The sequence below is a fragment of the Populus euphratica genome, unplaced genomic scaffold (assembly GCF_000495115.2).
Source record: "Populus euphratica unplaced genomic scaffold, PopEup_1.0 scaffold1047.1, whole genome shotgun sequence".
Classification (NCBI taxonomy): Eukaryota; Viridiplantae; Streptophyta; class Magnoliopsida; order Malpighiales; family Salicaceae; genus Populus; species Populus euphratica.
In genome coordinates, this window is record NW_011500907.1 from 18,175 (window position 1) to 77,029 (window position 58,855).

The window sequence follows — 58,855 nt, forward strand, 5'->3', positions numbered from 1 at the left end:
TATTAATTTTTTTTTTTTGTTATGTGTTTAATTTTTAGAGTGGTTTTTCTAGTTCATCTATATATATATATTTTTATCTTTTATATAGAAAAAATGTGTTTTTGAAAATAAAAAAAATATTTATTTTTAGATGATATTTTTTATATGTGTAGCCTTACATATTATTCCTTTTTTTTTCTTTTTTTATTCAATCAATTTAATATCTTATTAAAATAAGATTTAATCTTTTGATCTATATTTGTTTCTCGTTTTTTCAAGTTTTGTTTTTAGGTGTTATTAATGATTTATTTATTTAATAACATACATAATTCATAGTTTATTTGATTACATGTGTGTATAAACTTTTTGATTTGTTATATTTTTTAACTATCAAAATGCGTTGAAAAACCTGCATAAATAATTTTTTATGAAAAATAAAAATATTTGACCCGCAACGAAGTGTAGATCATATAGTTATTGGGTTCGCTTTCAGCCAGACCCAGATATATCCAGTTTTATTTTTTTGCCTCTTTAGATTTTTTTCTTCCATCTTATTTAATTTTTTATTCAACTTTTGATATTTTGACTACTAACCTCACTTGTAGGTCCAGTGTTCTATACCAAAATATTAACCATTAATTCTCAAGAATTAAACTTTTGGTTATTAAAATATTGTTCAAATTCTCACGGATTTAGAAAATTAGTTATTAAATCTCAAAATGCATGCAAAATATATGTACCTTCTTAGTTTGATAATCCTAAATATGAATCGATTCTTAGTGTTGATTGGCTTTCTTCTTGTTTTCAGGCCTCCCTGTATAAGGTTGAAGCTTCCAAATCCTTCTAGATAGAATCCTTGTACCTTATCCTAGGTTTCTTTTTTCTTTTTTCTTTTGCTTTGTTTTTTCTTTTACTCTTTTCTTTTCACTTTCTCCCCTTTTTTTCTACTTTTTTTTTGCACTCCATTCTTTTATACGTGGATTTAAGTCTTTTAAATGGGTTGTTAGGGTTTTGCAATGGAACTAATGGTCTTGGGTTTATGTGGTTTTGGAATAAGCTTGAAGACTAATGTGAGGTGTTTTCTACCTTAGGACCTAAAGAGAATGGTTCAAAACCTTTGATGGAACTTGAGGGGTTTCTAAATGGGAACATATGAAAAAAGTTAAGTGATTTTCTATAAATAGATGTTCCTATCAAGGCTTAATGGGTTGGTCATTTTCATGGCTTCGCTGGAGCAACTCAGATGTTAACATTACATGAGACCTCTTAAAATTAGTAGAGAGAGATCATACCTTTCAATTGGATATATTTTTGCTTGATTTGGAAGTTTGTAGCTTTATATTTAAATATTTGAAAGCTTTATATTTAAATATTTGAAAATGTATACTCAAACAACATGGAGACAAAAACTGTAATGTTGGTTGACTAGGGATAAAATGTTGTAGAGATCAATGAAAAATATGGGATGTAAACATTTGATTTTTAAAATATAGGGTTGTAGAGGGGCTGTTTTTTAGTTGAATAGTGGTAATTGCAACCTTTAGAGTGGTTATAAACGTCATATTCATTTCCTTGAAAGTACCCACCCAATCAACAAAAAAACTAAATACAAAGAAGCACAATACCTTGAACGACATCGTTTTGACTAATTCTTACAGATTAATACCTTTTGATGTAAGATGTTAATTTTTAATTTGATCTTTATTTTTATGTTTTCGTTTTATGTTACACTTATTTTTCCTTTTTCTTTCTAATTTTATGCAATTATGTCCTTACATATTCATTTATCATCCCTAATTTTGAGCGCATTTTACAAGTTAATCATTGATCTCTGATTTATTCAATTAGACCCCTTTAATGACCTCTGAACTTTTGATTTTTTTGTTTTAACCCTTGTTTTCTCCTAGTTCCAATCCTTAAAGTTACACGTGTTTTGCAAGTTGATCATTGGTTCATAAAATGTTCAATTAAGAGACTTTGAAATTCATGCAATTAAACTCCTAATTTGATTAATTAAACTTCACAAGCTTCCAATTGAGTCCTTAAAATTCAATTGTTACATTTGATATCAAAATTGACTTCTAAAAGTTGATTTCCCTTGCGATTAAACCTTTGAAAATTCCAATTGAGTCTTTAAATACCTAATTGTTTTTTTATTAATGGGTTTTGTTAATTAAAACCTTGGATTGTTATTTTGGCCTACCAATTTTCACTTGGCATTATGGTCTTCCATCATTGGGCTTGAGCATTTTATTTAGGCTTACTTCAGATGTATTTCTTTGCATTTATTTTATTATTATCTATTTTATCATAAAATAGGTTGCAACAAATGTCATCTTTTTACAATGCTTATGAAGCAAAATCAAAGCTTTTGCAAAGTGAGTTTACAAAGATAAGTGATTAAATATGTGACCAAACTTCTCGAGAAAATGTTTCATAATTATAGGTGATCTCCTTTTTTCAAAACTGGTTTATTTTGCAAGCGACTTGCCTATCTTAAAGAAAAATATGGTCTCTTTTTACAGTTGATTTGTCCCTTTCTAAAATTTAAAAACTAGTTTATTTTAATGGCGACCTTTTTCAAAAATTAGTCTATTTTCACGGATGACCTTCCATTTCTAAAATTTGAAAAGTGGTCTTTTTTTGCCGGCGACCTGCTCTTTTTAAAATTCAAAAACTGGTCTATTTTCACAAACGACCTCTTTTTTAGAAACTAGTCTATTATCATGAGAGACCAATCCTTTCTAAAATTCAAAATCTAGTCTATTTTCATGGACAACCTCACATTTCAGAAACTGATTTATTTTCACGGGCTAACTACTTTTTCTAAATTTAAAAAACTAATTTATTTTTATGGACGACTTCCCTTTTAGAAACTGATCTAATTTTACGGACGACTTACTCTTTAGAAGATTCAAAAACCGATATATTTTCATAAGCGACTTTCCTAATAAAAAATTTTCATAGGCAACTTCCCTATTAAAAAAACTATTATATTTTTATCGATGACTTGCCTTTTTGAAATTGATCTATTTTTATAAGTGGCCTGCTATTTCTAAAAGTTGAAAGTTAGTTTATTTTTATGGGTGACCTTCTTTTTCAGAAATTGGTCTATTTTCACTAGCGACTTACCCTTTCTGAAATTCAAAAAGTGGTCTATTTTCATGGGTGACCTTCCTTTTTAAAAACTTGTATGTTTTCACAGGTGACCTGTTCTTTCTGAATTTTAAAAACTAATCTATGTTTATGGATGACCTTCCCTTTTAGAAATTATCTATTTTCATTAGCAACCTGCCTTTTATGAAATTCAAAAACTAGTTTTTTTTTCATGGATGACCTTTCTTTTTAGAAACCGATTGATTTTCACAAGCAACTTGCCCTTTCTGAAATAAAAAAACTGATGTATTTTCATGGGTGACATATCTTTACTTTTTTGCAACTTTATATTAGAACCAAATCCTTTTGTTTTTTTTTCAAAAGTCAAAACAAAATACCTTTTCAGGGTATATTCTTAAAACAAAAACCAGTTTTTAGGTGTTATATGGATGGAGCCTCAAACATTTCGAGTTATATTCCTTTAACTACTTTTAAAAGTTTATCAAATAAAGCATGAGAAAAAATTATATTGTTAAAATAATTTTTTTAAAAATATTAGGTGGTAATATTTAGTTGTTATCTTTTGGTCACATTAAATGTTTGAAGTGAATTTAAGAAATACTCATTAATAAAATACTTGATTACTTGGTTGCAAACTAAAAACTAATTAATTAGATTAGACAAAGGATAAATGACACAACAAAAAGATTGATGTCTTCTCCCAAGTGCAGGAGTGTCGAAGTAATAAATAATTCAGCAAGACCGGGGTCGAACCACAGGGAGGTTAATTGTACAAATTATAAACAACAGTTATACAACAACAATAACAATAACAATAACAACAATAATAATAATAACAATAACAATAACAATAATAATAATAATAATAGTAATACTAATAATAATAGTAATAATAATAATAATAATAATAATAATAATAATAATAATAATAATAATAATAAAGAAAGAGAAGAAGGAGAAAAAGAAGAAGAAGATGAGAACTTTGAGATGAAATATTAATGTAAGGATTAAACAATGATAATAACAAATGTTAAGGTTAGAGGTTCCACTAATGGTATGTCAAACAAGTATAGTTTAAACTCTTATTATTCAATTAGAAACCACACACAAAGGAGGTTCCAATCAGATTATAGATTGTTAACATGATTACATTAGTCATCTTGTTCGATTAATGCTAATACTTGTAAATCTCGTCAAACATTTATGATTATAACTTATGTTAACAACAAATCAAGTTCCTTTCATAGCTGAGGTGTCGGTTATACCATGCAGTATGAACTATGAAAGTGCCAAGCATTTGTTATACCAAGTGTTATACAACATAAATCAAGATTAGTCATTTAACAAGCAAAGTATTAAAGAGTGAACAAGATAACAAATACAAAACATGTTAGTATCAAACATTAAAGTCCATATTAAGTTTACACTATACTTATTCTTACACCATTAGTGTAACCTTTTCACCTTGACATAATAAACTTAGCTAAACATAATAAAAGAAAGAAAAATAAATAAACAAAAGAAGAACATAGATAAGATAAAACTTAACTAAGTAAATGAAAGGCATAAACTTGATATTAATAAAAGCAAAGCATAAACATTACAAAAAATACAAAGAGAGAAAGCAAGAGCATGATCTTGATCTGGAAACCAAGATGCCTAAATGCATGGCAAATGCCTCCTTTTATAGGCCAAAATTGAGAACTATTGATTTGATGACTAATTGATGAGTGGGTGACCAACTCTTGACTTGGTGATAATCCTTATCTTCTCTTGTCTACCTAAAACGTCATTGATAACGTTAAAATTGGAGCCACTTGAAAACATGAAAGTTGTAGGAAATTGTCTCAGCTTTCTTGTGTTAAACATTGAGGTCATTTGGACTTCTAGAACTTCAGATATATGATAAACACTGAACAATGCTCGGGTTGGAAGATAGATTCAGACTTCTTTATTGTTGCTACAATTTGGACTTGAAAATGGCCTTTTTAGATCTTGGGCTCCATATGAAAGTTGTAGGCCTATGTCTTACCTTTCCATCCATATAAATTGGACCTAAATCTGAGATATATAGCTCTAGATATGACCCAATTGAAGTGGACCTAAATCTGAGATCTACAGCTCCAGATATGATCTAATTACCAAACAGTGTTTTGGTTTGGATTGCACCAGCATCTCTTTTCTAAGTTTGGTCATCTCTTTGTCCTTTCAATTTCAGTTCTTAAATTCATTAATCAATCCTTTCATTTATATGATAGGCCTACAATTAAAATGAACATTTACCATAAATTAAAGGTATCTTATATTATTAGATATATTACTATAAAACATGCTTTAGTTAAGGAGTTATTAATACTTCAAGTGCAAAATAATGATATAAAACCATGATAAAAATGCACTTTTAAGTACTAATCACACCCCCCAACCAGCTTATTACTAGTCCCTAGTAATCAAAGCGTTAAATAGAAAAACAATTTGCAAATTCCACAAAGCAAGGTATTCATCATTTAACTTCCATTAATCTATCCAGATAAACAAACTCTCATTAAATTTATATATCTGCTCAATACCTCTTAACAAGATATTAATAAACCTTTCTTTTGTGCTCAATGTATCAACACATAATTATGGGGCTTTTCTTGGAAGAAAACAAAATTTTTGTTCTAATGTTTAAGGTTAACTTCCTTGGGTTGGGATTACTATTTTTGTCTTTTTTTTTTTAACTCTATATACATATACTTTAAAAACATCATGCATCTTTAACCCATGTAACGAGCTTTCAGCTAATGACTCCCAGACCAGTTGGTCTTAGGGCATTAGGTGTTAAGACACCCCTACGAGCTTAGTAACTCGGGTCGCAGATACTGATATGTAGATAGTGCAATGTTTGATTCCCTTAAGCTTTTCTCCTCAACCCATGTAACAAGCGTTGGGCCAATAGCTCCCAAGTCAGTTGACTTTAGGGTATTAGGTGTTAAAACACCCCTTCGGACTTAATTGCTTAGGTTAGGGAGGCTACGAAACCAAACTTATCTACATTTTTATTATCATCATTTTTTTTTCTTTTTTTCTTTTTTTTTTCTTTTTGTTTTTTAATTATATACAATCCCTTTCCCTTAGTTGTTACCTTTAACAAAAGAACATAAATAATGTAATAATCCAATATGCAACCCACAATCATATGTTAAAGTGTGTGTGTGTAAATTAAGGTTTAAAAAATACATGTTAAATAAGTATATGAGCAGAATTAAGTGGTAACAATACGAGAGTTTGTAAACCTGAATATTTCAGGAAGTATTATAATAGACCTTGTTAAGAATGGTTACTAAGATGCGTCTCAAGAGTCACTTTAACAAAAGAACTCCTTTACTCTGCCATCCTAGTAACAACAATTATGCACATGCTTTATGAAATGAAAAACAATTTTTTTTTATCAACTACTACCCTCTCCCCCCAACCAAAACGAGACATTGTCCTCAATGTTCTAAGGTAGAAAGATAGAGTATAAAAGATATCACCTGAAATAACGAACACTGACAAAACCTGAAACACACTAAAACAAAAATAAGAAATAACAAAACACAATAATAAAACCAAAAGACACAAAAATTCACAAATGAAGGCTCAAATCCAATCTAAGCTTTTTACGGCTTCCCGTAGATGACCAATTTATGCGACTCATGGAAGGATCAATCACAGGAATGAAAGATTGTAGTTGGTCAATCAATTGTTCAGCAGTAGTAGCAGAGATTATGATTTGTCGTGCAGAAGATGTTAGAAATTCCTGTTCCACAGCATGATCAAGAAAAGACAACAACTTATCATAATAACCATTAACATTTAACAAACCTATGGGTTTATGGTGAATGTGCAATTGAGCCCAAGAGGAAATATGAAAGATCTCTTCCAATGTGCCTAGACCACCTGGTAAAGCAATGAAAGCATCAGCATGGTTAAACATTGCATTCATTCGAGCCGACATTGTGGAGACCTGAAGTTCCTCTCCAATTGTTTTTCCAATGATGTCCCCTTGTGCCAAAGCTTCAGGGACGACCCCCAAAACTTGACTACCTCCTAAAAATGCAGCTATTGACACACCTCCCATTAACCCAAGACTGCCTCCCCCATACACTAAATGAATCTTTCTCTCAGCTAGCACCTAACCAAGATGATTTGCTGATTCTAAAAACTCCTTTTCTTTCCCAGGACTAGATCCACCGAAAACACAAATATTTCTTATTTGATGACCTGAGGAACTTGCCATTTCTACACACTTCTGTATTTGTTAAATGTATGGGTTGAGTAGAAATGAAAGGAAGGAAAAGAGGGTTTTATAGATGAGAAATTAGAAAGGCAATCATAACATCTATATGTAGGCCAGCTAGAGTCTCACACACTCTCTCTCTCTTTTTATTTATTTATTTACTTTTGAAAAAAAACATGTGTATGTACAGGTAGTTGTGATTGTGGCTCACATCTTCCCTTGGTTTTACGTCCAAGAACGGCTTAAACGCCCTCTATGGGTCGGGGATAGGCTTCCCATCCAGTTTTCTTAAAAACTGGCAAACAGGGTCTTTTTTAGTCAGATTCCCAAGACTAAGTCGATCATGTTCTTTATGAAATAGTGGCCATAAATCATGAATTGCACGATGCACATCTCCACTAGGATGCGTCTCAAGAGTCAATAGAAGATTATCTAAAGACTCCTTACTCAGGCCATCCTTAATGAATTGTATTTTATCTTCACGGTTTATAGATACCATTCCTAAAGAACGACATTGTGTATTACAAGTCCATCTAGCACATCGATGACAGACTTCTAGTCGTTTTGCACGACGTTTCTTTGCAAAAGTGCTTTTACCTGTTCCAGGCATGTGTGAAATAAAGAAATTAGAGGACTCACCTGATAATCGGACCTTTGCTTCAATCAACCAACGAATATCTTCAGGAATTCCATGATTCATTAACAATCTCAATCTTGCACATCTAGCACGGTAAATTTTTGTAATCGCATTCTGAGGCAGAGCGGGAAAATACTTTTTCAATTTTTCAAGATTAGTGTCCATTTTCAAATGAGAATTAGAAGAGAGATTCAAAGAATTGCACAAATATATACACAAATATCAGTTATTGTGGGAAACTGAAAGAACCGACTTAAGTCACGGAGTACCGTTATCCGCCATTTGACCGGGGTGAGAGAAACTAGCAAAAATCACTCAAAAAGAAACACAAAAACAATGTGAGAAAAACAAAATAATCAACCTTTATCTACAAGATCATTCAAACCAGCTGATTCATTTTCACTAGGAAAATTATCAAAGTAAGCTTTCAAACGATGTCCATTTTCCTTAAAATCATTGTCATTCATTGAATTCTCAATATCACAGGCCCCATAAGGATTGGTCCATCTTAATCTTAGCTCTTTAGGGAATGCATAGAGTTGAGAATCATAAAACAAAACTTTTTGACCAGTGTCAATTTTTTGACAATTTTCACAAGTTTTGCAGAATGCATGTGTGTCCTTGAACATGGTGGGCCAATAAAATCCATTTTGAAAGATTTTTGCAGCAGTCTTTTTTGACGAGAAATAACTTCCACATGCTTCAGAATGACAAAGTTTAATGACACTACTTACCTCATTGTCGGGAATGAATCTTTGAAATATTTGATCAGGACAATATTTGAATAAGTTAGGGTCATCACAATAAAAGCTCTTCACTTCGTTCAAAAACTTTTCTTTGTCTTGGGTACTCCAATCAGCTAGCAAATCTCCTAAAGCAAGAAAATTAATATTTTTATCATACCAAGGCATTGAACTAAGAGAAAGTAAGGATTTGTTAGGAAAGTAATCATCGATTGGTGTGATGTCAGATGTCGAATCTGTTGTCACTGTTGACAAAAGATTCGCATCAACATTTTCGGTGCTTGTTTCATTCGTGATTTCTTCCTCAGAATAAACCATTTGCAAATCTTCAGTTTCATCCAATTCATTTTTACTTAAAGTAGATTCAAGTTGATCATAAACTAATTCATCAATATGATCTACTTCTTGTAAATCATTATCATCTCCAGGTTGCTTGCAAATGTTGAAAATATTCATCTCCAATGTCATGTTTCCAAATGATAGCTTCATCAGTCCATTCCTACAATTAATCAATGCGTTAGAGGTTGCAAGAAACGGACGTCCTAAAATAACAGGAAATGAATTACATGCTTCAACAGGTTCTGTGTCCAAGACAATAAAATCCACAGGATAAATGAATTTATCGACTTGTACTAACACATCTTCAATTATTCCTCTAGGCACTTTTACAGATCTATCGGCAAGTAAAAGAGATATAGAAGTTGGTTTTAACTCACCTAGATTGAGACTCTGAAAAACTGAATATGGAAGTAAATTCACACTAGCACCAAGATCAAGTAAGGCTCTTTCAATTTTATGCTCTCCAATAAAGCAAGAAATTGTAGGACAACCAGGGTCTTTATATTTCAAAGCATTATTATTCTGAAGAATAGCACTTACTTGTTCGGCTAGAAAGGCTTTCTTTTTCACATTCAGTTTCCTCTTCACAGTGCATAGATCTTTCAAAAATTTAGCATAGGAAGGAACCTGTTTAATAGCATCCAGCAAAGGTATATTGATCCTTACCTGTTTGAAAATTTCATAAATTTCAGAATTGTGATTGACTTTCCTTTGTTTGGTCATGGCTTGAGGAAATGGAAGTGCTGGCGGTGAATCAGTCGTTTCTTTGCAATTTTCAGATTCAACCCCTTCCTTACCCTCAAAGATTGACTCATCATCTTTCTCATAAGGTTCAAGAGAGGGTTTTTCAATAACCTTACCACTGCGCAGAGTAGTGACTGATTTGACTTGATCCATGTGTTGGCTTCCGGAACTACTTGCATTTGCATTGTATTGCCCTTTGGGATTTTGTTGTGTTTGAGATGGAAACTTACCTTTCTCTTGGAAACTGAGAGCAGATGTTAATTTTGCAAGAGTATCTTTAAAATCTGTCATGTTTTGAGCAAGTTGAGTATTGATTGTCTCTTGCTTTTCAATGAATGCATGCAATGTTTCCTCAAGATTTCTTCTAGGAGGTGGAGCATAAGGAGGTGCATATCCATGAGAATTTTGGAAATTATGGTGTGCTTGAAACGGTGGTTGTGAAGTTTGTGCATTGTCACTCTTCCAACTGAAATTTGGGTGATTCCTCCAACCAGGGTTGTATGTTTGGGAGTATGGGTTGTGGTTGGCCCTTTGAAAACTGTTTAAAGCATGGGCTTGTTCATGGAGACATTCTTTAAAAGAAGGCAAGGTTGGACAATCGTTGGTTGAGTGTTCATTTGTTTCACAGATTTGACACACAATGTTTTCAACAGATTTTAATTGACCACTCTTTTTCAATTCTAGTGCCTCGACTTTTCTAGCTAAAGATGCAAACTTGGCTTGAAGGTCATGATCTTCCCTAAGGTTGTACATACCTCCACTAGATGTATGAGGTTGAGTTTTACTCGGTGCCTCACAAGTACCCGCGGTGTCCCAATTTTGAGCATTTTCAGCTAACAAGTCTAAGTACTCCATTGCTTCATCAGGGTCTTTATCTTCAAAAGTTCCATTGCACATCAATTCAACCATTTGCCTATCTTTAGGTGTTAACCCTTCATAGAAATGTGAAACCAATCTCCATGTTTCAAAACCATGATGAGGGCAAGTACTAAGCAAGTCTCGATACCTATTACAGTAGAGCAAAAAATTAACTCTAGCATTAATCAAATTTTATAATTAGCCTTCTTGATTTGTTTTTCATACTTATATACGGAAATCTCAAGATGTTGATAAAAAGTTATCGCTTGATTAATGTTCAGTTTAATGAAACAAAATTCGATTTCTTTGATTTAATTTAATTAAAGCTTTAGAGACCAAATTTAAAACTTAGAAATGTTCAATATCTTTTTTTTTCCAACATTAGGGGCTAATTTGCATAATCAATAAAAAAGTTCACGTCCCTTTTATATTATTTTTGATATTAACATATAAAAAATAATATAAAAATATAAATTTTTTTTTTTTCAAAAACATTTCCATCAACAAAAACAAAAATGGGGCATAAATTAATGCTTTTCAATGCTTTATGATGATTTTAATGTGTTAATATTAAAATAAAAAGAGAATATAAAAAAAAATATTTTTAAATAAAAATTTATTTTAAAAAATATCATACTAAACACCCAAAGTAAAGTAAGTAAAGCGTGTGGTTACTTTGAAATCGAAGGCAAGCCAAATAAAAAACTAATCAAAATGTAAAACAAATTGGGCCGAACAGACTGAGCCCAACTTGATAGCCGGGCCTCCCAAGTCCCTGAGCAGCACAAAAGAGCCTGCGGGGATCGTGGAGAGGACAAACTTGTTTTTTCATTTGACCAGGGACCTTTTTAGAAAATAAAAAGTAGTTGTGATTAGTAGGTTGTATAATTGTAAGTAAGAAAGAACGAACGTCTGCTGGTCTGTTGTTGGCTGTACTCTTCAAGGGGTAATTTCCGTGCTCTCTGGCATTATTCTCAGCTAGCATCCAGGATAGATACACCACCCATATAAAAACTATCCGCATCGAATCTAGTTTTGTTTTTCTTCGATTAAATTAATTAACTTTTAAATTTGTACGTAAGCGATGACGAATCTGTACGCCCTCCCTCTCTCTCTCTATTTTTTGTTTTTCTTTTAGGGTTACTCGTTGAAGTTGTCAAGTATTGTTTCTATGGTTCCTCTGGTTGACCAGAACGGAGGTGGCTACTTCTTCGTTTTAACCACTCGCTTAGGATTTTGATATTTTCTCTCTTTTATACACTATCTATCCGTTTAGTGAACTGATAAAAAAGAAAAGAAAAGAAAAGAAGAAGGTGTTGGTTAGCTCCTTCTCTCCCTCTCTCTGAAATTCTCGCCCTTTTCTTTTTCTTTTTTATTTTTTTCCTTAAATATTAGAATACATTGGTATTTGTATCATCAATTATTGTTTCAGTTCTAGTGCTAATATTGATATGATAATAATTAAAATTTGTTGTCTTGTCATTTGTTTTTGGTGATATTCATAAACGTTAACTTGATTATTAGCCAAAATTTTCTGTTTCAATTTTTCTTTTTAGTATTTAACACCTTATGTCTGTTTAATTAAAATATATTTTTGCAGGTCTAATTTCTATGGAAGTGAGGAATTAAATAAGCACAAGAGAAGAGAAGAGAAGAGAAGATGGGATTTGAAGCATTGGATTGGTACTGCAAACCAGTGAGAGATGGGGTGTGGACTAAAGCAGTGGAAAATGCATTTGGTGCGTACACACCTTGTGCCACTGACACTCTGGTGGTCTCCCTTTCTTATCTTGTTCTCATGGCACTTTGCTTCTATAAAATCTGGCTTACCAAGAGAGACTTCAAGCTCCAAAGATTCAGTTTGAGATCTAAGTGGTATGGCTATTTGCTGGCTCTGCTTGCTCTTTATTCCACCGCCGAGCCCTTGTACAGATTGGTCATGGGTATTTCGGTTCTCAATTTAGATGGACAGACAGGCCTTGCTCCGTTTGAGGTTTGCTTCTCTTCTTTTGCCTCTTCATTTATTTTTTTATTCATCTGGATAAACAATAGCATCGTTTTAAATCTTAGTGTCTTAATTTATATCGTGGAAAACTTTATGCGTGTGGCTCAACTCTCATACATGATAAAGAAAAGAAGATGAAAACTATGATGGCCAGGCCTTGGAATTTAGATTACTTTGGGATGATAAAAAGCATCCCATTTCTCCTTTGGAGGTTATTTTCCATGCTTTTGGCGCCCCCATATAAAAAAGTATCAAGAAGCACCTCTAAGTATAAAACCCAAAACTACTTTACCAGAACGCCTTTGTCTACATTGCAGTCATAACTGAAATGGATTGCAAAAATGTAGTTTCAGCTTGCAAACTTCATATTTATTATTGTAAGTTGCGTTAATTGGACTCAAAAAACCATTAAATCCTTCCTTTTTTTTTAAAATCCTATGCCCTAGGCCACAATCAAAGGTTAAAAAAAACAGGAATTTAATTTCCCTTTGGTATTTTTCAGCCCAAGTCAACAACAACAATATTATGACGGTTTTCCGATTTTTTCTTGTTGTGTATGCCTCTGCCCTGATGTGTTTTCAGCCGGTCATTTGGTTCGTGTTCTTTTTAGTATGCAACTGTATCCCTGGTCTTATGCTGTTTCTCCTTTCTCAAGTAATTTTTTTTTTCTGGTTTATTTTTCCTATACATTTGATTAGCAGTAGCATGTGCATTTAAATCATCAATAGATTAAGAGTGGGTGAGGTTAATCAGCAGATGTATGGTATGGTCCTACTTTGATAAGCTAATGATGATGTTCATATTCAAATAATATTCATTTCATCTTCATGTTGACAGATTGTTTCCTTGATTATTGAGGCCCTTGCTTGGTTCTCCTTGCTGGTTATGATTGCTGTAGAAATTAAAGTCTACATTCGTGAATTTCGATGGTTTGTTCGATTTGGGGTCATTTATACTTTGGTGGGTGATGCAGTGATGCTCAATCTTATCCTCACAGTGAAGGAGTTCTATAACAAGTTTGTATTTCCAATTTATAGGTGCTTTTAGTTTATACATTTGATTGGGAAAAGGCAAACTCACAATTTTAATTGTTTTTGCAGCGCTGTACTGCATCTATACATTAGTGAGGTCATTGTTCAGGTTTGCTTCTATTTACCTATTCTATCCTCAAGATTGAAAGGATACTCCTGTTTTTGGTTCCCCATATCCTTTTAATATTTACTTGGGCTCTTAAGTGCTAAGCTGGTGACTAGTCGAATGCCCCCACGATGTGTGGGCGGTCCAATCTTACACTTCACCATGCTTTCTGCTAATTAATGTAATTATTTTTATTTTTTTATTCTCTCCATGTCAAACAGGAATTGTATCAAAACATGATGCCTGTAAAAGATATGTAATTGAAGTTTTAATCCCACTCAAACCCTATTCAAAATTTAAATTGCTTAGTTACCAGTAGTCATTAAGATACATTCCTAATTAGAGCTACTTTAATATTAAATAGGAATTGTGATTGAATTCCTAAAATCTCTAATAGCCAATGGAAATTCCAAATAAACTAAAAGGAAAATAGCAAATCAAAATCTTTGGCTGGTTCTCCTTCAATAGCTTCAAGATGGTATTAGACATGGCTTATGGCAACCAATATGGCCTCTAAAATTTTAAAATTCATATGTTTAAGAATTTCTCCATTGTTGGTTCTCTGTTAAGAAAGTTTTGTTGGATGAGTTTTTTTTTAGCCCAGCCTTGCTATGGAATGCAATTTGGAGCTAATAATTTTAGAGCTTGTTGAACATCTAGACGTGACATGATATACTTGTTAACTATTTATGCTTGGTTATTATTGACGCAATTTGAATCTATGTCATATTGTGATCAAGATCACCAAATTTGTCGCACAACTTGTATTTATTCTGCTGCTGGGTGAAAGTGGTGATTTACAATATTCGGGGATGCAAAAGTTTAGGGTAGAATGTGATTCACAATCCTTGGGTTTCTGAGTCAGTTACTTTTCTCTCCATAAGCAGGCTTCCAAATTGAATTAAATTGTGTAGACATATTTGGTTCTAATATAAAAGTCTTGTTTTGGTTAGGGCTTGTTTGGAATACTACTACTTGTGTATATTCCTGACTTGGATCCTTATCCTGGTTACACTCCAATGCAAACTGAATCTGTTGATGATGCTGAATATGAAGAGTTACCTGGAGGAGAGTACATATGTCCTGAGAGGCATGCCAACATAATTTCCAGTATGTATATTTTGTAACTTGTTATCGTGTATCACTTACAAACTCTCATAGTGGCTTTGCCAATTGTCAAAGACCTTAATCATTAATTGTTGAACATTAGGTTATGTCCATTGCTGTGGTAATTGTTATGCTTGATGGATGAGCTCCTAATATGTGTTCTCCATTTGTCTTTAGACCTTTTTTTAATTCAAGTTAGTTGCTCCATGTTTAATCTACTTTGGTTATTTCTGTTAAATGATTTGCTTCCTCAATTAAAATGATTTTGTTTTTACACACATGTAACTTGATAACTAAAAATTTTGATTAAATTTTTTGAACATGTTTGGGAGAGATAACAAGTGTAATAAATGCATTAGATGACCAAAAGATCACCCTAAAATTATATCTCAGGGCTGCTGAGAACAAATCGAATCTAACAGTTTTATTCCTCAATCTTTCTTACATGCTCCAATGGAACCAAGAGGTCAAAAATTCTGATGTAACTAAAAAATACAGACATTTGTGAATTGAATGTGAAATTTGTTATGGTTTTTTTTGTAAGTAATTCTTATATAGGTATAAAGAGTTTGTGGGGAAAGAAACAACATAAATCATCTATGGTTGAAAATTGAGCCACACTAGTATCCTGAGCAAACTAGTTGAAATGTTATGGAGTTATTTTAGCTTTGTTCTGTAATCTTTTTCACACCTTCCATCGATTACATGCTAATTTAGGCATGGTGCAAAGGTTATTCGTGGTCTTCTTTAGAATAAACTGCATTTTGTGTAACTGTTTATCTTCTAAATCTGCTATCTCATTCTTCGTTTGCTAGAAATTGTTTTTGGATGGATGAGTCCCCTTATGAAGCTAGGATATAGGAGACCCATCACCGAGAAGGATGTTTGGAAATTGGATACATGGGATCGCACTGAAACTCTTAACGATAGGTGTGTTGCCTTAAGTTGCTAAGATACAATACATATCAATGTTTGTGTCATTATTTAAATTGCTTGGTTTACATTACATTTGTTGCTGAAAATCTTATGCATATCAAATTTCATGCTATATGTTTTGTTGACTCTGCAGGTTCCAAAAATGTTGGGCTGAGGAATCAAGAAAACCAAAACCATGGCTGTTGAGGGCATTAAATAGTAGCCTTGGAGGGAGGTAAACATAGTGAAACTGAAGTAGGGTTTGTTTGTTCTATTTATTTATTGACCTAGTTATATCGTGAAGTCTAAAATGTATTTACATGTTCGTGTCATGGATACATTTCATTCATTTCTCTTATATAAAGAGATGCAGCTATGAAAACTAACCATAGTGGTAGAGTATATAAGATAAATCACAAGAATTCCATCTAGAAAAAGAACATCATAGAACATTGATTGTGACAAATTATGTTAGGGTTAAGAGTTAAAAGTTGGTCAATTGTAAAACTCAAATCATTTTTTTTAATCATATTTCTATTTTGATCAGCTACTTGTACCCATTATTGCAATGACTGTTAATGTACCCTAACAGTGTTGTCTCAAACTTGATTATTCTAGGTGTCAAACGTCCTATGATGAGCGTTTCTTTCTCTTTCTCTTTTTTTAGCATATTGTTGTTTTTGTACCTTTTGGCTTGACGATTAGTCATATGATGGAAGACAAGTCTAGGGGAAAGTTTGTAGTCGCTGTGATTAGAGTTTAAGTTTTAAAACAAGGTGTTTAGGGCTTTGGAAACTAAAAACAGGTCTGCAACTATTAGGAATTGAAGGAAAATAAAATAAAAACTACTAGCATGACACTAGCAGATTTAGGGAATCACTCCTTGAATAACCTAAGCCTAACATCCATGGTTTAAGGAATCACTTTTTAATCAAAGCATCATAGTCTCGAAGTAAAAGGCTGCACTTTATTCATAATAATTCTCTGATAATGATGTTAAATGCCACAAACATATTTTTAGGCTTGAGTTATTCCTATTACTAAGTAGGCTTTGATTCTTTAATAAGATACGCAAATATTTCTACTTGACTAGTAAAGAGAGATAAGAAATTAACTCTTTCATTTAAAAAGGTATTTTGTACTTCCTAAACAGCTAGCAAATATTCCTCTTCACAGGAACTTTACTGAAATTTAGCCCATGTTTCATTGAATGTGAGGGTGCATGAGTAAGGAATTTCTTTATGTTGCAATTGATTAACCAGCTCTTTGTGTTTGATAGTATCATTTTAAAATTGTATAGATGTTATGCTATTATATACACATAAGCACATGAATGATTGAATGAAAGCTCAACTAATTTGGGCATATTCACTAAGGAATTTTCTATGCAGCAAATGATTGGCCAATGGCTATCTGCGATGTCTTATATTGAAGAGTAACAATTTTCATAGTAAACCTTTTATCATCTTTCGGAATGTACATGCATTGATCATGTAATGTTGATCTGCTCATTCTTGATCCAATGGATTTAATTAATTTTCCTTGTTGGGATTAGATGTTTATATTTTCTGCATACATGTCTTAGAAGCATCATTGTTGTTATCATATATATATATATATATATATATATATATGAATCTAATTGATTTCATCCTTTGCTGTTTTCTAGGTTTTGGTGGGGAGGCTTCTGGAAGGTAATGGACTACCCTTTTGACATTAAACTTATGTTATAATTTGGCTATTGGGTTAAAAGCTCCAAAATTCATGTATGTATCATTTCATGAGAAGTGATTTAGATTGATTTGTTTGAATCGATGTTAGTAAATTCCTAAGGTAGGTATAGGTTTGACCATTTTTTTTGGTAATCTATATAGGTGCATACATTAGAAATTTTTGAAATATGCATGCTCTGTATTGGGTGGTTCTATCAAATCCATAGTTGGTAACATTTTTTAAATGAATTGTAGATGTTCTAATGTTCTATCAGCTAAGATAGGAAAAATTTTCCATTTTCTATGGCACTAATGAGGGCTCTAAGTCTTGGCCTTTTCTTTGTTGCTTGCTAGCCTTGTCTTGTTGCTTAGTCTAAGGCTCTGTAAATTTGTTTAAAGGAAAGGAGAAGAATTTGTAGATCTTCTATGGCTTTGTTTGTTTTCTAAAATTCACTTTCTGGGAAACCGCTTTTCAAACTTTCCTGTGTTTGTTTGTCATTAGGAAAGTTGGTCAACGGAAAACACTTTCCAGTCAAAGAAAAATTTAGCTTGGTTTCCAGAAAAGTGTTTTCCTTGAAAATTTGGGCGGAAAACACTTCCCAAAAGTTGTGAAAAATTTAAAAATGTCATTATTTGCAGATTATATCGAATTTGATCCTCAAACTTTTGATTGCTGTATATATTTTGTTTTGAATATAATTTCATCTCTTAAAATTTAATTTTTATATTAGCTTTGGTCCTCATTTTTAAAATTGTTATTTGCTTTTTTCTTATTATTTTTTTTTTGAAATTTTTTATGTATCAAATTTGGTCCTCATTCTTTTGATTGTTACTTATTTTATTTGAAATAATTAATGAAATGTTAATTATTATTATTTTAATTTCTTTATCTTTTATTTTTTAAATTTGATTTCTATTATTTTGATTATTATTTATTTTATTTGAGATAATTTATGAAATTATATTTTTTTTTTCAATTTCATTCTCATTCAACTTTCTAATTTGTAAGATTTGTTCCTTATTATTTTAATAAACTTGAAAAAAGAAAACATTAATAAGTTATTTTTCAGCTTATTTTTCATGACATAATCAAACACTGGAAAATGTTTTCCAATTTTTTTTTCATTACTCTGCCAAACATCAGAAAATAATTCACTTTCCTGGAATTCACTTTCCAAAAGGAAACTACGTTCCAGTAAACAAATAGGGCCTACATCTAATGTATTCCTTTTAAGACGAATCCATATGAACATCCCTTGAGTGAGTGCTACTCATGTGTAATGTAATCATTGATAGCAGAGAGCTTTAAGGAAAAACTTGCTTTCTCTTGGTGGAGAATTTCCATTATATAGAAAGAGTACAAGTAGTACAAACTGATTTTTAGCCTGTGGATGTGCAAAACTACAATTTACAAAACAGTCTATTGGTAGCCCACAACATCCTCATTATAGGAAAGATTTACAATAAAGAAATTAGTTTTGCAGGTTTATAATCTGTTGGTTATAAATGTTCAACTAATGGTTGTTAATTTGAGAATAACTTTCCTTTGACGTCCCCCATGAATTGATGTTGGTAAATCATAAAGCATCAATTTGCTAACGAGGAAATGATGGTGCTCATGTGTAATGGATTTGGTGAAGATACCCGCAATTTGTAGAGTAGTGGAGATGTGTGGAAGAGGAATAATTTTGTAGTTGAAGGCCTCTCAAATAGAGTGACAATCAACCTCTATATTCTTCAGGCGCTTGTGATAAACAAGGTTGGCATTGATTTGGATGGCTTTGGTGTTGTCAGTATGTAGTGGAGTAGGGTGATCATGGGAGAAAACAAGCTCAGTGAGAAGACCAAGTAGCCAAATGATCTTGAGACAAGCAATAAACATGACACGATACTCAACCTTAGTGGATCACTTGGAGATGCAATCCTACTTGCATTTCCATGAGGGACGCAGTGTATAACATGCATAAAAACTAGGGTTCCTCAACCTTAAATATTTTAATGTGCATAAAAACTAGGATTCCGTATCCCTAAATATTTTAATGTGCATAAGAACCAAAACCATAGAGAAAAAAACTAGTTTCTCAAGCCCGTACAACCTTTAATTGTAGAGGAAACTCTGAAAGGTTTAGTTTACTAATCTTCATTAAAAACCATTTATTATAGTTCTTAAAGGTTGCTTATATACCAATAAAAAGTCCTAAACAATACTGGAAAAATAATAAATGAGTTCTAATCTATCTAGGAAAAAGAATCCTAAATCAATTAGGAAAAAAAAGACAAGTCCATACAAAAACTATTGTCTTTTTGACACTGCATATAATATAGATAAAAACCAGCATATAATATAGATAAAAACCAGGGTTCCTCAATCCCTAAAATCTTATAGCCCAGAACTGTAGAGGAAGAAACTAGGGTTTCTCAAGCGGGTCACCACCTTTAATTATGGATAAGACTTTGGAAGGTTTTTCTTATTAATCTTCAATAAAAACCACTTATTACAACTTTTTTAGGTTGCTTATATATTAGTAAAATGCCCTAAAAAAAGCTGAAAAAAAAATAAAAGAGTTCTAATCTAACTAGAAAAAAGAAACCTAAATCAATTGCAAAAATAAGGTCAATTTGGCTTGATAATTTTTGTCCTTTATTTGGAGACCTTCTCAATTTCTAATCATCATGAAGTTTTAATTCAACAAAAAACAGGGCCTTTAGAATATTTTGTCAAAATTTTAGCTCAATCTAATGGTTATATCAAAAGTTTTATTCAATTTACCAAACCATGTCTTGGACTTTTTTCAAACTCATCAAAACCTAGAAAACGTTAACAATTATGGAAATATTTCAATAAACTTTATTATGCCAAGGATAATAAAGAAAGTGTCTCATGTCAAAGAAAAGAGCAATTCCAAGAAACAAACACCATCTAGTAGTGGATTTCCTAGTTTTTGGGCAACCTGCCCAGTCAACATCATGGTAGGCTTGTAACTAGGGTGAAGAACTAGTAGGGAAGAATAAGTCATGATTAGGTGTGCCAAATATTTATCGAATGATGTGGCGGACAACCGTGAGGCAGTGGAGATGTGGGGGGGTGGGTTGCGTGAACTTTTGATAGTGTAGACAACATAAGATAGAGAGTGGGATCCCTAAGAAGCATCCTTTCATCATGTCAATATTTCACATTAATTTCCACTAGATTGTTTGTGAGTTGTGCTAACTAACCCAATTCTCAATATACTTGTTTTGATTCAAGACGATACCTTGAGGTTGATGATGTATTGCTAACTCCAAGAAATAGGTGAGTTGCCCAAGGTCTTTCATGTGGAAAGTAGAATTAAAAAATTTCCAAATCTTAGAGATGTTTGTTTTATAAAAACTAGTGACAATAATGTCATTCATATAAACAAGTCATACTAATTTTGAGTGAGTGACAAGCCAAGGATAGTGGTTTGAAATTTCTCAAACCATGTTCTTGGTGCTTGTTTCAAACCATATAGAGAACAATTTACTTGGCAAACATTAGTAGTTGAAGTGGATATGCTAGAGGGAAGTTTCATGTAAACTTCCTCTTTGAGATCAATGTGTAGGAACGCATTGTGCAGAATTGAGAAGCGGCAAGGGCTCTAATTGTACGGATGGTGGTCATCCTGGCAACTTGTGTGAATGTCTTATTGTAGTCAAGGCCATACTTTTGCTTGTTGCCAAGAACTGCTAATTGAGCCTTGTAACAATCTACGAAGCCATCAGAACAAAGCTTAATAGAAAACACCCATTTACTCCCAATGGGTTTCACAAATGGGGGACATGGAACAACATTCCAGGTGTAGTTGTCATCAAGTACTAGAGTTTCTGTTTCAAAGAGTGAGCTTCAAATGGTCATACTTGATTTGGTGCTTGTGTTGTAATAGCCTTGCTTGAAACGTGAACTGTTGACTTTAAATTGTGTGCTGTTAAAGCTCTTGTTTGATTCTTGCATTCTTCAATGAAAGTTTGAACTTTTACTAGCTGAAAAGTTTTTATTTTGTTTTTCATTCTACCTTGAGAAGAGCATCTGTCATTTACATGATCAGCTTAAACATGAAAGTTTTGTGCTTTTCCTTGTTGGGTATCATTTTGTGAAATATGCAAGAACACAAAGTTCAAGTGTGATGGTAAAGTGAATTTTTTTGGATGATGTTAAAATTTACCTTTTATTTTAGTTTTTATAAATAGGAGAAATCCTTGATGATGTTTCCCAATTTGTTGGGCCGATGTAGCTGACATATTTGTTCATCTATTGATCACTTGTAGATCGGCAATGATGCTTCCCAGTTTGTTGGGCCGCTCATCCTGAACCAACTCTTAAAGGTTAGCTCCTCCTTTGTCTATGCTTTATTGGATAAGTGATCTGGCTTCTTTTTTTCTCCTCCATGAAGTTAAACTCAATGGTTCCTTTTCATTTGTAGACAAATCAAACATGTATTTTAGTTTTTCTCATTGGTTTAAACTTTTCATCAATTCCATTTGAATGAATCATTTAATGTTAGTTTTGTGTGAGGAAAAATGATGTTATGTGGAGAGCTGTTGTTCGCATCTTGTGTACATCTATTTTTATGATCGTGACATGTTCTTTATCACATCGTGTGAGTCTGGCTAGCTTTAGAAGTTTGATATTTGTAAGAATGCTAAATTTGGCTATCCTTTTAATAGTGGATCGGTAGGTGATATTGTCTTGACATAACTGCAATGTGCTTGTGTGTGTTGCAGGGAAGGATTTTTACACTTCTCCAATGCAACATGTGATTATCTTACTGATTTTTCCTATGATTTTTAATTATATTATTTTTTAACCACCTGCAGTCCATGCAAGAAGGTGATCCGGCTTGGATTGGTTATGTCTATGCTTTCTCAATTTTTGCTGGAGTGGTATGATCTCTTTTAATCAATGTTGATTTGAATATTCTGATTTTTATTTTCATAATGCTTGCTGCTTTTGATAACTTGAAATGCCATGCATTTTTGTAGTGAAGAGTTTGACTAGAATTGCCTACAACTTAGATGAGACTCGTGACAATAGGAGGGCTCATGAATCAACAAATAGAAAAGTTTCATGATTGTTGTAGAAATTTGTTGTTTTATATCTCGATGATAGTCCTTTGCCTTAGCCCTTACTAAGTTGTACTTCTTCCCCATTCATTTGGAAAGTTAGAGCATCTCCGCTATTAGCATAGAGATTAAATAATGCAATAATTTTATTTTTTGATACAAGTAGTGAAATAGTATCTATAAGCGTTTACTTTGTCGAAATACAAGGTTTTCCTTTTATGTTATTTCCCCCAAGCTTTGGAGGTTTTTTGAGCTAATTTTTATGAAAAATTATCAGAACTCTGGCAAGGTATTTAATAGTATCATGATGAAATTGAATTATGAAATAGAACTCCTTTTGTTCCATAATGTGTGGCCATGTTTTGTTTTTGTAATTTTGTAAGGAGACATTATTTTCTAATTTTATTTAAAATGGTTGTGTTACTGATCACAATATGGAGGGCAAATTTGAAAACATAGATATTGCAAGGTACTATATTTGGAAGTGGACGCTTAAATTGGGACATGTTACAGGACTAGCGGCCACTTATCATGGGGCTGAGTATAATTAACATTGTGATTAGAAATGGTCAATGTTGCTTTTGTTGTCATGTAAGAAGAATAACTTTTTCTTCATATGATTTCTTATCTTTATCATTCGGGGATGGCTTGGTAAGCTCTAGCTCATGCATTTGAAAGTAAACTTAAGTCTTATTTATTTCATATAACAAGAAATCTAACAAAGGGAATAGGGAGGAATGCAATATGGAAAATGAACTGATGCGGATTCAATCCAAATAGTTTAAAATTGGACATTACTTCCTCCTGCACATCCCTGTCAAATTGTCACCATGCTCTTGATTTTATTATTGGATTATCAATAAAAACTCAGAATCTCTTATCTGGGGTAATCTTATCCAGGTTTTTGGTGTGTTATGTGAAGCACAGTATTTTCAGAATGTCATGCGTGTTGGTTTCCGCCTGAGAGCAACTTTGGTAATTTCATTTTCTTGCTGACCTTTTAATGCACGCAGTTTATGCTTTTTTATTTTTGGATGTGGTGTCATGAAAGGCAACTAAACAGCATCGCCATTTTACTGTCATTCAACTCTTTCTTGCCTCCAATTAAATGGTGGAGGCAAATGGTAGCAGGAGTGTAAGTGTGGTTTGAAAAGAAATTGGTCACTTATTCAAGAGCTAACCCTGCATTATTTGTTCTCATTGGTCATGCCTGACCTGAAGTTTTAGACATGATTTATCTGTGTGATCAATGCTCTTTAGGTTGCTGCTGTGTTTCGAAAATCTCTAAGGCTGACCCATGAAAGTCGGCGGAAGTTTGCATCTGGAAAAATAACCAACTTGATGACAACTGATGCTGAAGCACTTCAGGTGTGCTTGCTCAGTATCTCTTTTATATGCATATGTAATGTTCTTGATTGTTGAATATTACTGCACGTGCTTTGATAATCTGACATGGAAGGGTGGGTTTAAGAATCTGTGTTAGAGCAATCTCATGTCAAAAATTCTTGTAGTGCACTATTTATCTATTGTGCCTGCGTCACCTATACCTATATTTTAAAAAAATAAATAAAGAAAGAAAGAAAGAAAAAGTGGTTGCTGTTCAATTATAACCCTGTTGATGTAGGTTTTGATAAGGAAATTATGATTAATGTTTTAATCATCGACAATTTTGTGAAAGTGGCTGTTTTGAAGCCTGAGAACACATAAGTGTGTGAATACATCTTGTTAATATTTGTAAAGGAGAACCAGGAACCTAAATACTCAAAAACTACTAAGGAGCCTGTCAATATTAATACCTGTAACACATCCCTTCATGTGCAAACTTGTTTGGACATTGCATGAAGACAGAGACAGATATAGGTTCTTGGGTTTGAGAGTTGGAGTGTAAAGCTTATAGTCTGAGGGGCTGTTATGTAAAAAAGAAAAATGAGAAGAGCATTGTAGGTTCCTGAAAGGAATGAGGCTGAAGTTTAAAACTTATAGTTTGAGGTAGGCAGTATGTAAAAACGATGCTGGAAAAATGTTTCAGGATCCTTAAAAGAAGGTTCTTTACCCAATGTAGGTTTTTTCCACCTCTGGCTCCTATATCCATCCCTAAAGCATGGATCCCAGTGCAGACCTGGTTCTTCATGGTGATTAAATTTTATAGTAGATGTGTTGGGGAAAGAAGACCAAATATATCAGAAACTAGTCCAAAGTGTAGGAATGTTAATTTTGTGTGATTGTCATAGATATTTAGTACTACTTAGCAATATATTTACTATGTAGTCGTTACTATAGGAATATAGTGTATTTCTTTTTACTAGGCTTTTCTATTCACATTGGGATTAGATATTTTTTTTTCCGCCTCTTACTATTATTAGGATTAGTTTTCCTATTTAACATTGGAAATTTATGAAAATCTGTCAAAATTACCTTAATATAATTTTATTGTGGATACATGTAACTTGAAGAATAAACTGGCTCAAGGCATGCCACATGTAATTTCGAAGTTCTTTTTTTGGATTAAAGTTTCATCTTGATTTAGTTAACTTCCCTTATTGGTGCACCAACTAATTTGCTTATTGCCATCAACAGCAAATATGCCAATCACTTCACACTTTGTGGTCAGCTCCATTCCGTATTATTGTTGCTATGGTTCTTCTTTATCAGCAGTTGAATGTTGCTTCTCTTCTCGGCGCACTAATGCTAGTTCTTCTGTTCCCCATACAGGTATATGGGTTAGCCTTATTTCCCTCATCATTCCTTATTTTAATAGTGTTGTTTTCATGGTGCATGTGTCTTTTTATTTAATCATCTTTTCATTCCCTAGCAATATGTTTCATTTGTAAGCATAATTTTGCAATCGTCATCTTTGTTGCGCTCTGTTCTTTTTTTTTTCTTTTTTAAATCTTGGAACTTTAAAAATCTTTTGACTTTGTAGTTTCTGTAGATTTTACTTTTTATATCACTCTTTAGTTGACTCTTTAGTTGGATGAATGTTTCTGATGATCTTCCTTCATCTATATTATTCATAACTTTTGTTCTCTTAGACCATGTTGTGGAGTCTAGAAGTGTTACTTTATTCTGTTTCCCTTTGCCCCAGAGTCAATTCATTTATACTTACTTTATGAGTGCACAATCTTTTTAATTTTTTGTGGTAGGATAGTTTCTCTGTTCTTTGTGGTGTCATGCTTTGGGTGCTTTTTGGGAGTTTCACGGGCTGATAACCAGCGTGATTGGGCTACTCTTATATGATTTTACTTTGCTTTACTTTCATGATTTGGAGGATGAATTGTTCCCCAACATGATTTTGTATTTATCTTCAGCCAATCAAGATACATCTTTCATCTAACCATTAACTATACTGAAATGCACGCAATCCATAATGGTTAGCTTCCATTACTAGAAAGAAATATTTTATCGAATGTACAGGAACAACAATTTATTGCTTCAAGTCCGACTCTTGAATAGCTTGTTCAATTTCTGATTCTTATGGGTCTCTGTGGCCTAAAAAGCCAGAATGGCCTCTTATTAACCCAAGGACTGATGTGACCTGTCACAACCAGTCCCAAGCTGTGAAGGAAAATTTTTTGGGGACCTAAGGGACCCACAGACACCTCACTGTTTTGTAAATACCAACAGAAGAAAAGAATGAACAAATATATTTTTGCATTCATTTTTCTAGAATTGACCTTCCATCATGAGAAGCCCTAGGTCGCGAAGCTATTTAGGCAAAAACATGCAATGAACAAAGAAGAGAAAATTGCACGGTTCATGTGGTTTGTGATTTTACTAGGAGAGTCGAAAATCAAATAGTGTCAACAGAATGCAGAATATAGAATCTCTTCTGCTAAACCATATTATATTTGACCCTGGAGAACTGTTGAAGGAGAATCTAATCCTAGATATCTTGATGAAAAATATGTGTACGTACTAGTTTGTGTTGATCAACCTAAATCTGGATGGATTGGCTAACTATGCAATCCTTATACTGCTGACACTTAAGTTCTCGTAGAACTCATTTCCACTGCAGAACTCATTGAACATGCTTCTCCAATTCTATTGGATTAGTTCATTTGGCATGTGCAATCACAGAGTTGAAGGGGCACAGCACTTTTTTTAATCAAAAAATGAAAAGAAAAACTTCTCTACTTTTTTCAACGAAACATCCTTGATGATGCATGCTGTAAAAGAGTGTATAATTTATCTGAGTATTTGAGGCCTTTTTAAGATCTGATGATACTGTATCTGACAGTTTGTTTTGTGCCTCTGTACCTTTGTCATCTTCTAAGTCACAAAAGCCCTAATTTTTCCATCTTTTGTTGGGTAAAGACATTTGTTATAAGCAGAATGCAGAAGTTATCTAAGGAGGGCTTGCAGCGTACAGACAAGAGAATTGGCCTCATGAATGAAATTTTGGCTGCAATGGATACTGTGAAGTATGATTATTTTGTTATGAGTTCCTTGTTTCATATGGTTTTGTTCCTGACTATTTTTCTTATAAGATTATCTACCGACTATCTGACTATCTGACTATCTTACTTTTCTGAAATGGTTTAGATGTTATGCATGGGAAAGTAGCTTCCAGGCTAAAGTTCAAGGTGTTAGGGATGATGAATTATCATGGTTCCGAAAAGCATCACTACTAGGAGCGGTATGCCAAGAATATTTTTAGCAAAGTTTTCATTCTTATATTTGATAAAATTTTCATTTCTTTCTCACTTTGCTGTTTGAAAATTCTATAATATTAGTGTCACCTTGCTCTATTGTTGTTTAAATTGTTAGTTTCGTAATCTTGTTACTCATATCTTGATTTTAGCATTGCATGCATGTCTCATGTACATGCTCTTAGCTTGAAATAAACAGCCGGATACATGTTTTGATTTGTTTCACCACTATCTTTGTGTCAAACACATGGATGTGGGTTGTAGCGTATGATCCCAATTGATGCTTCAAAATGATAGCTTGAATAGAAGAACTGATTTCAAGAGAAGATGCTGCTTCTTGATATGGAGCTGGTGAACATTTGTAGAACAAAGAAACCCAGTATCTGGTGATATAAGACAGGTAGAAATGGAAATAGACGATCAAAGAATTCCTTGTAGGAGAGGGATTAATTGAACAGTAGAAAGAGCACCCAATCGGAGAGGGCTGAAGAAATGATTGAAAACCCCATAGAAGAGGGTGGTAACAAAACAGAAGAAGCACTCTCAAATCCGAGTCTAATTCTATCTTAAACACCAAGAAACCTAGTAACCTAAACTAACTAGGAAATTATTATCCTAATGAATATTATTTTTAATAAAAGTAAAGCATACATAGCTTCCTAAAATAATGAAACTCGAGCATTACTAAATTACAAACACAGAAATAAATTGTAAAAAATAATCAAAGACATAAAAGTTATTTCCCCACATCACCTACTTTCAGAAAAAATATAGAAAAAGAGAAAGGAAGGAAACAACAAAACAGGGCATAGCCTTGTTCTGGTAGGAAGCCTACTTGAGGCCACCATTGGCTTGAGGGCTAGAGCAAAAACACATCTAGAAGAAATGCAATCAAAGTCCAAAATCAGAAGCTGACAGTATAAGACAACTTCATTGATTGAATGTTGATTCCCAGGAGGAAAGTTACTTATATATGGAAATGGATTGGGTTATTCTACACCTGAGAAGTTTTCTAGTTTCAAATGTTATACATAGATCATGGGTGATCAATTGATATTATTTGCTGCTGCTAATTATTTGTGGGTTTTTCTGTGTGGTCACCATCACTTTTTTGCTTATGCATGTTTCCAATTATTTCCTGTTTTTGCAGTGTAATAGTTTCATACTAAACAGCATTCCAGTTATGGTGACTGTGATTTCGTTTGGTATGTACACTTTGCTTGGTGGAAATCTGACACCTGCAAGGGCATTTACATCTCTATCTCTGTTTGCTGTGCTTCGCTTTCCCCTCTTCATGCTTCCTAATATGATTACTCAGGTTTTGTCTTCCTCCTTTGTTGTATCTCTTATAGTCCTGCTTACTGCTGAGATATAGCATATGGTATTTCTGTGTGGAGAGCGATAACTATGATGGCTGTTTTTTTCTGTCATTAATTTAGCTTCTATTTATCATGCTGTTAACTCCTTAAGTTTAACTGTTTAGATTGATTTAATTACTGAAATTGACCTAGTTCTTTCATTTAAACTAATATTGCATTGGCTGAAATAGAATACATTATGCTAAAACAGTTTAGCCAGGAAGCCATAGCTTGATCCAATGGCAAGAGTATTGGGCTTACAACCATGAAGATGCAAGTCTGAATTTTGAGAACACTGCTTCATGCCATGCCAAAACCTGGCAGTAGGCACTTTCTAAACTCTCCTCCCAGGAATTTACTATGGTGGGACAACAGATGTCTTTTTCTACAAAACTTTAGCCAGCCAAAATCTGACCCTTAGCACATTAACTCAAAGGACTGATAACTTTGAAGATGACACCCTAGAAAAACTGACATACAGAGAATTGATCATATGTCTTTTAAATAACCCCAATCTTTTTTGCTTTTCAATATTCCAACAACTTTTTGTGGTCAGCTTTTAATTTTGTCATAAGTCCAAACCAAGGCACGTAAATAATATGTTCTATTCAGCAACTGTTCTTGTTGTTTCTGATCATATTTAATTCCTTTTCATTTACATTACTCATTGATTGCTGCTTTAGAATTATATATTGCACTTAGTTAAATGATTTGATAGCTCATATATTGTTATTCATGATATTGATCTATACTGAGTTCATTTAATTGAACCAACTGCTCGGTCCACATTCCCCTGCCTTGTTTTGTTCTTTTGGTTTCTAATGGTTTTAATCTTACAGGTGGTAAATGCAAATGTGTCCTTAAAGCGTTTGGAGGAACTATTTTTAGCTGAAGAGAGAATCCTTCTACCAAACCCTCTTCTTGATCCTAGCTTACCAGCCGTTTCCATCAAGAATGGATACTTTTCTTGGGATTCAAAGGTTTAATGCATCAACTATAGTGCTTATGCATTACAGGCTTGCTCCTGTTTTCTCTAGTTATGCTTGCACATACAATTACATTTTATTGCATCAATCATTTGCTTGTTAGGTTTAACTATGCATTTCTGTAAATATACAAATTCAGTAATCATATTTGAGCTTGGATTAGGTGTTTCACAATTCAGTGCTACTCTTTCTGCTGCATCTTGCTGTTGGATGAAATGCTAATTATCTGTCCTATTTGCATGCTTTAGGAAAAATGAAGTTCCCCTTTAGACTTGCATGCCTACTGTTTGTTCCTAAGATGTAACAATGATTACACATGACTAGTTATCAACATTAGCTATGCATACATGCAGTATCTAATTGTATGTATAGTTTCATTTTTGTAATTCATCCTATTGTTATTGAGAGTACAATGCTAATACATTTATTTCCAGCTCACTTCTTTATGCTGACATGGTTCTGGCTTTGATATAGTTCATGTTCGCTAGTTATTGGCACTTGTAACCATTAAGATTTTGGTTTTATTTCCAGGCAGAGATACCTACATTGTCAAATATCAATTTGGATGTACCAATTGGTAGCCTAGTTGCAGTTGTTGGCAGCACTGGAGAGGGTAAGACCTCACTTGTTTCAGCAATGCTGGGGGAGCTTCCTGCAACATCAGATGCCAGTGTTGTTATTAGAGGAACAGTAGCTTATGTTCCACAAGTTTCCTGGATTTTTAATGCAACAGTAAGTTGTGCTTGCTTATGTTGTGTGCATGTATATTATGGTATGCTTGTCCTCTGTGAATATGTAAATTGGTCATGATAGCAGTTATAGGTAATAACTAAAATCTTGTAATGAAGCTGTGTTGATTATATTAATGCATTCAAGGAGTATTATATTTTATTCAGTTAGGCTACATCATTTGAATTACTTTAAGTGCACTCATTAATTAGTTGATTGTGTTTTCCTTCAATTCTGTGAACTTATAATCTATCATTTCAGGTACGGGATAACATTCTCTTTGGATCTCCCTTCGATTCAGCAAGATATGAGAAGGCAATTGATGTGACTGCATTGCAACATGACCTTGATTTACTGCCTGTAAGCTATTTGTTAAACTTGTAAAATGGAGCTATCTTATGGACTTCAAGAGGTCTACTCATTATGCATTGTTTATTTTTCTCACATGTTTGATTACTAGGGTGGTGATCTCACCGAGATTGGTGAAAGAGGAGTGAATATCAGTGGTGGGCAAAAGCAAAGAGTTTCCATGGCTCGGGCCGTATATTCCAATTCAGATGTTTATATTTTTGATGATCCCTTAAGTGCTCTGGATGCCCATGTAGGCCGACAGGTAAGCTCTATTATTTAGAAATGACGCTGCTCTCTTTTCATGGTTGCTCCCAATGGCAAATATGATGTGACTTATGGTCCTGAGGCACTGCATACATGGGTTAATACTTTTCACTAATATTGACGAGAATTAAATATGGGTCTCTGATATCCATGCAGGGTCAATTGGTAGGATAGGCTTGACTTCTGCTAAATTTTAGGAATAATATAATTTTATGCACATGCATGTCCATGTGAATATTCCTTGCAAACATAGTAGAGATTGGGACCGAAGAAAAATATATATTGCAAGGAAGGATCCTGCTGAAGTGGGATTCTAATTTCTAATATTGTTGGGAAGAGAATGCTGTATTGGGGTGGGGTTATGATTTCCACGTGCATATCCATGTGGATGGACAAGTCTTTGCAAAATTTATTAGATACATAGGGAATAGAAAAGACAACTCTAGTGCCAAGGAACGATCCTGCTGAAGTAGGATTCTAGTGTCTAATGTTGTGGGGAAGTGAACACTGTATTTGGGGTGGGGTTTTGATTGGTCTCAGGTTCACACCAATGGATAATTTATGCTTTCCTAATGTCTTGAAGTTCTTACAAAACTTCCTTTCACTTAGATGTGTGTTTATTATATTTGATTCTCATTTATAACCTGCTGGAGTGTGGGCTGGTAGACTCTCTTTGCACTGCAGAGGTATCCAGGGTTCAACCTGGGAAATTGCTAGTTTTCACCTTGGAGGAAAAAAAAAATAATCTGCTTTCATCTTTTTGGGATGTCCTTTTGTCTTAGAAACACTTGCTACATATGTTTGTAAAATTTGATCAAATAAGTTTATTTTTATTTCTAGAGCATTGGTATCATACAAAATTTTTAATAAAATCTGATGTAATGCTTAATCAATTATTTATTATTTATGGGACCTACAATTCACCACCTACACTTGCCACTCTGTCTGTTGGAATTTCAGTGCTATTTTTTAGTATGCATAGCAATTTCCTTATTTTATTCTAGCAAAGGTGATCTATGTGCACTACCCATTATCTCCAGGTTTTTGATAAATGCATCAAGGGAGAATTAAGCAGGAAAACGAGAATTCTGGTCACAAACCAACTTCATTTTCTTTCTCAAGTTGATAGAATCATCCTGGTTCATGAGGGTATGGTGAAAGAGGAGGGCACCTTTGAGGACCTCTCTAATAATGGAATGCTGTTCCAGAAGCTGATGGAAAATGCAGGGAAAATGGAAGAATACGAAGAACAGGAAAATAATGAAATTGTTGATCATAAAACCTCTTCAAAGCAGGTTACTAATGGGGTAATGAATAACTTGCCAAAGAATGTAAGTGGTACAAAGAAATCAAAAGAAGGCAAATCTGTTCTTATCAAGCAAGAAGAACGGGAAACAGGTGTTGTCAATTTGAAAGTGCTGATAAGGTAATAAAATACAGACTAAAATCCAGTGCTTCAATATTGTGTTTTGTGAAACTGCAATTTTCATTTTTATTTGAATGATATATATTGGAAGGTGTGCAATGTCCTTTTGATGAATCCTCCCATCATAACTACCAGAACAATAAGTCATGCTACTTAGAGATTCTCTATCTCATACCTCTTTCATGCCCTTAAGTATCTCAATTTGGATAGCTAGTTGAAGAAAATTATATTTCAATCTTATTCATATTCCCTATCTTCTGTCTCTAAAAAGGGCTTCATGACCTTTCTAGTGTCTGATCTTGCTGGAGTTGTTTTTTCTTTTTTCTTTTTTTGTGTGCTAATCATTGCTTCTCTAAAAGAAAGAAGGTGAAGAAAAAAAATTCAGAAAGAAGGTGAAGAAACAAAATTCTTGTATCAATATATTACATATGCTAGAAATTGGAATTTTGGGTGGTGAAGGGGCCAAGCTGCATCTTAGAGAAGGGGATTAGCTCCCCTTAAATGTTTGCACTTCCCTCATTTAATCCTTGAAAATTTCCACAATTTTCATATAGTTCCAAACAAAGCTGCATTGGGTGCCCCTCATTATTTTAAGTTTAAAAGAAAGTTCATTAAATGCTATCAAATATATTTATTTTGTACTTTTAATACAAGTTTAATATGTTATTGATAGTTGTTTTGTTTCTTATTTGCAAATCACACAACAATATGGATAATAATTAACATACATCATTGCATTCACCTAATTTTCATTCTTTGCTTGACTCTTTTGATGCTATGTTTTTCCAAAAAAATTATTATGTGATCATCTATAAATATGTATGTATATATGCACATAGATATTTATAAATAGCCCATGGATAATATGTATAGAGTGCCATACTCATTTATTCTCATTCACTAGAAAATCTAACTACCTGTAACAAAAAAAATTACCTTTGCCACTAGTGGTGATGGGCACTTTACTGACATGTTCTTTATTTAGTTTATTTTACCAAATGACAGCTGTAAATATGATTTCATTGTTAAATAAAATTTCTCTTGCTTGAGGAAAAAATAGAAAAAAGATCTGCGCTGCTTGTTTGTTTCTTGGTTATTCCTATTGGCATGCTGCTGCCTCTCGTTCTGATCTTCTGATGTGTTGAGGAGGATTGCGAAATCATAGTGTAAGGTAGTAAATTTGTTTACTCAACATGTTTTAGATGTTGAAATGAAATATTAAATGGTAGTTCGACATTATGAATGAACGTGCAATGGCAAGGCATCTTTGAGGTGAGAATTAGTTACAGTGTTTTGATTACAGAACTGCTCTCAATATTTCCTTTGGTGGAATCTTTATGATGTTATATCAGCATATTGATATGCTGATCAGTGGAGCTCAGGAAGAGATACTGTAAAGGAAGTGCAACTAAAATGAAAATCAGCCTTACAAAACAGAAAGGTTCTAGGTTCTTTCAGATAAAATGGACAAAATGAAGAGTGAATCTTTGAGGTGAGAATTAGTTACAGTGTTTTGATTACAGAACTGCTCTCAATATTTCCTTTGGTGGAATCTTTATGATGTTCTATCAGCATGTTGATATGCTGATCAGTGGAGCTCAGGAAGAGATACTGTAAAGGAAGTGCAACTAAAATGAAAATCAGCCTTACAAAACAGAAAGGTTCTAGGTTCTAAATGTTCAGATAAAATGGACAAAATGAAGAGTGAATCTTTGAGGTGAGAATTAGTTACAGTGTTTTGATTACAGAACTGCTCTCAATATTTCCTTTGGTGGAATCTTTATGATGTTATATCAGCATATTGATATGCTGATCAGTGGAGCTCAGGGAGAGATACTGTAAAGGAAGTGCAACTAAAATGAAAATCAGCCTTACAAAACAGAAAGGTTCTAGGTTCTAAATGCTCAGATAAAATGGACAAAATGAAGAGTGAATTCAGATGCTAACATGGAACGATTATCCTAGGAGTTTACAGACCAGATTGACAGGGCCAAGTTTGAAAAGAAGTCCGCAAAGAAACTTGGAAGCATCTCATATGAAGCATGAAGTTACTTTTTTCTTGTTTTAATTATTTTCTTAGTTAATTTTAGATCATAATTATTTGTTTCCTACTTAACTCGAGACTTTTAATTTAATTAGCATTTTACTATTTAGGAATCCTAATGCTAGATGAATTCTATTAATTATGCAAGTTTTAATTAGGAATCGTTTCCTATAATGATTTTAGTACTAATAGAAATAGAAATAGAGATGTATAGTTTATTTTATGGAGATGAAGACTATTATTCAAATTCAATAAAATACCAGAGAATTTGCTCTTAATTTCTCTATAGTTAGGTCTATAACCTTGGGGCTTGAGAATCTTAGTTTTATTTTTGCTATATACTGCATTAGGTGGTATAAGAGTGGGTCAACATCTGGATTGATGGCGAATTGTGTAGAGAATCGTGGAACCGATGGTGGCAACCATCCCCATGATGGTGATCAGAGGATACAGGCTCCAGATGGTGGCAACCATCTCCATGATGGTGATCAGAGGATACAGGCTCCTTGAGATTAGCTAGATTGCCATTTAGTAGTGATAATAGTTTGAGAGGGGTGAATGCAAATTGGATTTGGCAGCCTCAATGCCGATGACCTTACATCTAGGCATGAGGCGCTAGGTGATGTAAAGCTTCTTGGTTCAACCTCACGTTGAATCTAATAAGAACAATTAGTAACTAGCAACACAGGATTCGCTCCAGTTTATATTTAACAAAAATAATTTCCATAAAATAATGATCTTTATCGTCTGTTCTCCCTTTAAATACCCTCCAACTAAGGAATTACAATCCAATAAGTAACTAAAACCAAATACTACTTGGACTAGGAAACTAACAGCTAACTAGAATAAAATAACTACAGCTAATAAACTTATAACTTATCTTTATCTCACATGTCTCCTTTGCCTAGTAGACTTCGTGAATTAAAGGCCGCCTTCCTCTGTCGCCCATGAATAGGGGAAAAAGAGAGGCACATGCCTGGGATGACTCTCTCAGCCAACCTTGCGGGAAGGTCATATGATAAAGAAGATTAATATTGACTAATGGGAGGCACAAAGAGTAAATGAACTTGCTTGGAGACTTATCTCAGGGTCAACCTTACCTTGGATCTATTCTTGAAATTCCACTTAGACAACTATTTGTTTATGTGAAGGGTGTTGGTGAAGATGAAGTTGGAGACCATGAGACCTTTTCATATCAAAACATACAACCACAACCTAAGAGTTGAATGTTAGTATGAGCAAGAATCTTTCGATGATGAGGTTGTCCTATGTGAACTTGATGAAGAAGATTTATATGATGATGGAGATCTTTTAAACTAGGACATGGAGGACTGATAATTTCTGACAAGTCTTCTAGAGATATTATGAAAAATTGTTTTGGTGTTCCTTTAAATACAATAGTTGAAATATGGGAGGACATACATGATGTTGAACTCATGTTTGAAGAAGAAAAATGTGGGAATGAACTATAAGTGGATTTCATAGGACCAAAAATATAACATCAAATATGGATTTTTCCTTATTACACACACATCATAAATTAAATTCTGAAGTTCACGGATCAAAGACATGCTACTTTATAAATATGTTAGCTACAATATTATATTCAAAGTATTTGTTCCTTTAGAATGGAAGAGTTCAATTTCTGACAGATAACTAGAGGAAATTGTTTTCTGAAGTGGGGATGATTGACATAGGACAAATATCCAAGAAGTTTACGAACTACATTGAGGAGGCCAAGCCTAAAAAGAAGTCTGCAAAGAAAACCCAAAAGCATCTCATATGAAACATGAAGTTACTATTTTCCTGATTAATTTTGGATCTAATTATTTGATTGCTACTTAACTTGGAATTTTTAATTTAATAAGTATTTTACTATTTAGGAATTCTAATGCTATATGGATTCCTACTAATTATGTAAGTTTTAATTAGGAATCCTTTCCAATAAATGATTTTAGTACTAATATATATAGAGATGTTTAGTTTATTTTATATAGATAAAGACTGTTATTCAAATTCAATAAAATACTAGAGAATTTTCTCTAGATTTCTCTACAGTGAGGTTTGTAATTTTACAGCTTGAGAACCCGAGTTTTATCTTTGCTAAACACCATGGCAGGTACCATGCCTAAATTGCACAAGGGGGAGATTCAAGTATTTACTTTTCCAAGAATGGCTTTTTATTGATTCCTGCATGATGCGTGCTGAATCATTTGTTAATTGTCAATTATAGGTTCTTATCTTTGTTTCTTCCATAATATTCTGACGAGTATTTTGATTACTTCATACCAGGTACAAGAATGCATTAGGAGGTGCATGGGTGGTGATGATACTCTTCATGTGCTATTTAATGACAGAAGTTTTACGTGTTTCAAGTAGTACATGGTTGAGCAATTGGACAGATCAAGGCACTTCAAAGAGACATGGGCCTCTCTACTATAATCTAATCTATTCACTTCTATCAATTGGTCAGGTATCAATCAGTTGGATGAAATTAAGTTACATTTCAAGCATGGATATTCCCTTTATGCTTTTTTTCCGATAAATCATTATTCTATGTTGCTTTGTTTCCTGTTTTCCAAAAATGTAGAGACATCATCACCATCCTTTTGTTTTAAAGGAATAGTTTCAAAATCTTGTATCTTCTATCACGTACCAACTTAATTTTAAATCTTTTTTTCTATTATATCCAGGTGTCGGTGACATTATTAAATTCATATTGGTTGATTACATGCAGTCTCTATGCCGCCAAGAGACTGCATGATGCGATGCTTAATTCCATACTAAGAGCTCCAATGGTCTTCTTCCACACCAATCCACTTGGACGTATTATCAATAGGTTTGCCAAAGATCTAGGTGATATTGATCGAAATGTTGCCATATTTGTAAATATGTTCATGGGCCAAATATCACAGCTTCTTTCTACATTTGTTCTCATTGGAATTGTGAGCACCATGTCTTTATGGGCCATAATGCCACTTTTGGTTTTGTTTTATGGAGCCTACCTATATTACCAGGTACCCGAAACCTTTTATTCTCACATTCCTCTTTTATTCCTCTTTTTAATTTTTGTTTCTAAAATGTTCCTCCTCTCTTCTGACATTTTATCTTTTCCTGTTTAGTATTTTCTTTCATTTAGTATTTACCTCATGCTAATAATTTTGTTAAATATTTTTACCTTATGCTAGTATTAGAGCAGGCACTAGTTCCATCAGCAAATTAGTAACTCAAAGCACGTATGATCAGATCATTTCCATCTTTAATAAATGCAAATATATGTTGAACTCTAGAGAAATGATAGGTGACCATCTTTGTTGAACACCATTGACATTTAACAAAAAGTGTGCTTGTGTGCCCCCACACACAGACAGAATGCACACTTATGTACTGTATGTATTCCAGACTTGACAGAATTATAATGAAGGATAGTTTTGAAAATTGTAGAATTGTAGTTCTGTTGATGGGAATTAGGTTTTGGGATTGAAGTCCAAGGAATCTAAGGATTTGGGTTAGATTAAGCCTGTTGATAATAATCTGAGAACCGTGGCAGCAAATATTAGAGCAAGGATGAAATAGAGAAACAAGGGAAAGTCTTGGGAACCAAGCATATGAAATAATGTAACTCCTGATATGACATTTACATTCTTATTTAAAATTAGAACTCCTAAATAGACTAGGACTGAGATTTATAAATAATACTTCTTAACTATTCTTGAATTAACTAGGAAAGTAAATAAAAAATTATTAATTAAAGAGTAAAGACTAAGAAACCATGCTCCAAAATATGATTAGGTGACAGAGGGTGGGAAAAGAAAACAGCACTAAACAACTATAACTTGAAGAAAATTGAGATTAGAACAAGGGAATAAGTTATCAGGTTTGTAGAAAACCAAAACTGAAAGGAAACCATAATGAAAAAGCTTGTGAGAGACTAGACCTTCTGCCAAATCTTGAAATTTGCAGAAAGATGCAGAATTAACAATTCTGCCCCTACAATTAGGAGTAATTTCTTAAAGCCAGATGCTAAGCTCCAAAATAAGACTAGATCCTCCACAAAGTCTGAAAAGTATGAAAGCCCTCTGTTATGCATAAATTATACTTGATTCAAACTTTAATCCCTAACAAGAAATCAACCATGGACATGTGTTCCTTGACCATAAACAACTCTTGATTGATGAAATTAAACTAGCCTTGGGTTCCATGAAAATTCTTCTCTAAATATGACAGCCACTCCATCATACTTTCACATCAATATGGATTGGTTGTGGAATTAAGGACAAGATTTTGTTAGTTTGTTCTGTAATAGTTGCCCCTATGTTTATTCTCAGTTCCCTCATTCAGGTTAGTTTATGTTTTCTTTCTTACCTTGTCTGTTCAATGTGAATCAGACTACTTTTGTTGCTGCTATTATGGAAAAACTCAATTTAGCCAGGTTTTTTTTTTTTTTTTTTTTTTTTTTTTTTTTTTTTTTTATCATCATGTTCTTCATTCATCTGAATTCTAGCAATTGCAATAATTTTTTATTTTATCTGTCATATCATAACGTTCATCAGCATTTTGATTTCGAGATGTCATCATTTATTGTCATGGACACTGTTAAGGTGCTTGGAAGTTTACAGCATAAAGTTTGTATCATGCCATGTTTGTTGAAATCGAATATCAGAATATCATGTAGATTGACGAGTAGTTATGTATCTAGTAGGAGATTGATGCAATGCTTTGCTCATAGCTTTTATCATTTTTGTTCTGTTATTATTGCTATCATGAATTCTTGCTGCAGTATTTCTAGGATAAAAAACATATTATGATGCTTCAGTGACTTTTCGGAAGATAAATAATTTCTATCCTTAGATGCATTTTTATTTCTAAATGCATTGTTCTATCTAAGAACCATTTTGTTCTACAGAGCACAGCCCGTGAAGTTAAGCGACTGGATTCCATAACTAGATCACCTGTTTATGCACAATTTGGAGAAGCTCTGAATGGTCTGTCAACTATTCGTGCATACAAAGCTTATGATCGGATGGCCAGCATAAATGGAAAATCAATGGACAACAATGTCAGATATACCCTGGTAAACATGAGTGCAAACCGCTGGCTGGCAATCCGGTTGGAAACATTAGGGGGCATTATGATTTGGTTTACAGCGACCTTCGCAGTTATGCAGAATGGGAGGGCAGATAACCAGCAGGCTTTTGCATCTACAATGGGTCTACTTCTCAGTTATGCTTTAAACATCACTAGTTTATTGACTGCTGTACTGAGACTTGCTAGTTTGGCAGAGAATAGCTTAAATTCTGTGGAACGGGTTGGCACATATATAGAGTTGCCATCAGAGGCTCCACTTGTTATTGAGAGCAATCGTCCCCCTCCTGGATGGCCTTCTTCAGGAGCGATCAAGTTTGAAGATGTTGTCTTACGTTACAGGCCTGAACTTCCACCAGTCTTGCATGGGTTGTCCTTCACTATTTTTCCTAGTGACAAGGTTGGGATTGTTGGAAGGACTGGTGCTGGAAAGTCCAGCATGCTCAATGCTTTATTTCGAATTGTAGAGCTGGAAAGAGGAAGGATTTTGATTGATGATTGTGATATTTCAAAGTTTGGATTGATGGATCTACGCAAAGTACTTGGTATCATACCACAGTCACCTGTTCTTTTTTCAGGTACAGTCTAAAATCTTATTTTGAAGTTTGAACCATGATTATGATGAATTATACTTGACTGCCCCATTTTTCTTTTGTTTAGGAACTGTCAGGTTTAAGTTGACTGCCCCACTTTTCTTTTGTTTAGGAACTGTCAGGTTTAATCTTGATCCTTTCAGTGAACACAATGATGCTGATCTTTGGGAGGCTTTGGAGAGGGCTCATTTGAAGGATGTTATCCGAAGGAATTCCTTAGGACTGGATTCTGAGGTATATTTTGAGATTTTCCTTTTAATGCATCTCTCTTGTTGTTCAGGTATCTTTTGCTTCCAAGGGCTGATTTTATCATCTAGCATAACTAGTGCACGGCAACTTAGGGTTTTTGTTCTGGTACTGTTTTATTGAGACAGTAAACAGTAACCCTAAAAGGGACTTTAGGGTTTGAATTGATCTTTCGGTGGCTAATGGTTATAGGTTTGATTGGTTATGAACATGTGGATGTTTAGGAGTTCCAATGGAGGCTGTTTTGATGGTGAGGATATTGGGGTTTGTTTGCTGCAAAACTGTAGGAAGATGGAAAGGTTTTCTAGGAGTCACACTAAGGAGGAAAAACTAAGCTTCGTTCTTAGTTCTTTAGGAGTTATTACACCTAAGAGAGATTGCATCACGCTTTCAAAAGTATATAGTTTGGAAGTTTTATTCATAAATTGGTGTGAAACCACCAGGAAGATCACCAAACAAGAGAGACACAATCTTGAAGAAGGTTTTATATTTATTCAATAATTCAATGAACTTATAACTGAATATGTAGATGTTTATTTAGAGGCTTCAAACTAAATAAAATAATAAGTCTTAAATCCATAAGGATATGTTCGGTACACGGGACATTATAACAGCACAAATTGTCCAATGAAGCTATTTGGTGTGCACTTGAAACAGGAAAAGAGGTGGTTTCAATCTTGTCCCATAATTTTTTTTTCTTGAACGCCCCCTAAGGATAAGGTTGCCCCCTGGGACAAGCTTATCAAAACATTCTTTGTATGCTACCCATACTTATTTCTCTTAAATTGGAAAATATCATTGCCTTTTTGAGCTTCGGACTTTTTGCATATAACTTTTTATGAAAATAAATAAAATTAATGAAAATTTAATTATTTTTAAAAATAAATGTTTATTTATGAAAATAAAATAAAAGAAACTAATTGTTTCAACAATAATAAAATTTATTTACTTCAATTTTTTTAAAATAAAATACTTAGATTTGTAATTTCAAAATAAATAAATAAAATAATAACTTTAGTTGTGAAAATACTCAAATATATTAATAAATAAAAGACAACTTTTTAATTATGTGTAGAGTTATTTGTTAAACATAATTAACGTTTTTATGATCATTGTTAGGTCTAACACAGAGCCACCTAGCTAAAATCCCAGATCATCAAATCATGGGTCAACTTGCTAGGTTAGTGAGCTGATTCAATGGGTTAATTATTGTAACTTCAACTTTCTAATATTAAAACTAAATTGAATAGTTAAAAAAATTGGTCCAAGGTTTGAATTCTACTCTAAGCAGTTTTTTGTTTCAAAGTCATGGTGGCGTTGACTAGTTGTGACTGGATCAATGACCTAGCCAGTCTAATTATAAACTGTCGAGCCTGGTTTTTACAATCATGCATTGGATATTTATTACTGTATTTAATTAATTTATTTATTATATTTTAATTAAGTATTTTATTATTAAACAAATAAGAATTAAATAACATAATATAGTATTATTTTATAACAGAATTAATTCTATAAATTGAAAACAAATAAAAAGAATTAGATTATTATTATTGTATTTATTCATATGAGAAAGCATGAGTATTATCGTCCTTATATAGTGTTGATCTGACTTGTTTTATGGTTGTCAAATGCAATACAGAGTTGTTTATTCCAGTCCAATCCAATGTGCACCAAACATGCTTATCCAATGTGCCTAATTCAGTCCAGTCTCATCCTTCCAATTCTGTCCAGTATACCATACGCATCCTAAGAGAATTAGAATCTTAATTTAACCACTAAATAATAAATATTAATAGTTCTAGATAATAATAAAATCTAGAATAATCATACAATATTAAAATTCCAAAATAAACAAATACCATTGCCATTATTGTCCTTTATTCTCCATAATAAACTCTTATTTGAAAATAAAGCATTACAAGCATGGGTATTCCAATGAGTTAATGAACTTGTAAATAAGAAAACAATATTAATCCTAGGGACTAATGACACACAGTGTAAAATAATACTGTTATTCTGCTGCTTTTCTTGTCTGCATCACCAACCCAATGCACGGAGATGAGGATGGGTGTTCTGAGTAACATGTTGTAGAAGTTTGTTGTAAATGTCTCTTAAGTCCTGTTAGTCTGAATGATTTTAAGCAGGAAGGGTTTTTCTTCTCTTGTTCTCCCCTTTAAGAATATCTAAGAAGAGTTCTTGATTAGTCTTTTAGTACTGTTGCAGCGTTTCCATCTTATAGAATTTCCTGCATTTTCTTCTTCACTGTTTTGTTATTAACCTTTTATTGAGAGTGCCTGCTTGCATGTGTTACGGAAAAGTTTGGGTAAAACCTTTTACATAAAATCTTAATATTTACTCTGAGGTTCCTAGCTTCAATTTCATATAGTTACTCCTGTATTCTATGGTCATTATCTTTGTCTGCTAAAACTCTGGTTTTTTGCAATAATTTATCAAGTCCTAAATATTTCCAATTTTAAAATCCATTGGATGGGTTCATCTAGTAGAAAGAACTCAGCTCAAGCATATGACTATAGAGTTTGTATTTGTATTACTTTGACAAAGTGTCTTGTAAATATATTTTTTTCCCACAGTTGCTGTATATTTTTGATCATTTTATACAAAGACAAAAAAAAAAAGGAACAGAAGGAAAAGTAAACGAAGGAAATAAAGGGTGAAATGGAGACATGAAATGGGATTGATTATTTTATTCAAAAAACAATTTATCTGTATGGTTGACTTTTTTATCATTGTAGTTATGCTATTCTCTCTATGCGTAGGTTTTTGTGGCTTAAAAGTAGGAGTTAATTTATCAAGGACACATGTTCATAGGAAAATTGTGTAACAATATGGTTTTGATAAATGCTTAAGAAAGAAAGGCAAATAGAATGACACATGGGAATCCGTTTTAATTTGATGGTGACTGGAATGATTGAATATGCATAAAATTGCAAACTAAACTCACCAGTCTTTTATCCCTACGATTGGATATGCATATGTTATATGCATGTCCTATTATTAACTCTCTCTTGAATTTCTGTAAATGCTATGTTGAATTTGAACTATAACATTCCTCATAATTTGTTTAGGTTACGGAGGCAGGGGATAATTTCAGTGTTGGACAGAGACAGTTGTTAAGTCTTGCTAGGGCATTGTTGCGAAGATCAAAGATACTTGTTCTTGATGAAGCTACTGCAGCTGTTGATGTCAGAACAGATGCTCTTATTCAGAAAACTATTCGGGAAGAATTCAGATCATGTACAATGCTAATTATTGCACATCGACTCAATACCATCATTGATTGTGACCGGGTCATTCTGCTTGATTCTGGCCGGGTATGACAATGTGTTTTAATTTTATTCCAGGCTCTTTTTTCTTTCATGGGAAGTGACTTGTAGGAAGCCCTTTCTCACATTCTGTGTGTAAGGCTACAAATGAATAGAAATGTTATTGTTTTAAAGGAAAATGAACCTTAAATTATGTCAGGTGACCTGTTTCAAATCCCAAGTCATTTTCATATCTTCAAACTTACTACTATTGGTTTAGCCCTGAACCTGTAATATTGAACTGACTTCAAATGACCAACAGGCTGATGCTGTCTATTATGGAATCAACTGATAGACTGTTAAGAAAATTCTGATGCTTTTTGCTTCTATTATTTTTCTGTTTTTGTTCCTTCAGGTTCTGGAGTATGATACACCAGAGGAACTGCTTTCAAATGAAGATAGCGCCTTCTCTAAGATGGTTCAAAGTACAGGGGCTGCAAATGCTCAGTACTTACGCAGCTTGGTAATGGGAGGGGAACAAGAGAGTAGGTTGGGAAGAGAAGAGAACAAACAGTTAGATGGACCGAGGAGATGGCTGGCCTCTTCCCGTTGGGCTGCTGCAGCACAGTTTGCTCTTGCTGTTAGCCTCACTTCATCGCAGAATGACCTCCAACAGCTGGAAATTGAGGATGAAAACTCCGTTCTGAAGAAAACAAAGGATGCGGTGGTAACTTTGCAAAGAGTGTTGGAAGGGAAGCATGACAAAGTAATTGATGAGTCACTAAATCAATATCAAATATCCAGAGATGGGTGGTGGTCAGCTCTTTACAAAATGGTTGAAGGTAACAATTTATTTTCCTTTGCAGTGTTGCATATCCCCCATATATCCTGATATGCCTTCTGAATTAATATATTTAATCAACCTGTCAGTTTAAATTTATGACTTTCTATTTCCTGCAATGCTTAATCTTTCTTCGAGAAAGTATTTTCTGGATAATGCTTCATCGATATATCACACCATTTTTTCATACCCAATGTTACTGATGATCATTACAGTATGTTTAATTATTATAAATGGTGGTGTGTAAGGATTTTTTCCGTTGTACTTTTTGAAACTGGAAGCACACATAATCTTTGCATTCACCTAACAAGCAGTAACAGAGGTGTAAATTTCTAATTCTTAATGTGATATCTATTCTTACTATATTTCTTTTTTCCTTTTCTTTTCAGGTCTTGCCATGATGAGCAGACTGGGTCGGAACAGGCTTCACCATTCAGAACATGGCTTTGAAGACAAAACAATTGACTGGAACCATGTTGAAATGTAGAATCACTGTGGTTTATCTCTGGGTTCAAAAAAGGCTTTGTAACTATGCTTTATGGTAGCAACTGCCTGCAAGTACCTGATGTTTTTCTAATGTAGCTTCTAAAATTTGTCACTCTTATGCGAAGGATTTTGAGGGTGTTACATACAAGAACACTGGTTTTTTTGTACACTGGGTTCATGAACCAGGTTTCGACCATCAAATGGATTCTTAAATGTGTACTATTAGAAGAATCCGGATATTTGCTATGCATGAATGATGAGTTGCTAGGCTCTTTTTCCTACTCTGTTGACCCTGAAATAAGCTGTAGAAACCAGTCAAAACTGCTCGTTCTTCCTCTTGTGATGCGAGACATTTCTGTTCTCTTCGACATGAATTTGTTGCCCAAAGGTCAAGTGGCAAGATGAGTCTGCAGATGCTCAAGATTATGAATAGGGAGCAGATGAGTTTTAGCACTGGTATGAGTTGTGGCTAAAATAAAGAAGCCCGTTTGGATGCGGAAAGAATGGCTGCTCCACGAAAGTCGATTTCCTAGGAGATATCTGTGTTAATTATTGATAGCATCTCGCTGGCTGGCTGGTTCTGGTGAGCGAAGATGCATGCTGTTTGTGTACCCTCCATACCTTGGTGGTGAGTTTTAATCTTGTTATTGCTCTGTGAATTAGTGGCTGATATCCATGTGTGTCTGTCTGGAGATTGATCCGTTCCAACATGTTTGTTTTTTTCTTATCCTGCTCCAACGAGTGCACTTCTTGTTATGTTATTGAACAAATGGGTTTTTGAGTTAGGTCTGAGTTAAAGAGATCCTGCAGTCCATTTGTTTGTTAAAAAACAGAGAGCTCAGCCAGGGTGATTGTTACGGTGAATACAACTCATTGGTAACTTTTACTTTTTTTGGGCTTCATGAAAGTAGGTAAATTAAATTTGACCCGAGTCATAGTAAATTTAAGCCATTATAGAAAAATCCGAAACTAAGCCCATGCCTTGTGTTTTGCCATTGTCACATGTTTTAGGGTGTTTTTGAAAACGCAGTGTAAATTGTCCTCTAAAATTTTAAATTTTTTTTGTTTAAAATAAAATTTTTTTTATGTTTTTAGATAATTTTGATTAATTGATGTTAAAATATTTTTTAAAAAATAAAATTTTATTTTAATGTATTTTTAAATGAAAAGTATTTTCAACTACTATGTTATTATATTTATAATTGCATTTTTAATATGTTGAAAAGCATGGTGTATTATATAAATTCATATTCCTTTTATTGTATTATTCTAGAGGTACTTTTCATTATTATGTTAAAATTTCATGATAATCTCACAAGAACATATTTAAATTAGAGGTGTGCAAAAAATTAAAAAATTTATTAAATCAAGAAAAAAAATTAACAAAAAAATTAAACCGTAAAAAAAAAATTGATTAGAATCTTTTTAATTTTTTTTAGTTGGGTTTGGTTTCGATTTATAAGCTTGAAATTAAAAAAATCAAATTAAACTAGTTCAGTTAAAAAAAATACTATAAAAGTACTTTATAATTTTTAACCCTAACATCTTCTTATTTCTTACCCCTTTAACTCTTATAAACCGTCCCTAGTCCTTACAAATCTAAAAATTCTCTGATCTTAATTTATCACTTTTAAAATTTAGATCTCGATCTCATATTTTAATTTCTCACATTCTCAACCTGATAAAAAATAATTTTCTCATCGTTGTACAAAACTTCATGGCCAAATCTACTTATCTAACAACTTTTCAATCTTCATCTTGCAGATTGGAAGATCTTTAACAAGACTTTGATCTTCATCTTTAAATCTAACAAACCAGTCACCTTTCTCTCCCACATGGACATGGCACACACTAGTCACCACACCTAACCTCTAGATCTAGCAAACCAATCACCTCTCTGACTCTTTCATTCGCACCTGGCCTTAAATTTTGTCACACCAGGTATAATTTTTTTGTTTTTTGTCAATCTCTGTTTTTATTTTTTTAACATATGCTTTGTGTATTTTCATTTACATTGATGTTAATGCTTGCTGTAAAAATTTGAGACTTGAGAGGTCAGTGGTGGTTTTTTGAGATTTGCTTACCTATTTTCTTATTCAGACATTTAAGTGCGGTAAAAGCCATGTGCTATTTTTGTTAATTATGGTTACATATTCTTGTAGTCCAATCTCTTAAGACGAATATAATTTGGTGATATATCCAAGGTTCATCATCTTACAATTATAATCAATTATGGGCAATTAACCATGATTGATGATGTATATATAAGAAAACAACATTCAATTTACAACTAGATTAATTGTGCAGAATGTTGTCTTTTATAATTTTATTTTTTCAGATTAATTGTATAAAATGTTGAACATATCTAGAATTGGAACACTATGCTATATGGGATAAATATAGTTGTTTTACTTATTTTGGGTGTATTCAAGTTGGTATTGTGAATATGTTGGCTCAGGTGCTGGTATAATGTATATGAAGTTGCTGATTTGTTTTTTATAAGCATGAATTCAATGATTTTATAATGGTGTGATTTGTTTTTTCTAAAAAAAAAAACTACAATAATAGTTATTGCTAAACATTTTACATTTTTTCTCTCCTTTAGTAATTATACTTAGTTGGATGAATTCTTAATTCCTTGACTTCCATATCATTATCTCCTATTTAGATGATAAATAAAAACAATTGAGGAAGACAGGTTTGATATTCCAAAAGTACCTATGGAAATGCTTAGCCTTGGTATGACAATCATCCTCTATTCATTTTAATGTTAGCTAAAAAGATTTTAGATTATTGTGTTTTTAGATGGATGCAATCATCCAAACAACTTTAGAGTTAATCTTGAATTAATAACTAGGGTATGGTGCTAAAAGTCATTCAGCTTCTTTTTTAACTAATTGATGTCATGTTCCCATTATAAGTTCCCAAAGATTTTATAATACAGTGATATACATGGATGCTTGCATGCCTTTTAGGTGGATTCATTTAATTTAAAAAAAAATATATAAAATGTTTTATGATAAGGTTATTGGTTGTTTTTTAAAATTCTTTTGAAGGTAATGCTTTGTAATTTAAATTTTAACTTGGTGTATGCAATTTAAACTTTGATGTAGGAGTCTTACTCCAAAAAAAATAGTAGGAAGGCTTGCAGCATATTTAACACAATATTGACACTAATAATGTAATATAAATGAATATTCAATGTAAAAAAATTAAATATATTCTAGAATCTTGTTATAAAATTAGACAATATTAACATCAATTACAAGCTCATCAGAAAAACCTATCAGAAAGCCCAAAACACAATATAGGTTTTTGCTAGTTTTTTTATTTTTTAAATAATCGAACCGAAACTAGTCAATTTGAACTGGTTTTACTTTTTATAGGTAAAAACTGAACCGAATCGAAAATGATCACTCCTAATTCAAATAAGACTCGGAAGTTATTGTATAAGGTTATTTTTATTTACACTATTGTATTAGTAGTTTACTAATTAGAAATTCTAATGTGATTAATTAGTATTTGGATTATATTAATTAGGTAACTTTTTATTACGAATCCTTTCCTATAAAGGATTTTAGTTTTAATTAGAAATATTTTTTCATAAAGGAATTTAGAATTAATATAAATAGAAGTTTCTAGGTTATTTTGATATTAAGATTATTATACAAACTTTTAATAAAACACTAGAGAGTTTTCTTTAAATTTCTTAATAGGTCTATAACCTTTGGACTTGGAAACTTGGTTAGTTTTTAAGAGTGCATTTTTATCAAGGTTTTATATTATCATTTTACACTTGAAGTATCAATAACTTCTTAACTAAAACATATTTTGTAATAACAATTTGCTACCATAAGATATTTTTAATTTATGGTAAATATTCATCTTAAATGCACGCTTTTCATATAAATGAAAGGATTGATTAATGAGTTTAAATACTGAAATTAAAAGGACATACAAAGGGCCAAACTTAGAAAAGAGATGCTAGTTCAACCCAAACTGAAACACTGTTTGGTCATTGGGTCATATCTGGAACTATAAATCTTGGATTTAGGTATGCTCTATAATTGTAAATCTTGGATTTAGGTATGCTCTATACAGATGAAAAGCTAAGAGATAGGCCTAAAACATTCATGAGAAAGCAAAACTGAATTCTACTGTTTGGAATTCAAATCTTAGTAACAATGGAGAAATTCAAATATGTCCTGCAGCCTAGACACTGTTTAGTATTTAGCCTATACCTCAAGTTTTAGAAGTCCAAATGACCTTTTTTTTTTTGAAAAATTAAGATAATTTTTTAGAACTTTTATGATTTAAGTCTGTTCAAATCCTAACATTATCAATGATGTTTTATTCAAATAAGATGATAAAAATTGTCAACAAGTCAAGATGTGGCCACCTACTCAACAATTAGTCATAAAATCAATAGTTCCCAATTTTGGCATATTAAAAGGGGCATTTGTCATGTATTTAGGCATTTTGGTTTTTAGATCAAGATCATGCTCTTCCTTTATATATATATATATTTGCAATATTTAAGTTTTGCTTTCATTAATCTCTTGTTTATACTTTTCATTTTTTTTTCTTTATGTAGTTAACTTATATCTTATTTATGTTTCTCTCTTTTATTATATTTAGTTAAGTTTATTATGTCAAGGTGAAAAGGGTATACTAATGGTATAAGAATAAGTATAATATAAACTCAACATGGATTTTAATGTTTGATACTAACATCTTTTGCATTTGTTATCTTGTTCACTCTCAATACTTTGCTTGTTAAATAGTTAATCTATATTTGTATTGTATAACACTTGGTATAACAAATGCTTGATATTTTTATTGCCCAACTGTATGGTATAACTGACACTTGCTATAAAAGAAACTTGATTTGTTGTTAGCATAAGTTATAATCATGTGCCTAACAATATTTATAGATATTAACATTATTCAAATAAGATAACTAATGTAATCATGTTAATAATTTATAATCCGATTAGAACCTCCTTTGTGTGTGGTTTCTAGTTGAGTAATAAAAAAAAATTATACTATACTCATTTAAGATACTATTAATGGATTCTCTAACATTGACATTTGTTTTTATCATTATTTAATCCTCACATTAATCTTGCAATCTCAAAGTCTTCTTTAACTTCTTCTTTTTCTTCTTTTTATTATTGTTGTTGTTGTTGTTGTTTATAATTTATATAGTTAACCTCCCTGTAATTCGACCCAAATCTTGTCAGGTTATTTATTATCTCGACACTTCTATATTTGGGAGAAGACATTATTTTTTTTGGTCATGTCAAGGTTCCAATCGAATGATTTGTCATTAATAGCTCATTATAAATTGTTAACATGATCATATTAATTATTTTATTTAAGTAACACCAAACTTTTAAATATTATCAGGAATTCATGATGCTAACTTATATTAATAAAAAAATCAAGTTCCTTTCATAACACAAGTATAAGTTATATCATACAGTTGGCTATGAAAGTGTTAAGCGTTTGTTATACCATATTGTCGCACGTGTGCAGCATCGTGACAATTATCCACCATCCAGGAAAAGATGGAAATGTGGATGTGGTGTATTTCTAGCAAAATATAAAGAGATAAGGAATTCTTGTGTCTCTTATTAGTGAACAATTTGAATAGGAGTCGCCACCTAGTATTCTGGTTATTAGGAACCCTAACTAGTCTTAGAGATCAGGTACGGAAACTAGTTATGTGAAGGGAAGGTATTAGCACCCCAAATACGCCTTACCTAAAGTAGACTGTATTGTTTTGTTTGTTCAAATCTAAAGTCATGTTATGGTTTTTTAATTGTTGGTCTGTCTAAGGGTAAGAAAAGTCCTTATCTGTAAGGAGATTTTTATCTTATCGAGTAAAAACCACCTTTTTAAGAACAATTATATTAAAAACAACTACCTTTTTAATATCAAGAATATATTTTACGTATAAATTCATAATCTTTGATGCTAAAAAAACAAAATAATTGTTTTTTTTGTTTTTGAAATTTTGGCCAATGTTGTCTTGATTTTAATAAACTGGTTATTAAAGCCAAAATACATGTTAAAATATTATTTTTGGTGTATAAAAAATACAATATGATTTGTTTTAGCTTTGAGACACTTGGCCGTATGCACAAAAATATTTTTTTAATTTTTTTAATTTTTGAAAGTTTTGACGAAAATCAAGTATTTTAATACCGAATTTGTATTTTTATGACAAAACAATACTGCCCAACATTAATCAAAATTTCATAAAAAAATAGCGAAAAAATTGTAAAAATTCTAAAACAAACATTTTAATTTTTTTAAAAAAATAGGTCGAGCCAGGTCTAAATAGATGGGCTGGGCCAAACCTGGCCCAATTGCATGGGCTGGGCTCGGCCCAGCCCATATTAGCTTGCTACTATTTATAAGCACACAATAATCAGCTTCTCCCCGCCTGCAGACGTGCACTATGCACGTCTTGTATGGAGGAGGAAAAAGTGAAGGAAAAATGAAGGGCAGAGGGCTTACCTGGAGTGGTGGCGATGCTAATGGCAACTATCGATAGAGGCGCGATGGCTGGCGATGCTCCTCCTCCTTCTTCCTCTCCCTGCTCTTTTTTTTTTCTTTCTTTCTTCCTCTTCAGTTCAGCTCCCTCTCTTCTCTTGTCTTCTTTTTTTGCTCCCTCTTCTTCTTCTTCTTTTTCCGGTCCCCCTCTAGGATTTGTCTCCCCCTGTTTTTATAGGTGAAAAATAGGGGAGCAAGTGGATGGGGCGGCCACTGTGTTGCCGCCCCTCCATTATCCGTCCAACACGTGGAAAGTGGTGTTGGCATCTTTTTGAAGGTGTCAGCTGGAAAGATTGAAGGCGGTGACAAAGGAAGAAAAAATTAACTTCTTCCCTTATTTTGCACGCTAAGGGGAAGAAGATGATGATGCCGCTCAAAACGACACTGTTTTGAGTTTTCCTTGAAAAAAAAAATAGTGCATGAAACGACCTATTTCTTATATGATGACCTAAGGAACTTGTCATTTCTACACACTTCTGTATTTGTTGAATGTATGGCTTGAGTAGAAATGAAAGGAAGGAAGAGAGGATTTTATAGATGAGAAATTAGAAAGGCAATCATACCACCTATATGTAGGCCAGCTGGAGTCTCACACACACTCTCTCTCTATTTATTTATTTACTTTTGAAAAAGCATGTGTATGTACAGGTAGTTGTGATTGTGGCTCATATCTTCCCTTGGGTTTACATCCAAGAACGTCTTACATCTTCCCTTGGTTTTACGTCCAAGAACGGCTTAAATGCCCTCTATGGGTCGGGGATAGGCTTCCCATCCAGTTTTCTTAAAAACTGGCAAACAGGTTCTTTTTTAGTCAGATTCCCAAGACTAAGTCAATCATGTTCTTTATGAAATAATGGCCATAAATCATGAATTACACGATGCACATCTCCACTAAGATGCGTCTCAAGAGTTAATAGAAGATTATCTAAAGACTCCTTACTCAAGCCATCCTTAATGAATTGTATTTTATCTTCACGGTTTATAAATATCATTCCTAAAGAACGACATTGTGCATTACAAGTCCATCTAGCACATCGATGACAGACTTTCAGTCGTTTTGCACAACGTTTCTTTGCAAAAGTGCTTTTACCTGTTCTATGCATATGTGAAATGAAGGAGTTAGAGGACTCACCTGATAATCGGACCTTTACTTCAATCAACCAGCGAATATCTTCAGGAATTCCATGATTCATTAACAATCTCAATCTTGCACATCTAGCATAGTAAATTTTTGTAATCACATTCTGAGGCAAAGCAGGAAAATACTTTTTCAATTTTTCAAGATTAGTGTCCATTTTCAAATGAGAATTGGAAGAGAGATTCAAAGAATTGCACAAATATATACACGGATATCAGTTATTATGGGAAACTGAAGGAACCGACTTAAGTCACGGAGTACCATTGTCCGCCATTTGACCGAGGTGAGAGAAACTAGCAAAAATCACTCAAAAAGAAACACAAAAATAATATGAGAAAAAAAATTCAATCTTTATATAGAGGATCACCCAATTCAATAGAGTCATATTCAACTGAAAAATTATCAAAGTAAACTTTCAAACGATGTCCATTTACCTTGAAAACATTGTCATTCTTTGGATTCTCGATGTCGTAGGGCCCATATGGATGCACATGTTTCACAATAAAAGGACCGCTCCATCTTGATCTTAATTTTCCAGGAAATAAATGCAGTCGAGAATCATAAAGCAAGACTTTTTGACCAATGTTGAATGTTTTTCTCAGTATTTTCTTGTCATGAAACTCTTTAATTCTTGCTTTATGAATTCTTGAATTTTCATATGCATCATTTCTTATTTCCTCAAGCTCATTTATTTGTAATTTTCGCAGTTGACTAGCATCATCCAGATTTGAATTGAAAGCTTTAATAGCCCAATAAGCTTTATGTTCAAGTTCCACAGGCAAGTACAGTTGACTAGTATCATCCATATTTGAATTGAAAGCTTTAATAGCCCAATAAGCTTTATGTTCAGGTTCCATAGGCAAGTGACAAGGTTTTCCATAGACTAGTCTATAAGGTGACATACCTAATGATATTTTATAAGCAGTTTGATAAGCTCAAAGTGCATCATTAAGTCTTAAAGACCAGTCTTTCCTATTAGGGTTCATTGTTTTCTCTAAAATATATTTGATCTCCCTATTAGCAAGCTCTACTTGTCCACTTGTTTGAGGGTGATAAGGGGTGGCAACTTTGTGTGTGATTCCATATTTCTCCCTATTAGCAAGCTCTAGTTGTCCACTTGTTTGAGGGTGATAAGGGGTGGCAACTTTGTATGTGATTCCATATTTTTTTCATTAAAGACTCAAATGGCTTGTTGCAGAAATGTGTTCCACCATCACTTATTATAGCTCGAGGGACTCCAAATCGACTCAAAATATTTTCTTTTAAAAACTTTATCACTGTTTTGTGATCATTGTTTCGACTTGGAATTGCCTCTATCCATTTTAAAACATAATTTACTGCAACTAATATGTATAAGAAACCAAATGATGGAGGGAATGGACCTATGAAATCTACACCCCAATAGTCAAAGATCTCAATGACAAGAATAGGATTTAAACACATCATGTGACGTTTTGAAATAGATCCTAACTTTTGACAATTCTCACAAGTCTTGCAAAATGCATGTGAGTCTTTGAACATGGTGGGCCAATAAAATCCACTTTGTAAGATTTTTGCAGTTGTCTTTCTTGATGAGAAATGGCCCCCACGTGCCTCAAAATGACAAAATTTAATGACACTACTTACCTCATTGTCAGGAATGTATCTTTGAAATATTTGATCAGGACAATATTTGAATAAATAAGGGTGATCCCAATAAAAGTTCACTTCGTTCAAGAACTTTCTTTTATCTTGGGTACTCCAATGAGCTGGAAATTGTCCTGAAACAAGAAAATTGACAATATTAGCAAACCAAGGCATTGTAGAGACAAAAAGTAAAGATTCATCGGGAAAGTAGTCATTGATTGGTGTGATGTTAGTTTTCGAATCTGTTGTCAATCTTAACAAGTGATCTGCAACAACATTTTCGCTGCCTTTCTTCTCTTTGATTATGATATCAAATTCTTAAAGTAACAAAATCCACCGCACCAATCTAGCCTTAGAATCTTTCTTAGAAAGAAGATATTTCAATGTTGCATGATCACTAAAAACAACAACAGGTGAGCCAACAAGATAAGATCTGAATTTTTCACATGCAAATACTACTGCAAGTAATTCGTTTTCAGTGGTGGTATAATTCATTTGAGCACTATTTAAAGTTTTACTTGCATAGTAAATTACATAAGGTTTCTTATCTTTTCTTTGTCCTAAAACAGCACCTACGGCATAATCACTAGCATCACACATCATTTCAAAAGGTAATGAACAATCAGGAGGTTGAATGATAAGAGCACAAGTAAGCAAGTTTTTAAGTTTAACAAAGGCTTTTTCACAATGTTCAGTCCATTCAAAAATAGTATCCTTTGTTAGAAGGTTACTTAAAGGCTTAGAAATTACACTAAAATCTTTGATGAACCTTCTATAAAAACCAGCATGTCCTAGGAATGATCTAACATCTTTAATAGATTTTGGTGTTGGCAAGTTTGCAGTTAACTCGATTTTAGATTTGTCAACCTCAATTCCTTTTGATGAAACAATGTGACCAAGTACAATGTCGTTTGTTACCATAAAGTGATATTTTTCCCAATTCAGCACAAGATTCTTATCTTCACACCTAGTCAAAACCTTTTCTAAGTTAGTCAAACAATCATCAAATGAATCACCAAAAACAGAAAAATCATCCATAAAACTTTCAAGAAAATGTTCAACCATATCACTAAATATACTAAGCATGCATCTTTGAAATGTGGCTGGTGCATTACATAATCCAAAAGGCATCCTTCGATATGCAAAAGTACCAAATGGACATGTGAAAATGGTCTTCTCTTGATCTTCCAATGCAATTTCAATTTGGTTGTAACCCGAATAGCCATCTAGGAAACAATAAAATTCATGACCTCCAACTCTTTCTAGGATTTGATCCAAGAAAGGTAAAGGAAAATGATCTTTTCTAGTCATTGAATTAAGTTTTCTATAGTCAATACACATGCGCCAACCAGTAACAATTCTAGTGGGAATTAACTCATTGTTCTCATTTGTTATCACAGTGAATCCAGACTTCTTGGGTACAACTTGGGTGGGACTTACCCATTTGCTGTCAGAAATAGGATAAATGATTTCATTATCTAGAAGCTTAATGATTTTATTTTTCACTACTTTTTTCATATTAAGATTTAGCCTTCGTTGCATTTCTCTAGAGGATTTACCATTTTCCTCCAAATAAATTTTGTGTGTACAAATCAAAGGACTAATTCCTTTTATATCAACTATGGTCCATCCTAATGCATTTTTGTGCATTTTCAGAGTTTGTAATAACTTATCTTCTTGATGTGCATTAAGTTTGGAAGAGATTATTACTAGAAAAGTTTCATTTTCTCCCAAAAATGAGTATTTGAGATTAGATAGCAATGACTTCAAATCAGGTTTGGGTGGTTGAACACTTGAAGGTATGAACTTAATTTATCGTGGTGGCAATTCCTCAATTTACGGCCTCCAATTACTTGTCTTTGATTCTTCTTGAAAATAAATCATTTGCAAATCATCAGATTCATCAATCTCAATTTCACTGGAAGTGGTTAGAAATTGATCATGATTTAATTTTTCAGTAAAGTCCACTTCCTGTAAATCATTATCATCTCTAGGTTGCTTGCAAATGTTGAAAATGTTCATCTCCATTGTCATATTTCCAAATGATAGCTTCATCAGTCCATTCCTACAATTAATCAATGCGTTAGAAGTTGCAAGAAATGGGCGTCCTAAAATAACAAGAAATGAATTACATACTTCAACAGGTTGTGTGTCTAAGACAATAAAATCCACAGGATAAATGAATTTATCGACTTGTACTAACACATCTTCAATTATTCCTCTAGGCACTTTTATAGATCTATCGGAAAGTAAAAGAGTTATAGAAGTTGGTTTTAACTCACCTAGATTGAGACTCTAAAAAACTGAATATGAAAGTAAATTCACACTAATACCGAGATCAAGTAAGGCTCTTTTAATTTTATGCTCTCCAATAAAGCAAGAAATTGTAGGATAACCAAGGTCTTTATATTTTAAAGTATTATTATTCTGAAGAATAGCACTTACTTGTTCAGCTAGAAAGGCTTTCTTTTTCACATTTAGTTTCCTCTTCGCAGTGCATAGATCTTTCAAAAATTTAGCATAGGAAGGAACCTGTTTAATAGCATCCAGCAAAGGTATATTGATTCTTACCTGTTTGAAAGTTTCAAAAATTTCAGATTTGTGATTGACTTTCCCTTGTTTGGTCATGGCTTGAGGAAATGGAAGTGTTGGCGGAGAATTAGTCTTTTCTTTGTAATTTTTAGATTCAACCCCTTCTTTACCCTCAGAGATTAACTCGTCATCTTTCTCATAAGGTTCAAGAGAGGGTTTTTCAATAACCTTACCACTGCGAAGAGTAATGACTAATTTGACTTGATCCATATGTTGGCTTCCGGAACTACTTGCATTTGCATTGTATTGCCCCTTGGGATTTTGTTGTGGTTGAGATGGAAACTTACCTTTCTCTTGGAAATTGAGAACATATGTTAATTTTGCAAGAGTATCTTTAAAATCTGTCATGTTTTGAGCAAGTTGAGTATTGATTGTCTCTTGCTTTTCAATGAATGCATGCAATGTTTCCTCAAGATTTCTTCTAGGAGGTGGAGCATAAGGAGGTACATATCCATGAGAATTTTGGAAATTATGGTATGCTTGAAATGGTGGTTGTGAAGTTTGTGCATTGTTGTTCTCACTTTTCCAACTAAAATTTAGGTGATTTCTCCAACTAGGTTTGTATGTTTGTGAGTATGGATTGTGGTTGGCCTTTTGGAAATTGTTTAAAGCATGGGCTTGTTTATGGAGACATTTCTTAAAAGAAGGCAAGGTTCGATAATTATTGGTTGAGTGTTCATTTGTTTCATATATTTGACACACAATATTTTCAACAGATTTTAATTGACCACTATTTTTTCAATTCTAGTGCCTCGACTTTTCTAGCTAAAGATGCAAACTTGGCTTGGAGGTCATGATCTTCCCTAAGGTTGTACATACCTCCACTAGATGTATGAGGTTGAGTTTTACTCGGTGCCTCATAAGTACCCGCGGTGTCCTAATTTTGAGCATTTTCAGCTAACAAGTCTAAGTACTGCATTGCTTCATCAGGATCTTTATCTTCAAAAGTTTCATTGCACATTAATTCAATCATTTGCCTATCTCTAGGTGTTAACCCTTCATAGAAATATGAAACCAATCTCCATGTTTTAAAACTATGATGAGGGCAAGTACTAAGCAAGTCTCGATACCTATCCCAACATTGGTAAAATGTTTCTCCTGGTTTTTGAGTGAAAGTGGTGATTTGTCTTTTCAAAGAGTTTGTTCTATGAGATGGGAAAAACTTCTTTAAAAAGTGTTGTTGCATTTCATCCCAAGCACGAATGGATCCTAGTCTTAAATTTTGTAGCCATGTTTTAGCTTTATCTTTTAATGAAAAAGGAAAAAGCTTTAATCTGATGGTGTTCATGCTACAATTTAAATTATTATATGTGTTGCTTAATTTGATGGTGTTCATGCTACAATTTAAATTATTATATATGTTGCAGACCTCCTCAAATTCCCTTAAATGCAAGTATGGATTTTCCAATTCTAAGCCATGAAAAGAAGGTAAAAGTTGAATAATACCTGGTTTAAAATTAAAATGAGATGCATCAGGAGGAAAAACTATGCATGATGCATGAAAAGAAGGTCAAAGTTAAATAATACCAGGCTTAAAATTAAAATGAGATGCATCGGGAGGAAAAACTATGCATGATGGTGCACTTGTTCTTGTGGGATTCATGTGGTCTCTAAGTGTTCTAGCATGGTTATTCTTATTATGAAGTGATTGATTATCTTCTTTTGCCATATTTTCTAAAAATGATGAGGATACCCTACAAAGTTTACCACTTAATGTACGTGTCCACACTCTCATGCACGTGTAGGAATAGAATAAAAGAAAGAAGAAAAAAAAGAAGAAGAAGAAATAAGAGACAAGAAACAAAGTTATATATAAGAAAAGAGAAAAGAGAAAATAAAATAAATACTATAATTTGTACAAGAACTTACCTCCCCGGCAACGACACCAAAAACTTGACACGACCAAAAGATTGTTGTCTTCTCCAAAGTGCAGGAGTGTCGAAGTAATAAATAACCCGGCAAGACCGGGATCGAACTA

General features: G+C 33.1%; 1 protein-coding gene and 2 long non-coding RNA genes across 11 annotated transcripts; all 3 read left to right on the forward strand.

The window, feature by feature from the left end:
- Window positions 1-11,737: 11,737 nt before the first annotated feature.
- On the forward strand, window positions 11,738-45,185 carry LOC105116788 (ABC transporter C family member 2-like). Of its 8 annotated transcripts, none has more exons than XM_011014257.1 (29): window positions 11,738-11,754; window positions 11,874-12,001; window positions 12,282-12,674; window positions 13,524-13,702; window positions 13,787-13,826; window positions 14,777-14,933; window positions 15,746-15,860; window positions 16,000-16,080; window positions 17,515-17,539; window positions 21,842-21,898; window positions 22,391-22,456; window positions 23,537-23,611; window positions 23,897-24,004; window positions 25,214-25,348; window positions 26,951-27,057; window positions 27,179-27,272; window positions 28,436-28,603; window positions 29,483-29,623; window positions 30,161-30,361; window positions 30,620-30,718; window positions 30,819-30,971; window positions 32,014-32,399; window positions 36,736-36,916; window positions 37,137-37,460; window positions 39,350-40,106; window positions 40,234-40,355; window positions 43,457-43,702; window positions 44,049-44,475; window positions 44,864-45,185. In XM_011014257.1, the coding sequence occupies exons 3-29, from the start codon at window positions 12,342-12,344 to the stop codon at window positions 44,959-44,961; spliced, it is 4,875 nt and encodes a 1,624-aa protein (XP_011012559.1). In that variant the 5' UTR covers window positions 11,738-11,754; window positions 11,874-12,001; window positions 12,282-12,341; the 3' UTR covers window positions 44,962-45,185. The 8 variants fall into 8 exon arrangements, with proteins under 8 accessions (XP_011012559.1, XP_011012565.1, XP_011012563.1 ...); XM_011014261.1 differs by lacking the exon at window positions 11,738-11,754 and having other exon boundaries at window positions 11,789-12,001; window positions 39,350-39,665; window positions 39,996-40,106; XM_011014256.1 differs by lacking the exon at window positions 11,738-11,754 and having other exon boundaries at window positions 11,789-12,001.
- LOC105116787 (uncharacterized) lies at window positions 32,792-34,604 on the forward strand. Of its 2 annotated transcripts, none has more exons than XR_840592.1 (2): window positions 32,792-33,847; window positions 34,061-34,604. It is a non-coding gene; the product is annotated as an uncharacterized LOC105116787 (long non-coding RNA). The 2 variants fall into 2 exon arrangements; XR_840593.1 differs by having other exon boundaries at window positions 34,286-34,604.
- Window positions 45,186-45,241: 56 nt separating the features above from the next.
- Window positions 45,242-47,043, forward strand: LOC105116786 (uncharacterized). The gene is made up of 2 exons (XR_840591.1): window positions 45,242-45,588; window positions 46,725-47,043. It is a non-coding gene; the product is annotated as an uncharacterized LOC105116786 (long non-coding RNA).
- Window positions 47,044-58,855: the final 11,812 nt, after the last annotated feature.

Bases quoted from the DNA above. Each gene is read 5' to 3' on its own strand.
- LOC105116788 (XM_011014257.1), top strand. From the start codon at position 12,342: ATGGGATTTGAAGCATTGGATTGGTACTGCAAACCAGTGAGAGATGGG. The intron at 28,604-29,482 runs GTTTTGTCTTCC...TTAATCTTACAG, and splicing joins TTCCTAATATGATTACTCAG to GTGGTAAATGCAAATGTGTC. The intron at 32,400-36,735 runs GTAATAAAATAC...ACTTCATACCAG, and splicing joins AATTTGAAAGTGCTGATAAG to GTACAAGAATGCATTAGGAG.